The sequence below is a fragment of the Prinia subflava genome, chromosome 14 (assembly GCF_021018805.1).
Source record: "Prinia subflava isolate CZ2003 ecotype Zambia chromosome 14, Cam_Psub_1.2, whole genome shotgun sequence".
NCBI classification, from domain to species: Eukaryota; Metazoa; Chordata; class Aves; order Passeriformes; family Cisticolidae; genus Prinia; species Prinia subflava.
The window spans coordinates 12593538-12662261 of NC_086260.1; the positions used below are offsets into that span (position 1 = coordinate 12593538).

General features: G+C 52.6%; 3 protein-coding genes across 8 annotated transcripts; 1 reads left to right on the forward strand and 2 right to left on the reverse strand.

Moving 5' to 3' along the window:
- Positions 1–2501: 2501 nt before the first annotated feature.
- On the reverse strand, positions 2502–5974 carry BARX1 (BARX homeobox 1). The gene is made up of 4 exons (XM_063411516.1): positions 5581–5974; positions 3513–3798; positions 3300–3384; positions 2502–2922 (listed from the first exon to the last, which is right to left on the reverse strand). Exons 1-4 carry the CDS (start codon positions 5783–5785, stop codon positions 2758–2760), a joined length of 741 nt encoding a protein of 246 aa, XP_063267586.1. The 5' UTR covers positions 5786–5974; the 3' UTR covers positions 2502–2757.
- A 16493-nt stretch (positions 5975–22467) lies between these two features.
- PTPDC1 (protein tyrosine phosphatase domain containing 1) lies at positions 22468–43825 on the forward strand. 3 transcript variants are annotated; one of them, XM_063411693.1, is made up of 11 exons: positions 22468–22523; positions 24465–24535; positions 32964–33056; positions 35672–35843; positions 37020–37100; positions 37323–37441; positions 38193–38330; positions 39012–40216; positions 40912–41097; positions 41776–41886; positions 42680–43610. In XM_063411693.1, exons 3-11 carry the CDS (start codon positions 32972–32974, stop codon positions 42797–42799), a joined length of 2217 nt encoding a protein of 738 aa, XP_063267763.1. In that variant the 5' UTR covers positions 22468–22523; positions 24465–24535; positions 32964–32971; the 3' UTR covers positions 42800–43610. The 3 variants fall into 3 exon arrangements, with proteins under 3 accessions (XP_063267763.1, XP_063267764.1, XP_063267765.1); XM_063411694.1 differs by lacking the exon at positions 24465–24535 and having other exon boundaries at positions 22481–22523; positions 42680–43614; XM_063411695.1 differs by lacking the exons at positions 22468–22523; positions 24465–24535 and adding an exon at positions 33685–35181 and having other exon boundaries at positions 42680–43825.
- Positions 43826–55292: 11467 nt separating this feature from the next.
- On the reverse strand, positions 55293–63665 carry LOC134558116 (nascent polypeptide-associated complex subunit alpha, muscle-specific form-like). Of its 4 annotated transcripts, none has more exons than XM_063411673.1 (7): positions 62275–63665; positions 58374–58445; positions 58214–58285; positions 58027–58125; positions 56775–56867; positions 56069–56234; positions 55293–55541 (listed from the first exon to the last, which is right to left on the reverse strand). In XM_063411673.1, exons 1-7 carry the CDS (start codon positions 62690–62692, stop codon positions 55415–55417), a joined length of 1047 nt encoding a protein of 348 aa, XP_063267743.1. In that variant the 5' UTR covers positions 62693–63665; the 3' UTR covers positions 55293–55414. The 4 variants fall into 4 exon arrangements, with proteins under 4 accessions (XP_063267743.1, XP_063267747.1, XP_063267744.1 ...); XM_063411677.1 differs by lacking the exon at positions 62275–63665 and adding an exon at positions 58825–58995; XM_063411674.1 differs by lacking the exon at positions 58027–58125.
- Positions 63666–68724: the final 5059 nt, after the last annotated feature.

Here is a 68724-nt window from a genome sequence, read left to right on the forward strand (position 1 = left end):
GCTTAGGGCATTTACCCTCGCTTTTCAAACAGATTCAGGGAATCTCAGAACGGTTTAGGATGGAAAGGACATTAGAGATCCTCTCCCAGCCGTGGGCAGGGATCCCCACCCATGTGAGTGCACCTCACTGGGACCCTCCTGCTGCCACCCCGCTGCTGTCACCAGCAGGCAGCTGACATGGAGAGGCTGTGGGAGATTGAATTTTGACAGAAAGCAATACACAAAATCGCTAAAAATAATCTAAATATATCTCTGTGAGTGTATATATACACATATGCACATATTACAAGAAAACACAAACCCAAATAATGAAATCCCATTAGTCCGGTGGACTGTCCGATAACTCTAAAGGCTTCTCCGGTGCCTGAGAGGAGCCCGGGTTTGGTTAGCTCACACCCTGTCGGGGCTGCTCCCGAGGCAGGGGTGGGTCACTGTCACTGTCACTGCCGCGGTGCCGGGCGGCGGAGGGGCCGAGTGAGCCCGCAGCGCTCCCGCACCGCCCGGGCCCGGTGAGCCCGGCCGGAGGATGCCCCGGGGCCCTCGGGCACCGGCCAGGGCCGGGGGAGGTTCTGACGAGCCCCGGAGATTCCCTGGGGCGGCACACGAACAGAGCGAAGCTGTGCGCCCAGCCGGAGCTGCGGCACCCCCGGCTCGGTAGGAATCAGAGCACCCCGAACCCTCTCTCGGTGTCCACAGGGGAAAAAATACAGACCAAAAAACCTTACTCTATTTAATGCTTCGTGTGCTAAGAAAAGATCATCACCCTACGATCTGAGAAAATATATTCACTTCCCCGTCACGGGCTCAGCTGTGGAAAGCAAATATTAACATTCCCTGGCGAGGGCGGCAGCGCCGAGAGCAGCGCGGCTGTCCCAGCCTGTGTGTGACACCGGCGGGGACACAGCCCGGCTGTCCCATCCTGTGTGCCACCGGCGGGGACACAGCCCGGCTGTCCCGGCTGTCCCAGCCTGTGTGTGACACCGGCGGGGACACAGCCCGGCTGTCCCATCCTGTGTGCCACCGGCGGGGACACAGCCCGGCTGTCCCGGCTGTCCCAGCCTGTGTGTGACACCGGCGGGGACACAGCCCGGCTGTCCCATCCTGTGTGCCACCGGCGGGGACACAGCCCGGCTGTCCCATCCTGTGTGCCACCGGCGGGGACACAGCCCGGCTGTCCCACCCTGTGTGACACCGGAGGGGACAGCCCGGCGTCCCGCGGGTTCAGGATAACGCGCCAGCCAATCTCCCTTTCATTAAACCCGGGTGCCGTTCTCACGCACACTGAAAGCACCAGAAACAACAGCCAGAGGTGACAAGGAGGTGACAAAGCCACACGCCCTGCGTGTCCTCGTCGCGCCCAAGGGCCCCGCAAGCGCCCGGCCCTGCCAGCGCCGCCGCCTTCCCTCTCCCCATCTTCATCCTCGGGTTAAATAAAAACTTTCCAACCAGTCGTTCGGTTAAATATCGAAGTAATTTCAGTGTAAGAACACGAGGTGGTTTCCTGTGTACCCCTCACTGGCCGTGTCCTCCAGCGCTCACCCCGGGGCTGATTTCACCCGGGACGGGCGCGGGGCACCTCCCGAGCCGGGCCGTGCCAGGCAGCGGGGCCGGGGCCGTGCGGGGATAAACCAGGAAAACCGGGAACAGCCGGCGTGGGCTCAGCGCGGACCCACCCGGGGCCGCCCGGGGGAAAGCTCCGTGTCCTGTGCTCGCTCCCGGCGGGCTCCGTGTCCTGAGCGCGGCCCGGAGCTCCGGAGCCGCTGCCCCGGGCCGGGCTCGGCAGTGCCCGCCGGGCAGGGAGCCGCGGGCGCTAATTACCGCCCGTAATTGCGAGGCGCGCCCGCAGCAGCGGCTCTGCCCGGGGCTGTCCCGGCCCTCGCTCTCCGGCTCTCCTCCTCCCTGCGCTGCTGCTTTTTTTGGTTTTTTCTCTTAGCAAATAGCAGTAATTGCATGTCTCGGTGGATGCTCTGTAATTTAACATCCCAACGGAAAACGCGGAGAAGAGACTCGGGGAAAACAAGCGAAAAATAAATAAAATAAAATAAAATAAAATAAAATAAAATAAAATAAAATAAAATAAAATAAAATAAAATAAAATAAAATAAAATAAAATAAAATAAAATAAAATACCCCACCCGAACGACAGAACGCCAGGATTTCGCAGCAGCTACATAAAGAGCATTTTTTTATAAGTACCTTTCAGGATGAGCAGTGCGGGAGTTAATTAAACTTTTGTCAGCAACTAACGTATCTTTAAAATCCGAAAGCATCCGAATTTGACCAAGGGAACACCGAGGGTCTGGCCTCTCCCCGCCACGGGCAGCCGAACCGTCGCGGAAAACGATGGGAGAATCTTCCCGGTACCACTGCGCTTTGCTCTTTCTCTGTAGACCTGCCTGGAACTTGGTTTTGAATCTCTAACCTGCCTCCGTCGGGAAAAAGAAAACAACTTTTTTTTTTTAAATCAATCCCAAAGCATTACGTTACTCAGAGCAATAGTTCATAAAATATTTTATTGAAATAAAGTAAATATCTTCGCAATAATAAAACCGATCATAAAATGCAGTTTTCGAGTAACTAGGGGCACCACAGGGTTTTAGACAGCGAGTGGATGTGGCGAGGGGGTCCAGTGTCCTCGGGGCGCCCCGGGCCGGGGGCGCCGCCTGCGCTCGGGGCCCCCAAAGCGGCCGGAGCCGCTGTCCGAGCCGCCTCCATCGCTCGGGCCGGCCCGGCGGGGCCGTGCGGGCCGGGCCCCCCTCACTCCTCCTGGCTGACCTCGGCCGGCGAGCCCAGGCTCTCGGGCGGCTTCTCGGCGTCCCGGGCGCGCTCCTGCTCCGAGAGCTGCTCGCTGCTGGGGATCGAGTTCTTCTTCGGGCGGCCCTTGGGCTTGGTGGGGGACTCCAGGCCGCCCCCCTGCAACACCTGCGAGGCGGGGAGGGGGCAGGGGAAGGGGGCACCCCGGTGAAACCGAGCTGCCCTCAGCCCGGGGCGCAGCGGCCCCGCTCTGTCCCGTTCCCGGAGCGAAGCTGCCGAGCGGTACAACCGGAGAGCTCGGACAGGACCGGGACGGGAGCACCGGCAGGGCCCAGGAGACGCTGGACCAGGGGCACGGTATTAAAGACTAGGGACACATTGTTATTACCGTCATAGTCATCATTACTATTATAATTATCCTTAACGTTACCCTGAAATATCCCGGGGCCGGTGTGCGGAAGGAGGAAGCCCGCGGGCAGGGCTCGACACCCCATCGACCGCGGACACGGCGCCCGAAGGGAGGACTATTAAAAAGGGACACTTACTATTTTCTTCCATTTCATGCGCCTGTTCTGGTACCAGGTTTTCACCTGGAGCTGGCTGAGCCCCAGCGATTCGGCCAGGTCTATTCTGCGGGCGAGAGAGAGAGGGGGTCAGGCGGGCGCTTTCCTCTCGGGTGGCCGCTTCCCGGCTTTCCCAGGCAAAACCAGCCCGTCCCGCGGCGCCGCGCCCCGGCTGCGAGGCCGGCCGTGGCCTACCTGTCGGGCGTGGAGAGGTATTTCTGCTTCTCGAAGCGCTTCTCCAGCCCCATGAGCTGCAGCTCGGTGAAGACGGTGCGGCTGCGGCGGCCCTTCTTGGCCTTGCCCGGCTCGGCGGGGCCCGGCTCCAGCTTCCCGCGGAGGTGCAGCTCCAGCGGGAGGTGCGGCGAGGAGGAGCCGCCCTGCAGCCCCGAGCCGGCGGCCAGCAGCGCCGAGCCCAGCCCCGAGCAGCCCAGGGGAGCCAGCGGGAACTTAAACACAGCGGCCGGCTCCGCCTTCAGCACCGCTGCGGGAGAGAGCGGCGGTGAGCGCGGCAGCGCGCAGGGACCCCCGGGGCTGCAGGGTGCCTCGGCTGCCGGGAGCAGCCCCTGCAGGGAGCCCCGGCCCTTCTCCTGCATCCTCGGCACCGCCGCGGCCCCTGAGCCCCCGGTTCCGACACGTTTTACCCTTCGAACAGCACACGCTAATCACGGCGTTACTCGGGGGTTACCAGTGAAAATGATTCAAACCAACCCAAAAGCGTTCCCTCGCTGTCACCCGACAGCTGCCGGGCCCGGCTGAACTCGGCGAGCAGCGGGGGCGAGCACGGCCCCGGGATTCCCTTCCTAGGAGTTTTCAGGCTGTCTTCGACCTGATAATAATTTCTATCCCTCTCCGTGAACCGCAGACTGTGAAGGGGCTCCCGAAGAGAGGACAGCGAGCCGTCCCCGAGGATGCTGCTCCCGCGGGCTGGGGCTGCGTTCACTTCTCCCCGTTCCTGCCCGGCCCTTCTCGGCTCGATTCCCTCGCCCGGCCCGGCTGGGTCGTTCCCGGCGCCCCCGCTCCGCTCCCTGGGGCTGGACTGGGGGCTGCGGTCCTGCTGGGCCCGGCCTCCCCGCCAGCGCCTCGGCGGAGGGGGAAGGACCTCGGGGGAGTCTCCGCGGAATCCCCTGGGCCTGCCCGAAATCGCCTCTCTCCCTACAGGGCCCGATCCTGCTCCCGCCCGTCCCTGCGGAACTGAGCCGCGAGGCCTGCAAAGAGCCTTTTATCTGATCCGCTATTCCGAGCAGTTCCGAATAGTTCATCTTGAAAATAATACTAATTTCTGGATATTCTAACGCGTGTTGCTCCCGTGCGCAGGGGCTTGACGCTTTCCTCTTTTTCTCTTAAATGCAGAAAATGAAATTGGGAAACTCCTTTTCTGTTCCGGTGAATGGATGAAGAGCTACGGCTCTGCAGATGAAGATGGCTTGGGAAGTGAAAGTTTTCGCCATCACATATTTAAATATTGGCCGTTAAAATATATTAAGTAATAGCCTTCAAAATATATTTAACACTAGCGTTAAAAAAACCCCAAAACACAAAAAAGAAAAATAACTGCAAAAAAACCCTCCCTTAAATAGGAACAATAAAACAAAAAAACGATTTAAAAACCCTAAAAACTTTCTGAATACGGTAATGAACTGCATTTGTCCTGGATGCTATATCCGACAGGACAGAGAATGCTGGCACCGTTAAAAAAACCCCAACAAAACAAAACCAAAAACCAAACATGTAGTACAATATGGACAATAATGTTATGTCCTCTATCTTCGCTATTATTATTATATAAACAAAGCATATATTTATATTCTATATATAATATCTCTGTATATTATATGTTTTTATGTTTGCTCCTAAGGCGGGTTTCCAGCTAAATCTGTGGCCGCAGGGTCTCTTGCCGCCCCTCGCAGCCCTCACAGACCGCGCCGCTTGGCTCCAGCAATTCTCACCTCATCCAAACACACGGAGAAAACCCCAAAACAAAACTAAACAGCGACCTTCTTCCCCGAAGTCCGGAGCCGCTCTGTGCAGGGCAGCGGAGCCGCGGCGCCGCTTCCCTGGGCTCCAGGCCCCGAGCTCTGGGCTGCCCGCGGCCCGGCGGGGATGCGCACGGCCGCCACAGCCCGCGGCGGGTTTTGCAGGCTGCATTCCCAAGTTTTTCTCCAAGGAGCCCGGCTGCCAAAGGCGCTGGAGACCGTCGGCGGGCGAGGCCTCCCTGCCTGCCGCCCCCACCGCCCCCCAGCCGCGGGGAGCCCCCGGGACGTACCGAGGTGGTTGTGGTAGGGCCGGGCGGAGAGCAGCGCCTGCACCCCGAACTTGAGCAGCTCCCCGGCCGGCGCGGCCCCCTTGGCGTCCGGGGGGTCGGTGAGGATCTCCTCGATCATGAAGCTGCGGTAGCGGTGGGAGCGGTGGTCGGGGAAGGCTTCGGCCGGGAAGTAACGCGCGGCGCCCAATTCCAGCGGGTGCTGCATCCTCGCCGCCCCCGGGGCGCGGGGGGACCCCCGGCCGCCGGGGCCGCCCTAGCGCAGCCCCCCGGCCGGCAGCCGGGCAGCGGGGGCTCTGCCCATCGCCCCGCCGCCCCTCCCCTGGCCCTGCGCGGCGGCCCGGAGCCGTCCCCGCCGCCTGCACACGGGGCGCGGCACCGGGCAGCGTCTGTCTCTCCGCCCCGGGCCCGCCGCCGCCCCTATTATACGGCCGGCCCCGGCGGGGCCGTCAGCGCGGCGGGGGAGGGCGCGGGAGGGGCTGGGAGGAAGGAAGGGGCCGGGGCGGGCGAGTACCTGGAGCGGGGTTACAGCCCAGCATTTGATCCCCCGCCATATAAAGCAAATTACCCATTCTGCTCGCTGCGGGAGGGCAGACACCCAAACAACCGCGGGCCCCTTCGAGGCGCGGCCCCGGCCCCGGCCTCATCCTTGTGACCATTCCTATCCCTGACCCGGCTCCAGCCCCATCCCCGTCCCTGTCGCCAAACTCATCGCCATCCCCGTTCCCGTCCCCGCATCAGTTTTCCGTCCCTTTCCCGTTCCCGTCCCAGCCCTGGTCGCCCTCCCCGTCCCCTTTTCCGGCGCCGGGGCTGGCGGAGGCAGGCACGGAGCCACCCGGGCCCCCGGGGCCCGCAGCCTCCCGGCCCTGCCCGCAGCACGGGCGGCTCGGGGGGCTCGGGGCAGCCCCGGTGCGGTGGCCGGGCCCGGGGCAGCCCGGGGGCAGCGCTGCGGGCCGGGGCTGCCCTGGAGGGACCCAGGCCCGATGCCCTCAGCTCGGGGCTCCCTCCCGGCCTCGACCGAAGCGGTGTAAACATCCAAAGGAGCTGGCCAGGAAACAAAACCCAGCAGAAGCGGAGCCTTTCCCTGGACTTTTAGATCATTTACACGAACATTTTGCTCGGTAGGACGTGATTCATTCTGTTGCCTTTAGCCTGTGTCACGCACGACAGCAGAGACCCACGGGCCGCCCCTGCTCGTTCCTGACGCGCTTCGAGCCAGATTCGTGTGCGGGAGCCCGAACGCCCCGAGCTCCCCGAAATTGTCGCGCTCTGGATTACGGGGGAAGGGTCTCGGCGGAGCCCCGGCAGCCCGGCCGGGGGTCCCAGAGCGTGGGGCGGGTTTGGCTGCGCTGGGCCGGAGCCACCACGCGTGACCGCGCCTGGGCGGTGTTCGCGGGGGGCACCACGGGCTCAGCCCGGCCGGCCCACGCAGGGGCAGCGAGCGGGGCTCACCCCCGGCAAAGGAAGCTCAGCCTCCTTCTTTACGGTTTGGGACCAAAAAAGGGGTTCTGCCGCTTTCCCCGGCTGCTGCGGGGGATGCGCAGGGGAGAGCGGAGCAGCCGCGGGATCCGGCCCGGCTCCGTTTCGGAAGCTCCAGGCAAGACGGGACGGCCACGGGAGCCACCAGCGGGTGCCGTCCGTGAGCGCAGCCCGCGGGTGACAGTCCCAGCGCCCGGCTGCCGTCGGGGCAGTGTCCGGCCAGCTCCCCCCGGCCCCGGGCTCCCCCGAGCCGTGCGGGCTCCAGCGCTTCCCGTGGGTCCGGCCACAGGCGCGGGGGGCCCGCAGCCCCGGCCCCCGCAGAGCCAGAGAGCAGCCCCGGGGCTCCGCATCCGCCGGTGCCTGAAGGGACCCCCGGCCCATCGGGACCCCGGCCCTGCAACTGGAATTAAATAAATATCGAGGCAGGGCAGGCGGAGGCGTTCAGGGAACTGCGGAGAGCACGAGGCCGCCCTGCTGCTCCTGTCAGCGCTATTTGAGTCCTGCTGCCGTTTCTCTGTACTACTCACTCCTGCATGCGACAACAACGAATTAATTTATGCTCTGTACTTCGCTGCCTGCCCACGTAACCTGTTCCATATGGTTACCGAGCCTTGTACGGAGCAGTTCCGCGCGGATTTGTTCTGGTTTCTCCACGTTTCTTCAATTTAGAATTACGCCACTCGCTCTGTGGAACGCTAAGGGGCTGAGCCCCCGTCAGCTGCCCGGGTGCTCCCTGCTGTTAGCGGGCTGTCATTCCTCCAGACATCACCCTGGAGTGTCACCGCCAACGAGCTGGGGACACGCGACACAGCGGGGGCTGTGCCCGGGGGAGCAGCGGCACCGCAGCCCACCGAGCTGCCTCCGTCCCTTCATCCCTCCCCGGTTCCCCCAATTCCTGCCGGGAATCTCGGGGCAGCCGTGTCTCTGTGCACACCTGGGCTCCGGGGAGCCCCGGCCGAAACCAACGGGGCCCCCAAAACCAATCAAAAATCCCAAATGAAAACCTCCCCGTCTCCTGGCGTGGCTTTCCGTCCGCCCATCCTTTGTCCTGCTGAGATCACAAGGTGTTCCCACGCCAAGGTGCCGATCTCTCCGGCAGAGGCCAAAGAGGCCATTGGAGCTAAAACCGTGAAATGAGGAGAATAATTATGAGTAAAGTGAGAAGAATTTTGGACACATTCAAGCGAGCAGGCAAATCCACATCGGATTGTTTAAACAACCTCGCCCCCGAGACCAGCGCGCTCATAAACAAATAGTGCACGTAAAAGAAATTACCCACGCCTCCCTCGAGTTTTTGTTTCTTTAAAATAAACCAAAGCTCAAGAATAACTGTAAATAATAACACTTCCATCTCCACCCGGAGCAGGTTAGGATTAGAGCGGTACAGACCCGGTATCATGCCCATCCCACGGCATCAACTTTGATAATTTAATTTTTCTATTCCTTGGGATCCATCTGCCCCGAGGCTGCTCAGGAGCGCAGCCGCAGCCGGGCAGGCACGGACGGCCGGCAGATCCCAATCCTCCCCAAGAGCAGGCCTACAGCCCCCGAGGTCACCCAAAAAATAAAATAAAAATTAGCGTTTCTGAAAAAGCTACGATTGTAAGATTTCGATGCTGCACTAAAGAAAGAGATGGTGAACTTCACCATCCGGCCGCACTCACAGTCAGGAATTTAAAATCGTTGCAAAACCAATCCTGTAGTGAAAAGGACATCAGTTGTTGTTGTAATAATTATAATAACTATTATTATTATTACTACTTTGACAGCTCCTGAACATTGTCTTATTTCCTGCACTCTTATAGACCACGTTAACACATGCTTTTATTTCGCATCGATTTAGGCGGTAGAATCATGCAAACGCTTTTATAAAAAGCAGCGTCTTAGAGTGGGAGTTCAGCAAAATACGTGGGGTTTTAGGGACCAACCGCAAAAACAAGCTGCAGGCCCCAAATTTTATGCACGTTTTTCTTCTCAGCAACCAGAATGGAATCAGATTTATTTGCAAAATCGCTCCTCATATACCGAGGGGCTTTTGAAAATTCTTGTTTTGCTGTTACTGTTTTGGGGTTTGTTTATTTGTTTTGTTTAGGGTTGGGGTTTTGTTTTTTTTTTTTCTTTCTTTTTCTTGCACCGGGTACAGACTTTATATCACTGCTAGAAACAGACTATTTCTAGAGTTAGCTTTTAAAAAAATAATTTTATACAATGTTCTTAAGTGGTTTCAGAAACTATCGATACATTTATCCCATTTCGAGGCTCTTCTGATCTTCGTTTTGCATAAAAGCAGAACGCGTTTTTAAAGGCTCTTCTCGCTCACTTTCACGCTTCAGATATTTCGATGTCTCTGTTGCGGCTGAGTAACTCAGACAAGGACGACAGTTCCACCCGTGAAAATTTTGCTACGAAAAAGGAAACAAGTTCACGCAGAGATTGAAAATCTCCCCTGGGGTGGGAATGCTTTTGCTCCACTGATTCATCCCCGATTTGTCGGGAAGAAAAAGAGTTTTGCTCAATTCCCGCAGTTCTCCCGACTCCTACAGCCGTAACGGGGAAAACAGTGAGACTGCAGCTCCTCTCCTCCTGGATCCCTGGGGAATATCCCAGCCGGGAGAGCACCGTGAGTCCCAGGTCCGGGTGAGCCCCAGGTGCGGGGCCCGCGGCCGGCGGGGCTCTCCCAGGAAATCCCGGCGCTCCCGGAGCGGGGGTCCCGGTGCCCGCTCCCATCCCGGGCTGCTGGCGGGGCCGGGGCAGCCGCGGGGCCGCTCCGCAGCGCTGCGTGCGTTAATTAAAAATCGGTGTGGGCTTTGAAAAATTTTAAAATTTATTTTAATTTTTTTTTAAATTTGCATCAAAGCGCTCAATGAATTTTAAACACCACCAATTCGTTGTTTTCTCAATGGCACCTTTTAAAAAGCCCTGATAAAATGTCGCGGTCTCTCCCATCGCGCCTGGCGGAGCCCAGCGCCGGGGCCCGCGGTGCCCGGAGCCCGGCGGGCAGGGCTGCCCAGGCGGGGGCTCTGCCGGCCCCGGTGCATGGGGGAACATCCCCCGGGCAGCCCCTGCCCTTCCCTCGGGGCCCAGGAGGGGAGCCAGGCACAGCCACCTCCCCCCGCTCCCTCCTCACGGCACTTAATATTCAGGAAATCCACAAAGTGCTACGAAGAGAGTGGAAAACGTGACATCACGGGCTAATTGGGAAGGAGCGTTCGGGCTGAGGGAATAGCTCAGCCCTGAGTAATAACTTATGTTTAATGGCTGGGTAAAGCTTCATCAGCGGCCGTTAAACACGTATCCCTCTAAAAATGATTTTCTGCCAACACCTGGGCTCGTCAGAAAGTCAGACTATGGAATTATCTTTGAGAGTCACCTTTAGAGGATGCGAGTTGATTTGAGTGAGGGATACAGCCCCTTTATTTCCCTTTATTTCCCTTTATTTCCCTTTATTTCCCTTTATTCCCCTACCCCTCGAGGTCCATCATCCTCCTCCCAGCTCTCACAAACAGGGTGTTCTCCATCTCCGTCCAAACATAAGGAAACCATCCCTGAAACTGCTATTGTCTGAATACATCCAGTTTATATCCATTAGAGTAGCCAGCAGAAGGAGAAGCTCCCCAAATGTGCCACCTCTGTCCCCACCGCTGCCATCGGGTACCACTCACTGAGTGTCACACACGGACCCAACGGTGACACTGCTTCCCCAAATCCTTTTATTGTGCAGGGCCCCAAACCAGCACAAAGGCACATGCTGTGAAAGCTCCCTTCTCTCTCTTGCTTTTTTAACATAAAGGATTATAATTTTTTATTTTTCCTTTTACTTTTAGTCAGTTCACAGGCAAGGGGTGCAATGCTTGGAAATACAAACCAGTAACCAGCCACACACGTGATTAGATTTCAGGCCAGGCAGCATTTTTGGGGCAGCCTCTTCTCTGTGCACTGGTTCCTGGCCATGAAGAGATCTGTAGGTTCAGAGCTCCTTCCCCAGCCCTGCCAGGAGGGCAGTGGCTGTCCCTAAACCCGGGGTCGCAGTAAGAGCTGCAGTGACAGCTCCCCTGGGGGACAGCTGTACCTCCTCCTCTGCCCAGGCCTCTGTGCCCGAGTGGTGCCAGGGCTGGGGCTGTGGTCAGTGCTCAGCACCAAACCCCCACACCAAACCCGGCCTGGCTGCCAGGGAGCGATGGCCAGGAGCTGTGCAGGTGACACTGCAGGTGACACGTTCTGCAAATGGTGGCACACACACAACAGAGCAAGTTAAACATGGGTGCACTGGCTGGGTAAATAACCATATTCCACCTGAAACAGCACCTCTGGCTGCACTGTTCATTTCCAGGGGATACAAGAGTTTCAGGCAGGAAACAACAAAGTGTCCTCATCACTCTTGTGTGTCCTGAACCACAACCAAGCCCTGGCCGTGTGTGGAGGTCGGGGTGCTCTGCTGACACCCCTTTAGCTGGAGCTGTAACCACCCGCCTGTGCTGAGGCTGCTCCCTGCACACGGCTGGCTGCAACGGGGCTGTTTATGGTTCATAAAATTAACTTAATGACTACATCTGTGCAGGGCTGGGGCCTTCGGTTTTTAAAAGGGAAGAAACAGAATGAAATCCTTACACTCTCCAGTTTTATGGTTTGCCTCCAGTCACTTCTGGTTCCCAGTTCTTGAGTGCTACATCAGATCTGGATGATTTGGGTTTATAGATCAGCAGGGAGATGTTTAAATCATTAAACACAATAATGGCTAATTGAAACACTTTATTTAAAAATAACAAGATGTTCTATACATATTAAAATCATATTAAAGCTGGCTTCCCTGTCCCTCACAAGCACCACTACAGGGATGCTAACCCCCTAAGTTAGAGAGCTAGTAACATAAAATAACTCTCACTAAAAGCCACACAATACAAAACAATGGAGTGATGAAGAGTTCTTCCAAACCATTCCTTTCAGTGATTCTGCCATATCCAGTAGGTCTTTTATTTTCCTTTCACACAAGACAGGGACTCTCACAAGGATTTAAGGCCCCTGACCCTGCAGCAGGTATTGTAAATTCTAAGGGAGAAACCCTTGCTGACACTGAAGCCACCAAAAGGAGATCTGCCATCCACTTGGGGCAAGACGAGACCTGAGTTTCACATTGCTTACACTGCAATTCCTACATCTGATATGGCAATTTTCTATTTACTGTGCTCAGAACTACATTTCAAACCCATATATGGCCACGGCTGCTTAAGAAGTTTAAACAATTTCCCTTTCCGTACATATATTATGACACTTGCAAGTTTTTGGACACTAACACGACATTCCGAGCCCCACTGATAGCGATCTGCCGAGCTCCAGATGGAGCGATTGAACACGGCCCTGCTCCTCCTGCTGGGCTTGGAGCCTCTTCCCCGGCCTCTCTCCTGGGCTGGGGTGATCCTGCACCCCATGTGCATCCCTCATCCCACACCCCCACCCTGCATCCCTCATCCTGCACCCCATGTGCATCCCTCATCCCACACCCCCACCCTGCATCCCTCATCCTGCACCCCCACCCTGCATCCCTCATCCTGCACCCTATCCCACACCCCCAATCCCACAGCCTGTATCCCACACCCCTATCCCACCGTCTGTATCCCACACCCTCATCCCACAACCCCATCCTGCGCCCCATTCTGTGCCCTGTATCCTGTACCCCGATCCTACCCCCCCTCCCACACCTGCATCCTCCACTGTATCCCCCATTCCTGTGTCCCCATCCCTGTGTCTCCATTCTCCATTCCCCGTTCCCGTGTCCCCATTCCCGTGTCCCCATCCCTGTGTCTCCATTCCTCATTCCCATTCCCGTGTCCCCATTCCCGTGTCCCCATTCCTGTCTCCTTTCCCCATTCCTCATTCCCACTCCCGTGTCCCGCGGCGGCAGCGCCCCCTGGCGGCGGCGGGACAGAGCGCAGGTGGCCCCGGCTGTCCCCAGGTGTCCCCCGAGTGTCGCAAGACCGGGGTCTGAGGGGTCCCTGCTGCCGGTGCTGTGGGCTCAGGCTGTGTGAGGGGTCCCTGTTCCCCGGGCTCAGGGTGTGTGAGGGGTCCCTGTTCCCTGTTCCCCGGGCTCAGGGTGTGTGAGGGGTCCCTGTTCCCTGTTCCCCGGGCTCAGGGTGTGTGAGGGGTCCCTGTTCCCTGTTCCCCGGGCTCAGGGTGTGTGAGGGGTCCCTGTTCCCTGTTCCCCGGGCTCAGGCTGTGTGAGGGGTCCCTGTTCCCCGGGCTCAGGCTGTGTGAGGGGTCCCTGTTCCCTGTTCCCCGGGCTCAGGCTGTGTGAGGGGTCCCTGTTCCCCGGGCTCAGGCTGTGTGAGGGGTCCCTGTTCCCTGTTCCCCGGGCTCAGGCTGTGTGAGGGGTCCCTGTTCCCCGGGCTCAGGCTGTGTGAGGAGTCCCTGTTCCCCGGGCTCAGGCTGTGTGAGGGGTCCCTGTTCCCCGGGCTCAGGGTGTGTGAGGGGTCCCTGTTCCCTGTTCCCCGGGCTCAGGCTGTGTGAGGGGTCCCTGTTCCCTGGGCTCAGGCTGTGTGAGGGGTCCCTGTTCCCTGGGCTCAGGCTGTGTGAGGGGTCCCTGTTCCCTGTTCCCTGGGCTCAGGCTGTGTGAGGGGTCCCTGTTCCCTGTTCCCCGGGCTCAGGCTGTGTGAGGGGTCCCTGTTCCCTGTTCCCTGGGCTCAGGGTGTGTGAGGGGTCCCTGTTCCCTGGGCTCAGGCTGTGTGAGGGGTCCCAGCTCCCAGAGCAGCCTTGCCCCAGCCAGGGGCTGCTGTGACCGCAGGCAGAGGGAGGTGGGTGGGCATCCCTTCAGTGTTTCCGTGGTAGCTCCAAGCTGAGAGCAGCTCCCCAGCCTGCCATGAAGACACGCACGGGAGGGATCAGCAGTATGGGAAGGACATGAGTGCAAGAGGGAGAGGGAATACCGAGGGGAGCACTGCCAGCAGGCCGTGCCTCTCTCCCATGCCCTGGGCATGCTGCAGGGCTGAGCTGAACTCCTCGGGACAGGGGGGACCTGCAGCTCCTGGAGCCTGTTCCGTGGGGGCTGGGGAGGGCACTGGGGGTCTGTGTGTAACCAGCAGCACCCAGACATCTGCACAGCCACAGCTCCTCTCTGTGTGACCAGGGACAGAGCTGGGGCAGCAGCTGGAGCTGTGCCAGGTAGGGCTGGGTGTCAGGAAAAGGTGCTGGGGCACTGAACAGGCTCCCCAGGGAATGGGCACGGCCCACTGACCCCAAAAGATCTCCCACCTCACCCATGACAGAGCATTGCCTTCCAGAACATGCCTAGAGCTGAAGGAAAGAACAGAGACATACACAAACCTCTTTTAATGAAGTTAAGACAATGTCTTTTAAAGTCTGCCCCCCCTGGAGTGGAGGAGCAGCAGCTCAGCTGTGACAGGGAGGTCCCTTTCAGCCCCAGACAGCCACAGACCACTGCAGGAAAGCCAAGGACACTGTGGGAGCTGCTTCCATCTGAGCACAGACCCAACACCAGGGTGATCAGGAACTTTTGGGATCTTCTACACCATGTCCAATTTTCCTGTTTTCCTTCAGCACTCCTGCTGCCGCTGCTCTGTTGAGGGACCTGCCCACTGACTCAGGAGTGCAAACTCAGGATTAGCTTTCCTCAGTGGAGGACTCTCGACTGCCTGGCTCTGAGTCTTCACTGAGAGCAATCCTCTCACAACTCATGGAAGAGCCTTGGAGTTTGACATTTTTATAAACATGAACCTTTTTATCCTCAGTGTTTGTTGTTTGAGGAAATCCCTTCTAGTTCTTACGCATGTATAACATCTAAAACAATTGAATTGATACCATATGAGGGTAGAGGGGTGAAAAATCACGTCTATAGCCAAAATAATTCGGCAAAACTGTACAGCTGAGGTTTAAGGCTGCCTGTGGTGACTTTGTATTTTGTTTAAACATTGGTGTTAATACTTCATATAGAAATGTGCAGCACAGATTACAACAGTATGTGCTGTATGCTGTATAATTTATGGACTATTAAACTTAATTCTTATGTTTTGAGGTTGTGAGTTATAACTAAACAGAATCTAAACAGCCAGCAAACGAAGTTTTTTTTAAAATTGTTTTTTCTGGATTAAACTGTTTTGTGGGACCGGGGCAGACAGACCCAAGCCAAATACTCGCACACTCACCCTCAGCACGCAGAGAGGTCAGGCTTTATAAATTTAAGTATCTTTTATGTTCTGCACATGTATAAGCTCTACTGGGGGACTTCCAAAACACAGCTCATCTGGCTAGATTTGTCATGTGTGTGAGAGGAGGACCCTGGCAACAGAGGAAGGCAGCAGGGAAACTCTTCTGCTCCCTCTGAACTCCAGAGATGCTGGGAGAAGGGAGAAAGAACGGCTGTATGACATCATGTCAGCCCATAAAATCTTCAGGAAGCACAGCAGTGCTGGCTATGAGTCTGAGCTACCCTCAAAAGACAGAGCTGTAGCATCTTGACTCTGCTTTTACCTTGCTCAGTGAGACACCGCTGCCTTTGTGGCAGGGTGGAGCCCCGGGCTGGTGCTCCCCTGGCTCTGCAGCCTGCGCTGCTCCAGCCCCTGCTGCCCCCGAGCTGCAGAGCCCCTGGCTGTGCCCTGAGCCACTGCAGAGGGGGCCAGCGGGAGCAGTTCAAAGGTGATGCCCTGCAAGGAATTTGGGGAGGGAAGAATCACAGAACCATTAAGGTTACAAAGAGATCATCGAGACCAGTGGTTCCCCCAGCGCTGCCACTAAACCACATCTAAAAGTGCCACATCCACACATTTTGTTCAACACTTCTGTCGTGGTGGGCAGTGCCCGTGGCGCTGCAACCTTCCTGGAGAAGTGCCCTTAGAAGGACGGCCCAGAGGCACAGGCACAGGTGCTGCCTGCTGAGGGACTTCAGGCTCTTCTGTGAAATCAACTCTTTTAGGGGGCTCAGTGATATCAAGCTCTTTTAGGGGGATCAGTGATTTCAGGCTCTTTCAGGGGGATCAGTGATTTCAGGCTCTTCAATGATTTCAAGCTCTTTTAGGGGGATCAGTGATTTCAGGCTCTTCAATGATTTCAAGCTCTTTTAGGGGGATCAGTGATTTCAGGCTCTTTTAGGGGGATCAGTGATTTCAGGCTCTCCAGTGCAGGCGGCTCCTTGGGGCAGTGCTGCAGAAGCAGACAGAGCCTTCCCTCGCAGTTCTTCAAGCAGCTTCACTCCATTCCTTCCTTCTTGGAGTCCCACCAGCCCGAGGTAACAGGGCCTTATGTAGGGAAGCCAGGGGGCGGGGTGAACCACTTGAGCCAATCAGGTGGAGGATTGAGAAATGAACCAATCAGAGGAAGGATCGAAAATGGACCAATGGGGTTGCGCGAAAGGAGCCAATGAGGTTCGAGCGCCCCCCGTCCCTCACGTGGCAGAGCAGGTGCGGGGCTGCGCCCTCAGCGCTGCTGTTGGCGGGCTCGGCTCGGGCTGCTCTGCAGGGGAGGGGGTTTTATGTTATTGGCCAGCTTTTCTTCGGACACTGTGTTTATATTTACACTGTCCAGCTTTTGTCTGGGCATTGTGTTTATATTTACACTGTCCAGCTTTTCTCTGGGCATTGTGTTTATATCACTGTCTAGCGTCTCTCCAGGGGATTATATTTACACTGTCTGGCTCAACAGCCTCCACACACTTTCACCACCATTGCCCTGGGCAGCCAGTTCCAAAGCCTGACGCTCCTTTCAGTGAAGAAAGTTTTTGTAAAACCCAACCTAAACCTCCCCTAGTGCAGCCTGAGGGTGCTTTGCCTTGTCCTTGGTACCCGGGAGAAGAGGCTGACGCCCACCTGAGCACCAGGTGAACCTGAACCTCCTTTAGGCAGTTACAGGAAGGGATGAGGCCCCCTGAGCCTCCTTCTCTTGCAGTAAATAACCCCAGTTCCCTGGGGTGCAAGGATGAGTGGTCCCGGGCCCGCAGGTCTCACTGGACCTTTTAAGCCAACAGCTTTATGAGGGAGGAGGAGTAACCCACATAAAGAGTGAACCTGGAAGAACTGAGGAGCAAAGGGGTGAGACCTTGCCCTCGCTGGGGGAGCTGGCCAGGGGGTGAGCACCTCCTCCAGCTGCAGCCAGCCACCATCCTTCCCTAGAGCTCACTCCTCCGTCCCAGGGCCCAGAGAAACCTCCAAGCTGGGGCGAAATCCATGTATTCCTTACAGACACACAGTGTCTGGGGCTCTATCCAGCAGCTGAACCACCGAAGGACTTTTGCAAATTACGCTTTTCAATAACCTCTCTTTCACTCTGACACGTTTGGTTGTTTGCGAGGTTTACTTGGGAGATGAAACACAAGTTAATTACGAGAGTGATGTGTGAGGAGAAGGGGTGGCTTTGCCCTCCCCGGCAGCTGGGCTGTGGTGGTCTGGCAGCAGCCAGCCACATCCTGAGGGCAGGAGACAGGATACGGCAGGAAGGCACATCTGAGCCATCAGCCTGACACTTCTTTATTGCAGTGTATTTATTTTTTATCATGTGCTTTGACAGGAGTCTCATAAAGTGTTATGCTCCTTCTGTAAGGTCAAAGTCTTGTGACCTTCCGTGATTTTAGAGAGAAGGAACATAATTTTTGAGGGCATGTTTATTATTTCTGTAAACAGTCTGTTTTTCATGCCAAGTGAACAGTTTTTCTGTATGTACTTAGATGACAGCTCAATTTTACTGGCTCACTTTCCTGACCAAGTCTTGCTTGCCAAATGTTTTTGATCATGTTCTGGCAAACAAACCAATATTAATAGTTGAGCTGAGCAAATAATTGCCAGAAAACTGCTGATTTCTTTTAAATCTCTTTATTGCTTCCATAATATCCCTGAATCAAACGCAGTTTCCTCAAGTGCAATTACAATTTTAAAGCGCTGTATTTTTTTTATTAAAAACAAAATTACCCTGTGGAGTCAGAAGAGTCACTTCCAGAACAATTGGCTGTGACTAAGCGGGTCCTTGACATTGCTCGTGTCCCCAAGGAGGCAGGCGTCCACATTGTTCCAGCATGACTGCACAGGCTCCTCAGCTCACACTGCACAGACAGCTCCCACATCTGCTTTTACTGGCACAGATCTCCATGGATGGTAGACAAGCCCCTAGCCAAAACAAATCTGTTTTCAAATCTGAACACTCCACTTCTGCAGTATATACCTTCTACCATCACAGGCTTTGTAAGTGCAAAGTATGTAAGTGTCCATTTTAGAAGGCCAAAGAGTTACACCCCGGTGAATGATGAAAGCAGGTTCCTGAATAAACGCAGGAGGTTACACCTTCCTCCCCTGCCCTGCTGGTGTGTTAACATCCTTCTGCAAGGAGAACACACGCCATGCATGGGGGGAGAAGAGGGTCTCAAAATTCCTAATTCCCTCATTTGAGAAAGAATTCTCCCTAGTCAAAGCTGCAGACTTCCAAATCTCTTCATCAAAATTCTTCATCAAATTTCTTCATCATTATTTTGAAGTACAGCCACTTGAAACTGAAAACAGTCAGACCTGTTCCCATTACTTTACCTGTGCTGTTGTAAAGTGTGGGGTGATTATTAGCTCATGATTATAAAAATTGCTTTAATGACAAGCATGGGGAAGATAAACTACAGAAACATCTACCCTTTCGTGAGAACAAACTCGCTTTGAACAACTTCTCACTTGACTTAGTGAACCATCAGAGCTGTAAAGGCCAAAGCACAGCTTGAAGTTAACAACTGTGAATCATGTAAAGACCAAAAAGGTGAGTAAAAGAAAACTCAATAGAAAGACCCATAAAAAAGGTCAAGGAAAAAAAGTAGTGAGAACAAGAAAATTCTACTGACTCAGCAGAAGCCTGGTAACTCAGCAGAGAAACACTTGCATATTTTTAGGAGAAATAGGAACCAAATGCACACAAAGCCAAATGAAGGGATATGAAATGGCCACTACAGAAAGCAGGATTGCACCTGCTGAACCCGCCCTGCTCTGACACCACAGCCATGGGCAGGGAGGGTTTCCATGCTCACACTGCTGTGTGCCAAAGGACAGGAGCTGTCACCAACGTCCTGCCCAGGCTAAATCCCTCAGAAAACCTGTGGCAGTAGGGATAGTTCATGGTTCCCAGGAAAGGTGAGAGTTCCAGAAGATTACTCAGTATCTAGAAGATCCACCAGCTCCAGTGACTCTGCACACAAACCTGCTTTCACTTGGGATCGTCTCCACACTCACAACAGCACTGCCACATGCCACTGAGGATGTGTCCAGCCCCAGGAGCAGCCTCTCCAGCTATTTTCTCCTGCTGCTGGCATGGTTTCCTTACATCTGCTCATTATCCCTCCGAGTCTTTTGTTGCCTTCCCACCATGCTGATGTTCATGGCAAACAAGAGAGATATTGTACAATGCATGATGGGCCTGCATAAACAGTGCAAATGAAAGGCTCCCAGAGAAAACCTGAATCATCTCTGTAAAGGCTGTGTTTATGCTGGAAAAGAACACTGCTATCCCCTGGGAGTGAGTGGGGTGGCAGGAAACAAAAAGTGGAATAAAGTGTTCAAATCACAGAATCATGGGATCACAGAACCATTTGGTTTGGAAGGGAATTTAAAGCTCATGCAGTTATGGGCAGGGACACCTCCCACTGTCCCGGTGTGATCCAATCCCCAGTGTCCAGCCTGGCCTTGGGCACTGCCAGGAATCCAGGGGCAGCCACAGCTGCTCTGGGCACCCTGTACCAGGGCCTGCCCACCCTGCCAGGGAAGGATTTCTTCTTTATATCTGGCCTAAACCTGCCTCTGACAGTTTAAAGTCATATCCCATGTCCTGTCCCTCTCTGCCCAGATAAAAACCATCCTCACTCCCTTAAAGCACCAGAAGGCTGCAAAATTTGGTACTCATGCAAGGCAAAAAAGGACCCCGAGCAATTTGGATGAAAAAAGAAAGGCAAAAGGTTAAAGGTTTCATGCCCCATTTTATGGATTATCCCTATACAGTTATTCTTCAGTTACCTGCTTGGCTGGAACCGGGAAATGCTCAGAAAACCTGGCTCCAAAGCACTTTGTGCTGGAATGACATCCCAGTGCAGAACACCACCACCCCTGGAATTTCCAGGGTACCCGGAGGAAGCTGAGGAGCATCGCAGATGGAACCCACCCTGCCCCTGTGCCCCGGCAGGCCCAGGGGCGCAGAAAGAGGCAGAACCTTACAGGAGGTGTTTGGGAGCTGGGAGAGGAGCAGTGCAGGGAGTTCCTTTGCCACACGGTGGCACGGGCTGATGTGAGATCGGCTCCAGCCAGGAAAGGTCTGCGCAGGCTGGGGCGGCAGGCTCGACTTCCCTGGAGCTGTTCCTTCAGTGCCAGGCTCAGCTCGGCCCTGCAGCTTTACAGAGTCTCATAGTGCTCCCACATCATCACCCGGCCCCAAGGCACACTCCTGGGAAAGCAGGGACTCTCCCTTTGCCCTTTTCACCCCTGGAGTTTTTCTCACCAAGGAAAGCTCCTTTCCCTGGCTGTTCCTGGGAGCCTGCACCTCCCAGCCTCACTGAGTTTTCTGCTGGTTCTGGTTCATTCTCTGAAATAGAACCCTATATAATTCAAAATACAACATTTCTGAGCGTTCCAGGAGCACGGATTTCTCTGTGCCATGGTCCTGAGGGGTTGTCCCTGCTCAGCTTGTGACAGAAGCAGCCTTGCCCCTCTGCAGCACTGCACAGGCACAAATGTTAGTGCAGCTGCACCACCAGCCCAACCAAGGACACGCTGTGGTGAAAACCTCAACTTTTTCCTTATTTCTGACAAAAAAGAGCAAAGCCAGCATTTATTTTCATGCCTTTGTGGTTGCATCTTTACAACAAAACAAAGAAAGCTTTGTGCTTTCTTCTATGAATTTTACAAATTCTTTGTGAAGCATGCAAAAGATTGTTTATTCATGTAATTATGTAATGATAAACACAAATTTTGGGAACGGATCACATGGCGTGATCACAGCCGTGCTCAGCCTTCCAACCCCAAGCCAGCCAAACCCTAAACACATGAGAATGATAACTGAGAGTAAAGGCACAAATCTCACTCTGTGTGACCGAACACTTATCGTGTGCCCTGCAGCTCATTTAAAAAATGAAACTTGTGAATTTTAATTACATTTTCTCATAGGCAGACACAGGGAAACCCTATTCAAATATTTTAGAGGAAGACAGAAGGAAGAGTAACGCAACCTTTTTTATTTCTTTTAGTTTATAAATCAATATTATTGTAGGAATATGTTATGCTGCCAAAAATCAAGACATATTTAAGACACTTCGGTACAAATGGGACTGAAGAAAAGAAAAAAAATTAAGAAAAAAGAGATTTTAATAAAAAAGCTCTGTGTCTCCTATGCTGACACCTCCTTCAGTTTAGCAGAGTGACAGAATTTTCAGCATTTTCACAAAGTTCCCAAACCTGTCTTTACCTTTAAAAAATGTAAATAAAAGAATGTAAATCTTCCTAGTGTTTAAGTAATTGATATACTAGGGACACTAATTCTAGGTGCTAATGCACTAATGTGGCTAATGAGACAAAGAACACTGCCAAAAATCTGTGAGTACCTTGAAAACCACAGCTTAGACTTCCCCAGCACCCACTCCCAGCACAGCCTGCTGACCCTGGGACAGATGTTCAGCCCAGCTCACTGATGTGTGCAGAGCCTTATGGCTCTCGCTCCTCCTTTAATCAGCGACTGTATATTCAACTCCAGTAATAAAATAAACCATTACAAATCTATTCTGCTCCGTGTCCAAGACCCGAATGCCTCTCATGCCTATCAAAAAACTTCAGCTAAGCCTCTCAAAGCCCTGACCGCTGTCAGTGTGGCATGTCCTGATAAAATCACAACATGCAAACACAGACACACACACACACACACAACATGCAAACACAGACACACACACAGACACACAACATGCAAACAGACACACACACAGACACACAACATGCAAACACAGACACACACACTGCCCCACACCCTCAGCTGCCGCTCTCTTTCCGCGCTGCCGCCCTCCCCGAATCCGCTCCATCCTCCCCTGCATCCTCTCCTTGCTTCCCGTCTCTGCCTCCCCCGATCCCGCATGCGCGCCCCCCCGAGCCCGTCTTTCCCCGTCCTGATCCCACCCCCTTCCCGGTCCCGTTATTCCCTATCCCGCTATTCCTTATCCCTATCCCGCTATTCCCGATCCCGCTATTCCCTATCCCGATCCCGCTATTCCCTATCCCGCTATTCCCGATCCCGCTATTCCCTATCCCGCTATTCCCTATCCCGATCCCGCTATTCCCTATCCCGCTATTCCCTATCCCTATCCCGCTATTCCCTATCCCGCTATTCCCTATCCCTATCCCGCTATTCCCTCCGCTATTCCCGACCCCGCCGTTCCCGGTCCCTCCGCCCCTGTCCCCGGTCCCTCCCCGCGCATGCGCAGCGGCGCGGGGCGGTGCCGGCGGAGCGGCGGGAGCGGCCCGGCAGGAGAGGTGGGTCCGGGCCCCGAGCCCTGCACAGCGCCCGGAGCCTTCCATGGAGCCGGGAGCCCTCCATGGAGCCCGGAGCCCTCCAGAGTGCCCGGAGCCCTCCAGAGTGCCCGGAGCCCTCCATAGAGCCCGGAGCCCTGCACAGCGCCCCGAGCCCCTCTGAGCGCCCCTCACAGCGCCCAGCCCCTCCGGGCATGCCGTGCTGTCCCCAGCCCGCCGTGCTGTCCCCAGCCCCGCCGTGCTGTCCCCAGCCCCGCCGTGCTGTCCCCAGCCCCGCCGTGCTGTCCCCAGCCCCGCCGTGCTGTCCCCAGCCCCGCCGTGCTGTCCCCAGCCCCGCGCTCGCTGCTGGGCCCGGCCCCTCCGCTGAGGGTTCCGACCCGCCGGCCCCGCACGGCTCTCCGGGCTCCTCCTGCCGGGCCCGGCCCGGTACCGGCGGTGGCCGAGAACGGCCTGTGGTCCCCAGGGATGTGCGGTGACACAGCCCCTCTGCTAGCCGCTGCTGGATAGCCACAGAACCGAGTCACAGCAGGCCAGGCTGCTCTGGGGTTAAAGGGACCTGAAAGTGATCCAGTGCCACCCCTGCCGTGGCAGGGGCACCGCCCATGGACCCAGGCTGCTCCAAGCCCTGTCCAGCCTGGCCTGGGGCACTGCCAGGCATGGGGCTGCCACCCCCTGAATCACAACCTCGAAATGTTTTCAGTGTAATAAATGATCTGTGTAGTTTTGCAAAGGCCCACAGCTGTCAGGGAGAGAGAGGACAATGAATGACAGTGGGGTAGCAGAATGAAAATTGCTTTTTCCCTTCTCAGCAGTGTCTGCATGTTTTGTAGTGGCTGTACCCCACCTCTCATCATCACTCATCACCCCCAAAAACGCAGCTCAGTCAGTCCTGCTTGAGAGACCTCAATGCATAGGACAGTCCACACACTCAGCAGGAACTTTCAGATGTAGCTGTTACTGCTTTTGGCTACAGACTGTCACTGCACTCTTCAGTGGAATAACAAAAAGATTAATGGTTGCCTGCTATATTAATAATCTAGACTTAAGTGTTTTCTCTTTGCACAAATCCCTTACTTTTGCTTGTCTCAGAGATGTGTTTTTGGGAGTCCTTTGCACCACTGAGCAACACCGGGCTCCACATCTGTGGAGGAATTAATCCCACAGTAATGTGTACAAAATAAATGTGTTTGCACTTTTGTATTGCCTGAGAGCATTTTCAGGTTGTGATTCAGGTGGTGGCTGCCCCTGCATCCCTGGCAGTGTCCCAGGCCAGGCTGGATGGGGCTGGAGCAGCCTGGGACAGTGGGAGGTGTCCCTGCCATGGCAGGGGTGGCACTGGGTGGGATTTAAGGTGCCTCCAACCCAAACCATTCTGGGATTCTGTGATTTTTCCGTCTCGTGCCCATCAGTAGCTTTATGTGAGACACAGAGAGTCCTGCATGTCTAAGGCAAGATGAAGTGAGAGAGGGAGACAGTCTGCAGGGCCAGCTGCTTGAGAGTATCCCACAGATATAATTAGCAATGTAATCCTCTCCTGTGATGTACTTGCTTGGATGAACACATAAACCGACCTGAAAAGCGTTTCTTCCACCTTTGAGTAAATATTTCACTTCACTATAAATCCAGTTATACCATTATGACTATTTTATTTTGTGTAATAGCAATAAAATCATAAGTGAGAAGAGTTGTCTAGGAACTGGGAAATCTGACATGGAGAAGATAGTTGTCTCATAAATAAGCTTTCCTTTTTATAGCTAGATCTAGTTTATGTAGTTCTACACTATTTTTCTAGGTGTGTAGTCACCTTTTGCATTGTAAGTCAGTTGAATAACACCTGATCCAATTTTTCAATTTTGGAAATGTCTTTTGAGTTGGAATTTTCATACTACTCTGCTGCCTTTATCTAACATTTCACTACATTTTGTCCTTTACTGGCAATTTTAGGTAACAGTGGAACCAACAGGAAAGGAGAGACTGTCAGAAGTAGAGATGATGAAGGAGGACAGGGATCACAGGTGGGCTGCTGCTGTGGGATCTCATTAAGCAGCTAAATGCGTGCAATTCTCTGACAACTGTAACACTGCTGGTAAAGTTGAGGTCTGCCAAGGCTCTGCTTTTGTGATTGATCTGTGGTGGTACAGCATTATGCTTAATGGACAGAAAAAATAATACCTGTTTATATATAAATATGTATATGTAAAATATCTACTAGCATAACTTTAATAACATGTATACTGTTGTAAAGTTACACAAAGCTGAAGCGTCCCCTGCAGGGTTTCAATACAGGCTGAAAATAAAGCAACATTAATTGATTTTTATGATCGAAACTATGAGAAGATCAAAAAGCAAAAGGAGAAGCTGGAAATGCCCAAAGCCAGCTAGGAATCCACATACACAGTTTGTATTAAATGAAAATGAATCTTTGGTTTTAGTCAGCTTTAAGTTTTAGGATAAAGTGATGTTTTGATTCAATGTACCACTGAAAACAGTGCAGTGTATGCAGTGGGCAGACATTCTAATGAGGCAATTTAGACACTTTCCTGCCTCTCTAATGTGATCAGCCTGTCCCTAAGGTCACGGGACAGCTGGATTTGCTGTGTCTGCTGTGAAGTGGCCATGAGGCAGCTCCTGCAGTGCAAGAGAAATAAGCTGCCAGAAGCCCAGTGAGCCTGTTCTACTTACCTAAAAAGCTTGTTAGTATCTTCAAATGGCAATCATAGTTCAGCAGAATTTTCCAGAGGACTTGGGGTTCTTAATTTCGTTGAAACAGGAAAATGCCAAACGTAGAGACTTGAAGATTGTTAGTAGTCATTAGCATCCCACCTACTCTGCGTATTCTTTCCTTGGAAATGGCAAATTATCTCACCCTGTTGGTGAATTCTCCCACAGAGTCACCCTCAGTTAGCACAAAGCCTTGTCCTGACTCAAACACAGTGACACGGCCTGTTTGAACAAACACTTTGGCACTGGTGCCTGGAATTAGCCAAACTCTGCAGAGCACTAGAAAAATTCATTCCTCAGCTGAACCAAGTGTCATTAACACTGAGGAGTACAAATGTAGCAACAGATAAAGGGGCAGCCAGCAAAGCTCTGACACCTACGAGTGGGTGCAGCAAAGCAGAGGCTGTTGCACCAGGAATCCAAACCCTCCAAGGATTACCCCCCTCTGGAATCAAATAGTGTTATATTACCCAGATGGAAATAAAACTGAGGTTTGTCAGTGACAGCTTCTCAAATGTGAACATTCAGAACTTCCCCCAGAGAGTATGCTTATATTAAGACTTTAATTAATATTTATTAGTTATCTGAAGCTGCTCTTTGTTCTTTAGTCAACTAAAATGATGCCAGCTTCCTCCAGTTCCTCCTACAAAATGTTTTGCCAGATGCTCCATTTGTTAACACATTTTTGTGTGCTGACACTTGGAAAATACATGTGTCCCTTTACTCATAATGCACAGATTCAGATTTCTAGAGCCACTTCTGTAGCGAGTGAACACTGAGGAACCAAGGAATGCTGTGGGGCTGTTCCTGTTGTGTGAAATGGCCCAGACAGGAAACCAAGGACAACCCTCAAAGCCAAAATGCAAAGAGCAGATTTATTTCACTGTGAAATATATATTTCATTCTAGCTGAGCTCCCGTTCTTTCGGGCCCACATTTCCAGTACAGTCCCTGCTGGAGGTCTGTCATTCCAGGAGTCAGCCCTGTTGTGCTGGGCTCTGCTCTCACAGCACCCTGTGAGTGTGGCAGGGTGCTGCCCCCTGGCCCCGCTCCTGGCACCACTCCTGGCACCCTCCTGGCACCCAGGGCACCCAGGGCACCCACGTGGATCCATCTGCAGCTTCTGAACCCCCAGCTGCAGCTGCAGGCTGGGGAAGCCGTGGCTGCTTGGCCCATTTGGGTTAAAACTTCCACCAACACTAAAGGAGGGTGCAAAAGAGAGTTTTAGGCTCCACAGTTGTGCAGGTTTTTAAGCAGCTGAGGTACCGTAGTGGCTCTTCCCAAATTGTGTACAAATCTTTTGAAGTCCCATTTGTATTTCTTTTTTTTTTCCCCCACAAACTTAGAATCACAGAATGGTTTGGGTTGGATTTCAGTTTTAAAGATACTTTGCTTCTAAATAATTGGGAGGTATTTTTAATTAATCCCTAGCTTCATTAATGGTAGGGATTCTTTAACTAGACATGCAGGGAAGTGGTGGGAATAGATGAAAGCCTTTTTTTGGTCAGTTAATAATTAGTGCTTGAAATTGATTTGGAGATAAGATCTACTTTTAAGATAGAATAAGATAATGTATCCTATTTTATTTACATTTTTAATCTAGTATTTAATTAAATCTACAAAATCTTTGTGTTTTAGTTTATTACATTTTTAGTTGATTACAGTTGATTATATTTATGTGAACTTATTTTTGTTACGGTTTGGGGGTATTACTTTTAATGCAGTAATTTATACTTGCTAAAAATACTTCAGTGACATTCTGTGCTTTTACTGGCTACGAAAAAATGTTTTGTGCAGATAACAATGATAAGTCCAGATAGCAATGGAACATTTCTGTCTAATTCTCTTTTCACGGCATTTCAAAATAATTATATCAGTTTAACTGTAATTAATCTCACTTCACAAAAGTCTCTCTGTGGCTCTGTGTGATGCATGTTGACACACACAAATAAATGCCTTTTAACTTGTTGCTGATAGGAAATGAGGTGGACAGGAAGAGCAGAGCTGGAGATTCAGCTCTGGGAACATCGGGCTGGTGTGGCCTGTTTGCCTCAATCCCTCTAAAGACCGGGCAGACCTTTGAAAAGCAGGTTAGGGATGATTATGTGCAGAGTCCCCGAGGCACTCCCCACATCGTGTAGGTTAAGAAAAGATCCTTGCTGGCTCCTCCCAGATTAGCATCCCCGATCCGATTAGCCACAGGAAACACCAGGGGAATTCATTCAGCTCCTCTGTGAAACGTGACTGCCCTGCAGCGTGTTCCTGGGGGCTGACACTGCAGCAATGAAGGGATCAGCACTCACTCATTCTTTTTGCAGGGTAACAGGTAAGGTGTTACACTGAAATTACTAAAGCTATTAAAACTTGTGTAAATTTACTATGGTTTTGACTGTATTAGATTTAAAAAGAACTCCTCTGACTCGCAGAGATAATTTTTGAACTTGCACTGCAGAGTGCTGTCAGAATGCTGACAAATACTGCCAGGATTTCATTCTTCTGTGTGAGGAGAGTGAGAGTCTCTTGGTAAACATGATGTTCATGATCAAGGGTCTCAGAGCCACCAGTTTTGTTTGTAGAACAGTTAATAGATTCACTTTACGCCATCTCCTTGATGAGTCTCTCATAATTACTGCCTGCCAGCCTGTTCAGGGTAGTTTCAAATACCTTCTGTTAACTCTTGGGTTAGCACTGCCACAGAAAGGTGATTTAAGTGACATGGCTCAAGTCAATTGAGAGACTTGTCCATCAGTTTAGCTTGCAGTTTCATGCTGTTTATGTCAAAAAGTCTATGAATATTAAACACTGAATCACCAAACCAGCACCTACATAATCTTTTAATGAATTATATTATCTTGTCTCTTTTGTACACAAAAGCAGTTAGAGTCCTTTGTAAATATCAAACTTGATGATTAAATGACATTCACCTTTTACTAAGACAGGTGGGGAATATTTTTTTTCCCAGAGAGGGTAAAAGACATGTAGAAATAACAGATCCTTTCTGGTTGTGGTTCCAGTGGAGTTTCACAGCAGCTGTAGTATATTCTGCTGTGTAAATAGAGTATAACTGAGCTATATGAAAATTCATTTACATTTTTTACCTAGTCTTCTCTCTGTCTTTTATCTGTGTGTTCATTTGCTTTTCCAATATTTTGGAGTTTGCTTACAGGTAGTAAACATTTCAAATTTCAAATAATTGAACTTTTTTAAGCACCTTGGGAATTGAGATGTGTGCCTACTGAAAGATGTGTGCTCAGTGCTAAAACTGCCTTCCAGACCACGGTTAAATTGTAGCTTAAGCATTCATGGGCATTCTGTTCTCAGTGAGCTTTTTCACTGGTACAGACATCAGAACAACAACCTTTGCATCTTGTTTCATTAATCACAATAGTCAAGTTTAGCAAACCCCCCCCCCCCAGTTACCATAATTTTTTACAAACCTTTAGAAATACTTTGTTGTTCCTAGAAATGCTAAAATTAGATAGTCTGTGGTAAATTAAAACACAATTTCATTTACCAGTGCATCCTGTACCAGTGACTAACCATGTCTAAGCCAATTTAGAAGATTTTTTGCTAAAAACTCTCATGATCTGTCAATCTTAAAGCATCAGCTTCAAAGCCTGAGTTGAGAGACGAAGTTACAAGTTAGTTGCTCTTAACCACTTCATTAAATATACCCAGTCCTTGCTACACTATCCTATTTTTACTTAGTCTTAATCATCAAAGTTATCTTTAGTTATCTGCCAGAAACATCTCCATTAGTTCACAGGATTTTGCATTTTGGCAGTGAAACTTTATCCCGTGTGATCTTATATTTAGACATTCTGTTGACTTCTGTGGGACTGCTCACAAAAGCAAAGCTTCTCAAGTACTTGCAGAATTAGGCCATAGGAAATTTTAGAGGTGTTAGCCAAGTGCTTAGGTACTAAGCTACCCTCGCCCCTACCTGCAGTGAGCTGACTGTGTTCCTTTAAAAATGTGCCTGCTAGCTAGTTACTTACATGTTACTGCAACAGGGAGAGAACAAATTCACTTTAGAAGACAAGAAAACAGTAAAACAAGCCTCAGAATTTCATGTGACAGGCCTGAGCATCAGCATTACCTCTATTGTGTAAATATATTTAAGGTTTAAAATAATTTTTCCCATATATTGATATTTTAAAATTGAAAACTTACCAAATTTTTTTCATGTTAATACATACAGGTAATCTTTTAAAGTGTGTGGTCTGCTGTGGCATCCTTGTTTACCAAAGCCACAGGAATTAGAGCTTTGGGCCCTCACTGTTCATGGCTAGGTGCACAGGGGCACAGTGGGGAGCCTCACACTGGGATTACTGTCTGTGCTGGCAGCTGCACTGCCCTACCTGGAATCCTTCCAGCTGGGAGTGCAAGCTCTTCTCCCTGCTTGAAAACGTGTGCTGGAGTAAAAGGCAGCAACTGCATTTATTAAATAACCATCCTCATTGCCAAGATAAAGTGGGACCAGCATCTTCTTGTCTCCTCCTACTTTCTGGCTAATAGTTTCCTGGCTGCTGCAATAATGGACATAGCTCCTCTCCTTTCAGTCTGGAGCAAAAATTCAGCCCAGCCACTGGAAGCCACTGGTTTCCAGATCCTGAAATACCAGAAAAGAATGGTTTTATGGCAAGGCAGAGTTGTTCATTTGCAAACCCCACTGCTGGGTCCCTCCTGCAGCCGGCTCCGGAGAGCCAATGAGGGCTGCTGCCCGTGGAAGGAGCGTTTGGAAGGAGGGGTCCCCGATGTCCCAGCTGTCCCAGCTGTCCCAGCTGTCCTGCTGCCAGCGTGGCACCTGCATGGCACCCTCCTGCTCCACCGTGACCCTGCAAAGGGCAGTGCCCTACTCCAGGGGAAATGGCCCTGGGCAGGGGGCTCCGCTTGGAGGAGGAGGTGGATCCCGGAGCCGCCTCACCCGCGGCGGCTCGAGGTGCCCGCACTGCATCCCCTGCAGGAGAGGCACCCCTGCATGTGTGCAGCAGCGACTGGGACCCGGCAGCTGCGCGTCACCAAATGCAACACGTGCAGCGAGTGCAGCAGGAGACAAAAACCCCTTCTGGTAGAAACTGTTCAACTCAAAAGTGGGGGAAAGAAAAGGCAACTCAAAAACAGACATCAAACCCACGCCTGGAGGGGACCTCCTGAAATACCCCGAGCACTTGGCATGAGGATTCCAAGAGCTTCCTTGGGTAGTGTGGTCCTGGCCTTCCCTTCTGCCAGGACAGATCAGGCACAGTTCCCGTGTTTGGTGTCAGCAGCCACTCGCTGGATGGCACCGCTGCCTGTGCTGGAACAGAGGTGGGACCGGGAGGAAGGGAGACACCGGGACAGACACCGGGACAGACACCGGGACAGCACTGAAGGGAGACACCGGGACAGCACTGAAGGGAGACACCGGGACAGACACCGGGACAGACACCGGGACAGAGGTGGACAGCACTGAAGGGAGACACCGGGACAGATACTGGGACAGACACCAGGACAGACACCGGGACAGACACCGGGGCAGATACCGGGGCAGATACCGGGGCAGATACCGGGACAGATACCGGGACAGACACCGGGACAGACACCGGGGCAGATACCGGGACAGATACCGGGACAGACACCGGGACAGAGCTGGGACAGCACCGCAGGAGACACCGCTCCCCTCGCTCGGGGGCCGCTCCTGGCGCTGGCTCAGGGAGCCGGGATTACGGGCGCTCTCTGCTGTCATGGCAATAGGAATGCTCGGCAGAGATCAAGCAGCAGAGCTGATAAGGCGATATCGTGCCTGCCCCAGGTACGTGACTCGGATCCTCAGGCACGGTGCCCTGGAATAGCTCCAGGCTGTGCCTAACGCAGCTCCCGAGCGTTCAGGGATGCGCAAAACGCTGAAGAACATCTTTAAAAACCGCGAACATCCGGTACAGAGGCGAAGCAGGAGAGAGATGCTGCTCTTACCTAAGCACTATTTTCACTTGTAGCTCCCTTTCTATGGGTGCAGGAACGTCATGCCCCTCTGTAGGAACATCAGCACTGACATTTCCCAAATCACCCCTTACATTTGCCTGAGGGAGTGCAATGTAACTCAGCAAAGTCATTTATCACAATATTATGAACTTTTCTGAAGTAAATATAAGGGAATTGCTCCCATTGATCACACTGAGCAATTTAAAACAGCTGTCAGTCACAGCAAACTGAGAGGCACAGACAAAACATTCATATCAGCTGGGCAGCACAGGAATTACAGATCTGGTATAGAAATGAAATAAAATCAGTTAGACAACAAAGAAACACAGAGCTCACCTCTGCTACTTAGAAGAATCTTGCTAGTATTTTGTCATACTCTGGTATATTCTCTTCTGCATTAACCTTCATCTCATCCCTTTCCAGCTAAGAGTTCTTATGAGCCTGATTCCTGGGTAAAAAAAACAAAAAAAGGAAAATAATTTTAGATTATAAAAATATCCCTGATGTTTCATGTCTTGTTTTTTATCACTTGAGTACAAGAAAACAGGAGAAGTAAATAGTCATAGTGGTGGTGATTCTGCTGCCAATATGATATCTTTTTCAAATGTTATCTGGACAAGCTGTTAAGAATTTTTAAGAGAACTTTCTGAGAAATAGAAACCAATAATTTTTGTTAATTCCACATTATTAACTCTTAAGAAATTCTGGGGATAAAATGAAGTTCTTTCTTTAGGTTCAAAGTTTCCTCTGATAATGGAAGTAATCACTTACTGATTTCAAAATCCACTGAAAAAAAATAGAGGTTCTGGAGCTTCTCTGATTAGAATAGAATTATATGAAAGTACTTTATTAAAGGATTGACTTTTCAGGATACAGAGTCAGATGGTCAAGTGGCTGAGTAGAAACTGCTCCAGATGCTATTTTAATCTTTATTAAGAGTGTTCTTAATTCATATTCTTCTTAACGTACTTACCTTAGAGATGCCTTTCTGAGCATCTCTGGGGTTTCAGAAGGCTTTTTGTTTCTCACTGACAAAGGTAAATCTCATCCCTTTGAGAGGACTGGTGCAGCTCTAGGAAAAGGTTCTTACTGTGGATCTGTTCCCACCATTAAGCATCTTGACAAGAATAGAGCTGCACTGGGTGACTCTGTGGAATAAAGTCCATTAGCAGTGTTGGAAGCATAATTTATTCAAGTATGTGGTAGATAGTGTAATATCTGAATGAATAAATTTTGTTTAAATATTTACTACAAAAATAATTTTGTATAATTAGAGATAAAAGCTGGACAATGAACAGCAAGCAGTTAGCACCACACAGGTTGTATCACCTTCTATTTTTATACATATTTTATAGACTATATATAGACTCTTCTATTTTTATATATATTTTTTTAGCAAATCTGTCTTTCAAAACCCTGTTTATGCTGCTGAATCCTAATACTGGTTTTGCAGACTTGGGGACCCAAGGTTCATCTGTTTAGCAAAGTTTCTGTAGTTAATGATGCAGCAGAGATGTGCTTAGTGTGGTATTAAAAATCCCTTTTTTTTGTTATGCTTGCAGTTGTTTTCCCATAGAGATAAGAGAAACAGAAAGGTGATCTTTATACAGAGTAAGAATTTCTGCTCCAGAGTCAAGTGCCAGCCCATGCCTGACTGCCCAAATCTTCACCAGCTCCACAACCAGGAGCACGTGGCTTTCTGCTGCATTTTTTGAGCTTCTGCTGTAGGTTTCCAGTGAATATTTTATTGTTTCAACAGGTACTGCAATGGCTGCAGGAGTTCTGCTGCAAAATGAGCAACCATACTCCTCGCTGATAGAGAGCAGTGTGTATCTGGCAAATATGAGTTCAGGTAAGAATTTGTCTCTCATGTGCCATTCATGATAAATGCTTAGAACAATTCTGGGAAAAAAAAACCCCACAAAATGTTAAGAAACCCAGAAATATTATCCATTCTTATAAACTTAAAATGTCATTAACGAAACCAAACCGCATTATTTCATCAACATATCATGATGATAATAAGTCAATCTTTTCTGTAATTTTCATTTTGTCAGATCTCTTAATGGAAGAAATGATGCCATTTTTGTAATGAGAAACTGCCTAGCTGTCTGGAAATACAAACCTGCCTTCAACAAAACTCCCCTTTCTAATTATTTAAACTTTTACAGGATGCAATTCTTTCTTACCCTTTTGGGTGAGTGTTTGTTTGCAAACCTGCTAGATTCAGTAGGAAAATAATGATGTGCAGCATTTTATTTTCCTCACTTCTGTCTCCACTTTCATTTGATATATACTGAAAAGTTTCTGGAAGAGAAAAATACTTAAATACAAGAAAGGAATGCAGTTAATTTAGAAAATATTTTTCACATTCCTTGGATACAGGTAACACTTGGAATAGCCTTTTTCATCTCCCTTCTCTTCCACCCAACCCCCAAAATAAAAGCATCTTTACATGTTTCCTCACCTGTTGATACCAGCTCCACTGACAAATGAAGAGCCAAGGGTTTGGACATTTTCCTTTCCTCCCACGGTATCACTGCTGATGCTTCAGGCCTGGAACCCACAGCAGACATTGCCACGTCTCTGTAAGAGCTGGGGAGCAGCAAAGTTCAGCCCTCAGTTCCTGGTCAGCTCCTGGAAGAAGCAGATTTTTGCCTGGTGAATTTGTCCCAGAAGGGAACTTCCTCGCATGCAAACTCCTCTGTACAAGTTACTGGTTTTGTGGTACAAAAAGAAACACAAATGTAGTTTAGGAAAATGCAATGGGATTAATTTGTTTATTGACAAATTTAAAGTGGATTTTCTTGATTTCCCCAGCCTCCCCCTTTGAGTGCACTCTGATGCACAGACACTGGGATGACAGAGGCTTTTTACATCACTGTAATCCATTTTCCACGCAGTTGCTTTTCCGAGTGCTGCAATCTTCCCGGCCACCTCATTCTCCTGCTCAGCACACTGGGAGCAAAGTGGGAGGCAATTTGCCACCTCATAGCTACCTTCAGAAGCCTGAAGCACTCAGCTGACACACCTTCTCCTCCTCACGATCTGCTTTCTCTCAGGCTGCAGGGTTAACAGCTCTGCTTCATAAAAAAGCTGTGCCCTGAAAAATAAACCCAGCCTTTTGTTTTGGATAACAAATTGCGTTTTGTTGGAAGATGTGAATGGTCCAGGCAAACACTCTACAATTCATCATGTACTGAAGCATTTCAGCAGGAACACACTAACCCCAATCATTACGCGGCTAATGATGCATTTTGGAGCAGCGAAGTGGAGGAGGAGAGGTGGCCGTGGAATGAAGAACCAAGAGGTGGGGGAGTATAATGTGCCTCCTTACAGACCTCTCAGGAGGCTGAGCCTCCAGCTACATTTAGATTGTTCTGTTGAATGGAGTATTTTGTGTCTTAGCGAGTTCTGAATGCCTGTTATTGAGCAGGAACTAAATACTCCCATTGTTTACGACAAACATTTTAGTTGTTCCCAGCGCGTTTTGAAAATTACCTACTTGACATGCAACTATTTTCACGGAGCGGTGGAACAGCGTGTCCCGAGCAGACGCAATCCCTGTGGAAAGGAGCAGCCGGGGCTGGCTGGCAGCAGCGCCTGCATCCCGCGTTGCCGTGGCGACGGCGCGGCGCGGGTACCAGCTGGAGCGCGCCCGGGGATGCTCCGCGCCGCGCCCGCAACTTCAGCGCTCCGCAACTTCCCCCGCGCTCAGAGCGGCCCGGGCAGCGGCGCCGGGCGGAGCTGGGGCCGCGCAGCCATGCAGCCTTCCCCCCGCCGCCGCTCGGCCGCCAGCATCTTCAGCCATTTCTTCCAGGGGCGGAGGCATTCCTCCTCCGATCCCCTTCTCCGCCTCAGCCAGCGGCGCCGCAGCTCCGTGGTGGAGCTGCTCTCCTCGTCCACGCACCGGGTCATGGTGGCTCTGTCGTCGCTCAGCCCCGAGGAGCTGGATGCAACTTTTCCTGACAAAAAAAGTAAAGTACTTTGCATTGAGACTGTTGGCAGCTCTGGGTATTTTCTCGGTATTACTGCACTTTTGTTCTGTTAACTGTATTTTTTATGCGTGGATAAAATAGCGGGGTTTAATTTTCTTCCCGTGTTTTGTATTTTATATTTCGTGCACTGATTCCTTATTCAGATGTTAATACATGCTTTTTACTCTAACAGCTTCATTATAAACAACAGGCAAAATAGAAGCACAGTTCATGCACACACCAAGGATATGGTTAACTATTTTGGATTTCAGGTTGAAGAGGAGTGTGACTTTTTTTCAGCTGCAAAGGATGGCACTCACCTCTAACTTCATCAGAAAAACCACTGGCAGTAACGCTAGCATTTTTTCCCCTCAGCATCCTGACTCGAGCAAGGAGCCTGAGGTGCTGCGGGTGCCGTGGTGTCGCGGGCTGGCCGCGGGGTCGGGGTGCGTGTCCCGGGCTGGGCTAACGTGGCTGTGCTGTGTCGCAGGGAGCTGGCGGCGCCCCACGGCCAAGTACACCAAGGTGGGCGAGCGGCTGCGCCACGTCATCCCCGGGCACATGCAGTGCTCCATGGCCTGCGGCGGCCGCGCCTGCAAGTACGAGAACCCCGCGCGCTGGGCGCCGCAGCAGCAGGCCATCGGCGGGCTCTACTCGTCCTGGTGAGCACCTACACCCCATAGCTCTGGGTGCACACACAGGCACGGCCGGATCTGCACTCAGAACCTGTCTGCAGTCAGAACCGGTCTGCAATCAGAACCTGTCTGCACTCAGAACCTGTGTGCAGTCAGAACTGGTCTGCAATTAGAACCTGTCTGCAGTCAGAACCTGTCTGCAATTAGAACCTGTCCGCAGTCAGAACCTGTCTGCAGTTAGAACCGGTCTGCGATCAGAACCTGTCTGCAGTCAGAACCTGTCCGCAATTAGAACCTGTCCGCAGTCAGAACCTGTCTGCAGTTAGAACCGGTCTGCGATCAGAACCTGTGTGCAGTCAGAACCTGTGTGCAGTCAGAACCTGTCTGCAATCAGAACCTGTGTGCAGTCAGAACCTGTCTGCAGTCAGAACCTGTGTGCAGTCAGAACCTGTCTGCACTCAGAACCTGTCTGCAGTCAGAACCTGTCTGCACTCAGAACCTGTCTGCAATTAGAACCTGTCTGCAGTCAGAACCTGTCTGCACTCAGAACCTGTCTGCACTCAGAACCTGTGTGCAGTCAGAACCTGTCTGCAATCAGAACCCGTCTGTAATTAGCGGCTGTCGTACGCAGCCCAGGAAAGATGAGGAAAGGTTCCTGTTGTCTTACAGTGGGCTTGGTTCAGGTCCAAAAGAATAAATACCTGTCTGCCACGAATTATAAAAAAAATGCTGTTCTGGGCTACTAAGGATTAGGGTGCAAATCAATGAAACATGTTCATAATAGAATTGAAAAGTAAAAGCATTTCCTGCAGATGAAATAATGTGGGCATGTGTTCAGAAGGATGCTCATGTGCAGCAAGAGTCACATGAAATGTATCTTGACGTTGTTACTGTTTTTTTTCTAACAGCAAATGCCTAAACAGCATTTACAAACCTTAAAGGGACCAACAGGGATCTGGGTCCTGAATTTTTACTTATGTCCTGGCATTTAAGCAGTTCCAGTAATTCTCTTTTGATAGTGTTCCACTGTATCAGTTTAATAAGATTTATCACTATGGCATAGTAGAATTTTTAGAAGTAATTTCTAATTAGTCACCAAGGTATTTCTCTCTTTCTTAGATATAATGGTATTCTTATTTTGAAAGACTCATACCCAGGAAACTATTCATGATAGCATTATTATTTACTTTTCTAATTTCTCAGGATAACAGATAACATCCTGGCTATGGCTCGACCCTCAACAGAACTAATTGAAAAGTACAACATCATTGAGCAGTTTGAAAGGTAACAAATTTAGTCATTATCTATTGTGAGTATTACTGGTTTAATTCCTGATCCATTTTCTCTTTCAACGTAGATTTGGATTGTTGATAAAGATCCTTTCATTTTAACACTCCACAGGTAAAGATATATTCCCCACTAAGAATAAGTATGTGTTTCAGAAAATAAGGGATAATGAGATTTTGGCTGCCTGTAACACTTTGACTCATCTATTCCTTCCTTAAGATGTGGCATAAAAACCATAATTAACCTCCAGCGTCCTGGGGAGCACGCGAGCTGTGGGAACCCCCTGGAGCAGGAGAGTGGCTTCACCTACCTTCCTGAAGCCTTTATGGAGGCTGGCAGTAAGTTCCCTCCTGCTGCTGTTCCTCATTAATTATTGACTTTGGCATTTAAGGATATTTTTACTTCAATTCCTGTGAGTTAAACACAGCTGTGTAGGAAACATTGCACAAAACGTGAAACCTGGCAAATACAATGAAGAGCAAATAACACATTATTGAAGATTGTGTGTTAGCAGAGAGAGGTGGAGGGTTTGTGTTCGGGTGTTTCTAAAGGAGGGACAACAGTTCCCTTTTTCTTCTGCATTCACAAATATCTGCGCCATTAAGGTGTGTCAAATTCTGGTACACTCACGTTTTCTTACTGGGCTGTAAAAGGTTATTTCATGTGAGGACACTGCTCCTGGCAGTATTTTTGTATTTTCATGCTATGGTGAGAAGAGAGAAATGCCTCTCTGTAAGAAGCAGCTGCTGACTGAAAAAGTGCTTTTATTTCTGAAAAGAAAAAAATTGCCCTCTTTCTGTAATTAGCTGAGTAATTTTGCATGAATCACTGCTTTGTTGCACCTTTTCCATTCTAGCTGAACTTGAGTTTGACAAATCATTGCTAGCTTCGTGTATCTATCAAGTTTTAATCGCAGGCATACACTGAAATGGAAAAATAATCTCTTGCAAACACGATGTAGTCAGATTTTAAGCTCCATTATGCAATTTTTTTACTATAATTTCTTACTAATAATCTCTTCTCTGCAAATAGTACTACACCTTTCACATTCGGTGTGGCAGAAAATCACTGTCTCTCTTTTTATTTCAGTTTATTTTTATAATTTTGGATGGAAGGATTATGGAGTGGCATCTCTCACGACCATCCTTGACATGGTGAAGGTGATGTCTTTTGCCCTGCAGGAGGGGAGGGTGGCTGTTCACTGCCACGCAGGACTGGGGAGGACAGGTACGTGCCCCGGGCAGGAGTGGCACCAGGGTTCCTCTAGGAACTCCAACCATCTCTGGTTATAAACCAGCAATAGCTGGGTTATTAATAGAATTAATAATTCTCTATAACTGCAAGATGGACCTCTATAAAATGGTTAAAAGTGCTAAACTATTTTGTCCAAATGACCCCAATGGCTAGAGAAGATCGGTTTTAGTATTTTGAAACCAAAAACCTGTAAGGTTAGAGGAGTTTTTACCTGTGTAATTGTTCCATCACATTCAAATGTGACAGCTGCTTTTGGAGGGGAGAAACTCCCTTGGTACACTTTTGCTGTCCAGTGTTTATAACACGTTCACAAACCTGCCACTCACGGGTGGACCAGGTAGCTCTGGTGGAGCACCTAAAATTTCATTTGCTTCTTTCAAGTCCGTTTTGGTTGTGTTCTTCCCACTGAAGCCCCCATTGCTCGCATGTCTGTGAGTGGTGGAACTCCTGGAGAGGCTGTGGGGAGCCCCACTGCAGTGCAGTGAGCAGGCCTTCACTGTGCCGTGCTTCTTCACAGGCAGCTACATTCCAGTACCAGCACTGCCTAACAGAGGACACCGTGTCCTCACCTGTATTCATTTCTGTCCCGTATTTCACTGAGGATTTGTTTTAGCCTGACAGCTCCCTCGCTGATCCCGTCTCTGTGTTTTCCAGGTGTTCTAATAGCTTGCTACTTAGTTTTTGCCACCAGGATGAGCGCGGACCAGGCGATCCTGTTTGTGAGAGCCAAGAGGCCCAACTCCATCCAGACGCGGGGGCAGCTGCTGTGCGTGCGCGAGTTCTCGCAGTTCCTGGTGCCGCTGCGCAACGTCTTCGCGTGCTGCGAGCCGCGGGCGCACGCCGTCACGCTGGCGCAGTACCTCACCCGCCAGAGGCACCTGCTGCACGGCTACGAGAGCAGGCACCTCAAACACGTGCCCAAGCTCGTGCACCTGGTGTGCAAGCTGCTGCTGGACCTGGCCGAGAACAGGCAGGTGGTGGAGGCGGAGCTGCTGGACGTGCCGGACCTGTCGGCCGAGATTGAGAGGACCGTGTCCCAGCTGGGCCCCGCCGCGCTGGAGCGGGAGCTGGCCAGGCACGACAGCGACGCCTCCGACTCGTCCCACGCCCCCTCCTCTGCTCTCGACACCCGGGACTCGCACTGCTCCCTGGGACACGAGTGTGATCCTTTCTGGAAAAGAAGGAATGTCGAATGCCTTCAGCCTCTTACTCATCTGAGAAGGCGTCTGAGCTACAGTGAGTCAGACCTGAGGAGAACTGAGTTTCTTTTGGAACACGATGACACTGCCTGGACAGTGCCTGCTCAGATCCTAGAGAACAACAAAGCCAAGGAGAACAGTGGGGAGGAATGTTCTGCCACGGGTGAGGCAAAGCCACAGCTGGAGTTAAACAAAGAAGAGCTAGTGCATAACACGTGCGTGTTCTGGAGCCAAGGCAGGTTTAGTCTGGATGGACGCAGGGATGGCTCCCATCACAGAAGGAACTCCACCAAAGAAGTGCAGCGCAGCAGGACCTTTTCCTCAGGCCTCGCATCCATCCACAATCCCAAGGAGCCTGGGGTGCCGAGGCACAGCTTTGCCAACGACGCTGCTCACAGGAAGGACCACAAGACCAACATATATGGCAGGAGGGTCTATCTCTCTGAGGACTCTGACTCTTCTTCTTCCTCTTCCAAAGTGAGCTTTTCCATTGGGTATGAAAGCCAGGGTAGCAGAGAGGTGTCAGAGACAATTCCACACATTGTTCTGCAGTCAGAATTAAGTTTGGAAGCCCGAAGAGTTCTGGCAGCCAAAGCACTTGCAGATATAAATGAATTTCTGGGAGAGGATGAAGTGAAGCAGAAAGTAGAAATGTGGCAGGTAATTTTTAACTCAATTCCATGCTATGGGCTCTGCATATTTCACCTCAGTGAATTCCTGGAATGGCAAAAATGCCACGTGGAGCTTAGAAATGGCACATTGGGATAGCAGTTTATATGAGCTCCGAGGTCAGTTCTCTCACAGGCTGGCAAAATGCACCTGCACATTCTGGTTTCTGAGGAGGGTGGAGGTTCTGGTTATGTTCAGTTTCCTCACTGGGGGCCGTGGATGCCATTATCTCTGGGCTGTAACGGGGCTGCTGGTGGCACAGAGGTAGTACAGGTTTTAAGGGTTTGAGTTGGTTTTCATCAGTGCTTTCTCAGAACTAATCAGAGGATTGGTGAGCAAAAGAAAAAGAATTTAGTAGAACCTTAATTGCTTATCGTCCAACCCAAATCCTCTTAGCAACATCTGCTTTGGAGTTGGATTGCAAAGCTGGTTTACGTATTCCGTGGAGTATTGGGAGGTTCTCAGCTGCACTGCTGCTGTCATCCTTCTGTTTTAAAGAATCACTTGTATTACTGTTGATTAATGTTGATACTCTGGAAAAATATACAAATTTTTTGATAACTCTTAAGTCTTTTTTTGTTGGAACACGAGCAGCCAAATACTGCTACAATCAAAGAGAATGTTGGCAGAGGTAAATAGATGATGCATTTTCAGTTTTGTGGTGTTCTGTTTTTTTTTGTTTTAAGAAAGAACTGAATTCTCGAGATGGAGCTTGGGATAAAATCTGCACAGAAAGAGATCCTTTTATCCTCTGCAGCTTGATGTGGTCTTGGATAGAGCAGCTGAAAGAACCTATTATATCCAAAGATGATATTGACATGCTGGCAAAAAATTGCACAGAATCCCAGGATGCACTCTACTTGCTGAGAAAGGTACATATTTTATCTGACAATTAATTCTTTAACTTTAGACAAGGGAATTACACTTTTAAAAAGCCACTTTAGTCTTTTTCAAAATCAGAATGAGAATTAATTCTGCATTGAATTATGTGAGTTATCTGGACATCTCTGGATATCCTCTAGTCCAAGTGTCTTGCTCAAAACAGAGTAATCTAGAGCAGGCTGCTTGTGTGGCAGATGCTCCAGCTGCTTAATGGAGCTGGGAAAGGGATGGGAAGGAGCAGCCACAAAGATCTGTCCCTCCCTCTCCTCCTCCTTGCTCAGGTGTCTCTCTGCCAGCTTCCAGTGGTGATGGAGACTTGGAAGGACAGAGAGAGGTGCAAGATGGGGAAAAGAGCCCTGAACATGCAGAGCATTTTGGGCTGAAAAGATCAATTCTCACCTTTCCAATTCACTGTGGAGGGGATGTGGAAATTCCCAGAAATTCCGAGGAATTCCCAGAGTGGTTTGTGGCACTCAGGAGAAGAGTTTTCCCATGTGACTGAAATAATTATGCAGAGGCTCTTTAGGCTGGTGGGAATTCCCCACCAACCCCTGCACATGAAGGTTTCAGCACAGGAAGCCACAACCTGGTGTTAACAAAATCTGAATGCTAAACTGCTTTTCATGGAAATATTTCTTCTCATGAGCTGCTGTTCCTTGTCCCTGCAGGAGCAGTGTCAGACCATCCTGTGTATTTTACACTGTGTGGTGAACCTGCAGGTGCTGCCAGCTGATGTGGAGGAGGCCGTACTTGCTCGTGCTATTAAAGCTTTCACCAAGGCAAGTAATCCCAAATAACTGTCCATGATATTGTATTTACTTGGTTTAAATCATGAAGGGGGAAGCAATCAATAGAGGGAGGCCTCTATGAGAAAGGCTACAGGAATTCTCTCACACTTCAGTGTGAAGCTTATTTATATCAGAGTTTACATTTTACAATAATCACGTACATAAAGGGTTGGAAATATTCTCAACAAAATTAAATTCTGCCACTACAGTCTTAATCCTGGAGTCTCATTTTCCTCTTCTGGACCACTGCCAGTTCATGGACATCTTCAAATTAGGGGAAAGATCATTGTAAAGGGTGACATTGACTAATCACTGGGAGCAGCTTACCAAAAGCTGTGGTAGATTCTGCACCATGTGAAGTTTTCCCATCAGATTAAACCATTTTCTGAAATTACACTGCAAGTCAGCTCTGTTCCAGGCCTGTACCACAGGATGTGAATAATAATTTCTGCTTTGGGCTCATTCAGTGCAGTGACAGGTGAAGCTACTGCTCAGCTCAGATTTCCTCTCAGATTCAGCCAATGAAATGTGAGCTTGAACAGAATGTGCTGCTTCCTCATCCCTTGTAAATCTGCCTCTTAAAACAATCTTCACATTTCTCCTTCTTCTGCTTTATTTTAATGTCTAGTCAACATGAAACTGAAAACACCTGGCATTAAGCACTCCATCAGAAATGCATCTTTTCTTTGATAAATCTCAAAGCTTTTTTTTAATGTTGTGCATACTTTGCATTTTGCTGTATGGCATCTCTAACAACTGAACTGAAACTTTTCTCTTTTATTAGACAAACTTCGATTCTGAGAATGGGCCATATGTTTACAATACCTTGAAAACTGTATTTAAACAAGCACTGGAAGAAAAAAGGAAAAGGATTAAGGAAGGAACAGAGAATAATCCTTCTTGATTTCTGCACAGCTCTGCTAAAGCATTATATGGGCCTACCAAATTATTTTGCATTTTCTAGCTACTGTATTTTGTGCTACCTGGCATGATCTACCTAACTTTAGGTAACAGAAGTTATTAACAAATAATTTTATTTTTTTAGAGGGAGTTTTAGTGGCAGTTGTTCAGTCTGTGTAGTTTTAAAGAACAGCTCCATGTGACCATTCTCTGTAGCATTTGGTTTCAGGTGCTGTTCTTTTATATTGTGAAGAGTTCTGTTCTCAGAGGTGTTTATTGATTTAGAAACCTCTGTTATTGGCAAGAAACATTATTTTCAGGTTACATGATTGCCATACGTTCAGTGCCATGGTTCCCAAAGGTTTAATGGATTGAGTTAATATTTATGTATTCCATATGTTTACATTAATGATATTTGATTTCACTTTGCAGAAAATAAATGTTGGCTGAACCTGTGAAACTGCTTTTCTTTTCAGAAATTTTGAAGTAAGACCAACAGTAATAATGGACAAACTGACAGATCTTGAGATCTGTTATTAACAGCAGACAATATTTTCCTTCTGATCTCTTAAATAGTTGTAACCAAAGTGTTTCTAGAAGGTGTTGCAGTAGAGAAATGCACTGTGTTCATCAGTATGCAGTATTCATCAAGCCCTGTTTTAGACTTTTTTGACTGAGAAAGCTTCAATCCGTTTTTAAGAGAAAGTTGATTGAGGCATTTAAAATTCTTTGACTAAAATTTTACTTTTTTAGCTAAACTTTTATTGCTCTTAAGTGAAAAAATCCACTTAATCATGAAATCATCATAAGGATAAGATTCTGTCCACACTAACATCCAGCAAATACTTACATAGAGAAGTGTGATATAATAATGCTAAAAAAAATCAAAACCTTACTAGCTGCAATACACTTTGCAGAGGCATTTTTATTTAATAAACCAGAAACAGCTGGGTTGTCACCCTAACTCAGTTTTGGATTACAGCCTTAGGATCTGGACTGGAATGCCAGTTTGCAGAATGAGAAGTTCATCCAGTTTGATAGATTTAAGTAGTTACACAAGAATCTATCCTTTTCTGAAATATTTTTATTCATTTCTGTAAATGACTAACATTTAAAGTTAAAAATAGACCAGTTTGAAATACAGGTAATTTTTACATGCCTCAACTGTTGGATGATTTTACATCAAATTCAAATTAAAACAGCTACTTTGGGAGAATCGTCCTAAAATAGGCACATTTGAAAGAAAAATATCACATGTGAATCACAAACACAAATGAGGCTGTGCAAAGAGGCACCACGGCAGGCAGTTCTGTGGTAGCAGTAGCATTCAGGCTAAAACAAATATCACCTTCTAATCCACCGAATGCCCCCTTCTTCAGTGCCTGCTCTGGTGCTGTGCCTCTCACCGCAGTGATTCACGTAGGGCAGCCCAGAGTCAGCCTTTTGCAGCATTAAATGGCTGTGGCTGGGGATAAATCACTGCAGAACCAAACAAAATGTGTGCACCACCCCAGGCTGGGCGTGAACGGGCACAGGAGTTTTGGAAAGATGAGGACAAGGTAGCAGAGCAAATAGAACAATGTAAAAATCAGCTGACAATAAAAGGAGTCATTTGTGCACTTTGGGGGGTTTTGTTTATCTTGAGGGCAAAGCAAAATCAAAAACTCCCAAATGCCCAAAAGATTGGAAATGTGGAATGTACTCATAGCAGAATGTCAGACCCCTGGATCCTTAAAACAATTTCATCGTGGTGGAACAGTGGCAGCGTGAGCTGGTGCCTCTGGGGGATCCCGAACGAAGAACCGCTGGGCTTTTACACCCTCCCAGGCGAAGTGTGAGAGTCCAGTGTGAGAGCCGGGGCTCTCCCTGCTCTGAGCAGTGCCCGGTCACCGGCTGGCACCGCACGGCCCCAGGCCCTCTGCTCAGCATCCCTCTGCTACAGTCCAGTTCAGGCCATCAAACTTGGCTTTTCTCCCTGATCCACCACCAGGACCACCAGGGCACACGCTCCTGAGGATGTAGGGACGCCTGTTCTTGCTGGAACATGCTGCTGGCTGCCAGCCCTGCGGGCAGAGCCGGAGCTCAGGGCTGAGCGCTCGTTTCCCCGGGGCCGTGCGGAGCTCCTGCGGGCTGGTGCTCGCTGGGCACGGCCCGGCACCACTGGGCGTCCTCCAGGAATCGCCACACATCAAACCACACGACTTAGCCTCGGGCTTTAAGCTGCTTCTCAGTTAATCTTTTCCAAGGCCTAAACAAGTCTCCTAGGAATGGTTTCTCCCACTGGCAAGTTCGGTTCCGGCCTCGGAGCCCGCTGAGCCAGTGGCAGGAGCCGGGTGCTCACTCGGAGCCCGGTTCTGCGGGGAGAGCGCAGCACGGAGCGAGCCCGTCCCGCCCGGGATGGCCCCAGGCCCGGGACAGCTCCCCGCGGCTCCTCCGCCGTCCGTTCCGCCCTCCCCGGGGCTGCCTGCGGCCTGTCCGTGCCCCCGGCTCCGCTGCCGCCAGGCCCGGGGGCTCGGGGCCGCCTGCCCGACGGCACGGCCGGGAGGGACCCGGAGCGCCCCGGGGAGAGATCCCGGGAGGGATCCGGAGCGACCCGGGGAGAGATCCCGGGAGGGATCCGGGGAGAGATCCCGGCAGCGCCCCGGGAGCCCCATCGGGCCCCACGGTCCTGCCCTTCCCTCCTGGCCCTCTCCCAGCGGAGCAGACCCTGTGCAGCGCCCGGATTGGTGATGGGCCAGCAATTAGGTCCTATCAAGTGTGTGTTAATTAGGGAGGAGCGTTGTTTTGCCTGCTGCCATTGCTGGTCAGGCTGTGCCCCTGGGGATGCTCTTGATGGCTTCCCTCTTTTCGGGCCGTGCCACTGGAGGAGGGCCAGGCCCAGGTGGTGGCCCTGAGGGAAATGTGCCCTCAGCCCAGGGACGCTCAGCGTGGGCTCCCCCAGCCCCTCGGGGCCCCGCCGCTGCTCACAGCAGCCCCTGCCTGGCTCCTCCTGCCCACACCGTGGGCATCCACGGCTGCTCCCGCACACGGAGCTCAGCCAGTGCTGCTGCCCTGGGGCCTCTGCTGGGGTAGCACGCGGACACTGGGGTGACAACTCCGTCTTTAATGGAACAGAAGAAGGGGCCATTGCCTACCCCGGGGGGCCACGGGTGGGCAGTGGGGGTTCACCTGTAGAGGGCAGGGCCAGGGGGCTCAGGAGCAGAGGAAGGGCCCTGGTCGTTTCAGCTAGGACTGGAGGATGCTGGGCTGGTCCTGGAGTCTCCAGAAGAACTCGGGAATAGACTGGGATGGGACAGAGGGAGATCAAAAAAGGGAGTGGAGGCCGCTTGGGGATACCCATGGGGAGAAGAGGTGGCAGTGGGATCTACAGGAATGCAGGGGGTTTCTTGATAGATGGCTGTTCTGGGGTCCTCTTCTCAAAGATCTTGAGAGGCCTGCCCAGGCCATTATTCCTGCTGGAAAAGCTGGGCAAGTTGTCTGAGTGTGAGGTGCAGCCACTGTCTTTCAGCTGCTGTCGTGAGGTGCTCCTGTGTAGAGAGGAGGTGTGTGAGGCCCCAGCTGGCGGTGGCACACAGGGACCCTCCTGCACAGCAGGGCCCAGAGCTGGCACGGCTGCCCAGCAGGGCTGGAGCTGCTGGCACACCTTGGCCCAGCTGCACAGCTGCCCCTCAAGGCCCCGGCCAGCAGGGCCTGGCTCTGGGCAGGGTCCCTGGCCACGAGCGGCCCCGCAGCGCCTCTGCCTTGCAAGGGCCCTCTGCTCCCTGCTCCTTCTCCTCCCCACCTTGCTGTGCCCCTGCCCGCTGCTCCTGGGGCTGCTCTTGGCCAGGCAGCCTCCGTGGGAGCCAGCCCTGGCTGCAGCCCCAGCGGCTCCCCAGGACAAGGCGCAGCAATTCAGAGCCCAAGGAAAGCACTGGGCAGCAGCAGAACCCTCAGCAGAGCTCTTTGGACAGCCACTGACTGTCCCCAGCTGCACAGCAGCCTCACTGCCAATGCTCCCTGCCTACAGTAGACTTTCTAAAGAAGCTGTTGGAGGGAAAGATGAATAAACCCTCACCGTTTCCTCTTACAGCAACACCAGATTCCAATGCAGCAAAAAATTAAGAGAAACTCCAAAAAAAGCAGGTCCATCATTATCTGTAGCCAGCAGAGTCGTCCCTGACAGAGACTCCTTCCAATGCCCTTCTGGGCGTCGGGCACTCGTGCAGTGGTGCCGGCTGCACCTGTGGGAGCAGTGGGAGCGTGAGCCCGTGCTGTGCTGCACTGCTGAGCTGCAGCACGGTGGGGACGGCCAGGACGGGCTCTGTTTCCCCAGAGCTGGGCCTGCAGGCACCTTGGGGCCCCTTGGCACAGGCTGTGCCACCCAACAGAGCCCAGAGGGGCGGGAGCAGAGCCCGGGGCCAGCGCAGCTCTTTGGGCAGTGGCTGCTTCGAGGGACAGGGGCCAAACCCATCCCTGAGCAGCCACTGCCACCCCCGGCCCTCCCTGGCCCGGGACAGCTCCCCCAGCCCCCGGGGACGGAGCCAGGCCCTGCCAGGAGCCAGTGCAGCCCTGCCCAGCTGGAGCCAGGGCTGGCTCTGGCCATGGGCTGGCGGCAGGGCTCCCGCTCGGGGCTGCTCCTGTGCCTTGGGGCTCGGGGCGCTCAGGGCCAGCTCCGGGAGCAGCTGCAGCGGGAGGGACCTTGGGCCACCAGGCCCTTTGCCAGGGGCTCTGAACGAGCTGCAGAGGCCTCGAAGCCGAGGCGCCTCCAGCTTTGGCTGCTGCCGGGCCGTGTGAGGGCAGTGCTGGGGAAGAGCTGCTGCCACACAGCCACAGCGTGGCCTGAGGGCAGCACAGCAATTACCTCCTGCAACTGTGCCCGTGTCTGTGTCTGGCTCTGGCGTTGCCTTAAATCCTGCAGTAGGGGCTGCCACGGAGCCACTGCTTCCACTGGGAAGGGCCTCCTTCTCCACAGACTGTTGCTTCATCACTTGAGGAAAGAAGAGGGACAGCTGGATCAGATGGAAACATTTGCCATTGGGGAGGTGGCTTTTCCAGGAGGCAATGCTTGTGAAGGATATTGATAAACATTAGGAAAAGGCTGAGGCTCTCGGGGCTGGGCCAGAGCACTCCCTTCTCCAAACAGCCCCACTTGAGCTGCTGGAACACAGGGAAATTGCCGGGATCTGAGGGTGTGCATGGCCCCTGGTGCAGGTTGGGCTCCCTGCCAGCTGATGCCAAATGCCTTCCTGCAGAGCCTGGGGAGAAGCTGCAGCCAGGCCAGGCTGGCAAACAGCCCTGCAGGGCGGGAAAGCAGCAGCAGGGCAGCCAGGCTGCCATGGATCCCTTCCTGCTGTGCCGGGCACGGCGTGTCCAGATGTGCAGGGAAAGGCCCCGGCTGCTGAGTGTCAGGACAAGGCTGAGGGACACAGACCCACCTTGTCCTGCCTGCAGCACGTCCTTCTGTGTTTTTCTCAGGAATTCGTTTGACTCAAGAGACTTCTTGTCTCCAGTATCTTGGGTCTTTCCTTTTGGAGGACCTTAACAGAAAGTATTTCAGTTTATCAGGAATGGATCCCACAAAAGCAGGGCTCATCCTGTGAGGTCAGCAGGGACACAACTACTCACCCCTGCGATGGGAGCTGGGCTTGTGTGCAGGAACCATCTTGGAAGCTGGAGAATTCCTCCCTGCAGCCACACCTGTAACTCAACAGCCACAGAAGCTTCTGTCACTGCAGGCCCGCTGGTTGATTTTTGGACTCTGAGCTGGCAGCCCTGCCAGGGGGAAAGGCCTTCACCTACCCTCACCATCTCCCAGAGGCTCAGTCCTGGACGTGGGTTGGGAAGCCAGATCCCCTTCAGCAACAGGCTTGGCTGCAAAGAAAGGCAGGACAGAAGAGCTCCCGTGGCACTGTAGGAGATCCTCAGGCTCCCTGGGACTGCCAAAGGAGCTGGGCAAGGCACAGCCCCGGGGCACAGCCCTGGGCCCGACCCCTTCCCTCCCTGCTCTTCTCCGTGGCTGCACAGAGCACTCGCAAGGACACCCTGGCATTGCCCACGGGAAGAGGATTGACAGCTCAATGCTCCTTCCTGCCACTGCCAGCGATCCTGTGGGATCACCCAGGGCTGCACAAGGGAGCAGGGAAAGGTTTCCAGAATCCATCAACCTTCAGAGGAACTTAAGGAAAATGGCACATGAGTGAGCTCTTGCCACAGTGGCACTGATTATTCTGTGAGGAAAGGTACATTGAGAACTTGCCTCCAGCGTTCTCCAAGAGTTTCAAGCCATCCTGCAGCAGAGCTTCCAGATAATCCATATCCTGATACCAGTCTAGAAGGGAGCAGAGATCAGAATGATTTCCATGGAGTGCTGGGATCCCCTTCTGCCTTAGGGAACTGGGCACTGCAAGGGGGTTGGGTAAGGCCGTGGCAGCCAGATGTGAATGGACATGGCCAAAGGTGCAGAGGGGCCTGGGGAGCTCTGGGCTGCCTCTGGTCACTCTCCACACTCTTTGCAGGCCCTGTGCAGCATCCCTGCAGGGCAGGCACTGCCAAGCAGCAGAGATAGCAGCTCAAGCCTCACCAAGGCCCAGAGGCACAGCAATTACCTCCTGTGGCTGTGCCTGGAATGGCCTCCCTTCCTGCAGCAGAGGCTGGAACAGAGCCTCTGCTTCCTCCGGGAAATGCCGCTTTCAGCACATCCTCTGCATCGAATTCTGGAAAAAGGAAGAGGCACAGCTGGATCAGGTGGGTCTGTTCCCCATCAGGGAGGGGCCATCTTCAGGAGGCAATGCTTGTGGAAGGTATTGAGAAGCATTAGGAAAGGCCGAGTTCTCGGGGCTGGGCCAGAGCACTCTCTGCTCCAAACACCCGCTCTTCCTGATCTGCCCATGGAACACAGGGAAATTGCCGGGATCTCAGGGTGTGCATGGCCCCTGGTGCAGGTTGGGCTCCCTGCCAGCTGATGCCAAATGCCTTCCTGCAGAGCCTGGGGAGAAGCTGCAGCCAGGCCAGGCTGGCAAACAGCCCTGCAGGGCGGGAAAGCAGCAGCGGGGCAGCCAGGCTGCCATGGATCCCTTCCTGCTGTGCCGGGCACGGCGTGTCCAGATGTGCAGGGAAAGGCCCCGGCTGCTGAGTGTCAGGACAAGGCTGAGGGACACAGACCCACCTTGTCCTCCCAGCAGCATTTCCTTCAGCATTTCCCTCATGACTTCCAATGGCTCCAGGGATTTCTTGTCTCCTGTGTGTTTGGTCATTCCTGTTGTAGAAGCTTAACAGAAAGTATTTCCATTTCCCAGGCATGGATCCCACAAAAGTAGGGCTCATCCTTTGGGGTCAGCAGGGACACACTACTCACCCCTGCGATGGGAGCTGGGCTTGTGTGCAGTAACCAGCAAGGAAACTGGAGAATTCTTCCCTGCAGCCACACCTGTAACTTAGGATCCAGAGGAGATTCTGTCAGCTGGTTCCTGACAGGTTGTCAATGATTATTCCTTGGTGGGACAGTGAGAACATACCTAAAGGAGGCCCAGAGGGCTTCAAAACTTCATATTGCCAGGGTAATGGAGAAGCTGTTGCAGCAAGCCCATCTAGAATCAAACCAAGATGAGAACCACGTCCATTGTGTGCCAGGGCTGGCTCTGGCCCTGGGCTGGCGGCAGGGCTCCTGCTCGGGGCTGCTCCTGTGCCTTGGGGCTCGGGGCGCTCAGGGCCAGCTCCGGGAGCAGCTGCAGCGGGAGGGACCTTGGGCCACCAGGCCCTTTGCCAGGGGCTCTGAACGAGCTGCAGAGGCCTCGAAGCCGAGGCGCCTCCAGCTTTGGCTGCTGCCGGGCCGTGTGAGGGCAGTGCTGGGGAAGAGCTGCTGCCACACAGCCCCAGCGAGGCCTGAGGGCAGCACAGCAATTACCTCCTGCAACTGTGCCTGGATCGGGCATTCTCCTCTTTTCTGAAGCAGGGGCTGTTGACGATCGACTGCTTTTGCTGGGAAATGCCACCTTCCACAAAACCTCTCTGTCCATCTCTTGAGAAAGGAAGGGAGACAGCTGATCAGATGGAACTGTTCCCCATTTGGGTGCTGGCATGTTCAGCAGGCAGTATTTGCCAACAACATAGACCAGGAAAATGCCCAGGTATTAGGGCTGGACTAGGGTGCTCTGTCTTCCAAAGAGCCACCCCTCCTGATCTGCCCATGGAGCGGGAAATAGCTGGAATCTCAGGGTGTGCATGGCCCGTGGTGCAGGTTGGGCTCCCTGCCAGCTGATGCCAAATGCCTTCCTGCAGAGCCTGGGGAGAAGCTGCAGCCAGGCCAGGCTGGCAAACAGCCCTGCAGGGCGGGAAAGCAGCAGCGGGGCAGCCAGGCTGCCATGGATCCCTTCCTGCTGTGCCGGGCACGGCGTGTCCAGATGTGCAGGGAAAGGCCCCGGCTGCTGAGTGTCAGGACAAGGCTGAGGGACAGGCACCCACCACGCCCTTTGTGCAGTTCCTTCACAATTTGTTTCAGGATGTCATTTGACTCAAGTGATTCCTTCTGTCTTCTGGGTTCCTTGCTCCTAGTTGGAGGACCTGAACAGAAAGAATTTCCATTTCCCAGGAATGGATCCCACAAAAGCAGGGCTCAGCCCGTGGGGTCAGCAGGGACACAACTACTCACCCCTGCGATGGGAGCTGGGCTTGTGTGCAGTATCCACCAAAGGAGCTGGGAAAGTCCTCCCTGCAGCCACACCTGTAACTCAACAGCCACAGAAGCTTCTGTCACCTGGTTCCTGCCAGGTTGTCAATGGTTATTGCATGGTGGGACAGGGAGAACATACCTGCAGGAGACTGAGAGTGCTTCAAAACTTCATTCAGCCAATCTAATGGAGAAGCCTTTCCAGGAACCTCATCTAGGAAGGAGCAGAGATCAGAACCATTTCCATGGAGTGCTGGGATCCCCTTCTGCCTTAGGGAACTGGGCACTGCAAGGGGGTCGGGTAAGGCCGTGGCAGCCAGATGTGAATGGACATGGCCAAAGGTGCAGAGGGGCCTGGGGAGCTCTGGGCTGCCTCTGGTCACTCTCCACACTCTTTGCAGGCCCTGTGCAACATCCCTGCAGGGCAGGCACTGCCAAGCAGCAGAGATGGCAGCTCAAGCCTCAGCAGGGCCCAGAGGCACAGCAATTACCTCCTGTGACTGTGCCTGGCATGGCCTCCCTTCCTGCAGCAGAGGCTGGAACAGAGCCTCTGCTTCCTCCGGGAAGTTCTGTCTTCAGCACATCCTCTCCTTGCATCTCTGGAGAAAGGAAGAGGCACAGCTAGATCAGGTGGGGCTGTTCCCCATCAGGGAAGGGGCATCTTCAGGAGGCAATGCTTGTCAAAGACAAGGATAAGGATCAGGAATCCATAAAAAGTGTTGGTTAGGCAGGGCTCTCCATCTCCAAAGATCTGCCTTTTCTGATTTGCCCATGGAGCGGGAAATTGCCGGGATCTGAGGGTGTGCATGGCCCCTGGTGCAGGTTGGGTTCCCTGCCAGCTGATGCCAAATGCCTTCCTGCAGAGCCTGGGGAGAAGCTGCAGCCAGGCCAGGCTGGCAAACAGCCCTGCAGGGCGGGAAAGCAGCAGCAGGGCAGCCAGGCTGCCATGGATCCCTTCCTGCTGTGCCGGGCACGGCGTGTCCAGATGTGCAGGGAAAGGCCCCGGCTGCTGAGTGTCAGGACAAGGCTGAGGGACACAGACCCACCTTGTCCTGCCTGCAGCACGTCCTTCACCATTTGCCTCATGGCTTCTGATGGCTCATGGGGTTTCTTGGCTCCTGCAGCTTTGTACTTCCCAGTTGGAGGACCTTAGAGCAAAGAATTTCCATTTCCCAGGAATGGATCCCACAAAAGTTGGGCTCAGGCCGTGGGGTCAGCAGGGACACACTACTCACCCCTGCGATGGGAGCTGGGCTTGTGTGCAGGAATCAGAAAAGGAGCTGGGAAAGTCCTCCCTGCAGCCACACCTGTAACTCAACAGCCACAGAAGCTTCTGTCACCTCTGCTGATCTGCACGGGCAGCACTGAGGCACAGGAGCACTGAGGGGATGGTGCAGGGCGAGGGCACACACGGGCACGGCTCTGTCCTGGCACCTGCAGCGATGCCCCCCTGGCCGAGCTGTGGGCTCTGAGCTGGCAGCTCTGCCAGGGGGAAAGGCCTTCACCTACCCTCACCATCTCCCAGAGGCTCAGTCCTGGACGTGGATTGTGAAGCCAGATCCCCTTCAGCAACAGGCTTGGCTGCAAAGAAAGGCAGGACAGAAGAGCTCCCGTGGCACTGTAGGAGACCCTCAGGCTCCCTGGGGCTGCCAAAGGAGCTGGGCAAGGCACAGCCCCGGGGCACAGCCCTGGGCCCGGCCCCTTCCCTCCCTGCTCTTCTCTGTGGCTGCACAGAGCACTCACAAGGACACCCTGGCATTGCCCACGGGAAGAGGATTGACAGCTCAATGCTCCTTCCTGCCACTGCCAGCGATCCTGTGGGATCACCCAGGGCTGCACAAGGGAGCAGGGAAAGGTTTCCAGAACCATCAACCTTCAGAGGAACTTAAGGAAAATGGCACATGAGTGAGCTCTTGCCACTGTAACACTGTGAAAGGAAAGGGTTATTGAGAACTTGCCTTCAACATCCTCAAAGAACTTCAAACTATCCTTCAGGACTTCCAGAAAAGCCCTGTCCTGATCCCAATCTAGAATGGAGCACAGATAAGAACACTTTTCAGCATGTTCTGCCTTAGGGAACTGGGCACTGCAAGGGGTTCAGGTAAGGCCGTGGCAGCCAGATGTGAATGGACATGGCCAAAGGTGCAGAGGGGCCTGGGGAGCTCTGGGCTGCCTCTGGTCACTCTCCACACTCGTTGCAGGCCCTGTGCAGCATCCCTGGAGGGGCAGCTGGAGCAGCCCAGGGCCCCAGGGGGCTCCCTCCCTCCCACAGAGGAAACCCTGCCCACAGCCCTGGGGAAAAGCATCCCCAAGGCTTCCCGGGGAGAAGGGAGCGCTGTCCCGGGAAAGGGGAGCCAGGCCGCCGGCTCACCTGCTCCCCACGCTGGCCACGGAGCAGCCTGGGCAGCCCTGGCAGGCAGGGCCACTGCCAGCAGGAGCAGGAGGAAGAGGCGCAGAGCACGGGCCATGGTGCCTTGCCCTCTGCCAGTCCCGCAGCTCTTGCTGCCACCGCTGTCCCGACACCGCTGTCCCCAGGTCAGCACCGCTGCTGCCGCCGCCGCTGCTGCCGCTGCAGCTGTGCTCAGGCACCGAGTGCTCGGTCGCTGTGGTGCTGTGCAACCACGGGGCTCTGGGCCCTCTGTGACCTCAGAGCCTGCTGTGACCTCAGCCTGCTGTCACCTCACAGCCTGCTGTCACCTCACAGCCTGCTGTGACCTCAGAGCCTGCTGTGACCTCAGCCTGCTGTCACCTCAGCCTGCTGTCACCTCACAGCCTGCTGTCACCTCAAGGCTGAGACTGGATATTGTTGGAATGGATCTCAAGAGGTGGTCTTCCAATGAGGGGAGTATGTCCCTCCAGGCAGCTTTGGGGAATCTGGGTTTTTTTCACAAGAACTGAGTTATATGACATTGGACAAGTGAGACATCTGAGGGTTCTCCCTGCAGTAGCAATGACAAGTTCAAAATTCTATTGGAGGTAGCACTGGCCCTGCTGCGCTGTCACCAAGTCTGTGCTGTGCGCTGTGCTGGCCTTTGGCCCATATTGAAAAAGTTAAGGTGTTGATGCCATAAATTATTAAAATAATGCAACACAGGCATCAGGGTAGCTGCGTGCTTTAGGGGAGACCCAAACCCGCTGCACCTCTTAGGGGCGTCCTCAGTCACCCTAAAATCCTCTGGGCTCCATGGGAAACACCAGACCCCTTCTCAACTTACTGGTGTCCCTCACCCCCTGCACACCTCTGGAGATGCCCAAATTCCCTGCAAAACTGATGGGTGTCCCCAGGCCCCTGCACAACCGAGAGGTGACCCAAACCCTGTGCATGGCTCTAGGGGGCCCAGACATGACACTCAGGGAGGAGCAATGGGGCTGAGCCTGCTCCCTGTGTGTGTTCACCACGTGTCCCTGGGTGAACAGATACGGCCTGGGGACCAAATCCTCACTCTGCTCGTAAAGGATCCCAGGGTGCCACAGGCCCAGTCTCTGTTGGGATCTGAGCTCATCTCTCAGGCTATGGTGGACTTCCTTCTGTGCTGGTGCACAGTGCAGCCTCATTCCATTTTTCTCAAGGCAAGCACTAAGTTGATGGCTTCCCTCTTTTCGGGCCGTGCCACTGGAGGAGGGCCAGGCCCAGGTGGTGGCCCTGAGGGAAATGTGCCCTCAGCCCAGGGACGCTCAGCGTGGGCTCCCCCAGCCCCTCGGGGCCCCGCCGCTGCTCACAGCAGCCCCTGCCTGGCTCCTCCTGCCCACACCGTGGGCATCCACGGCTGCTCCCGCACACGGAGCTCAGCCAGTGCTGCTGCCCTGGGGCCTGTGCTGGGGGTAGCACGCGGACACTGGGGTGACAGCTCCATCTCTTTATTGCAACAGCAGGGCTGATCTTGGAAGCTCTCAGTTGAGGTTGTGTTGAGCAATTCCAAATCCTTTCCTGGGAGTTTCTCCTTCAGCTGTGGATGGAGGGCTGAACCTGTGGCCTCAAAGTGTCACAGAGCTTGGAGGTGCAAATATAAACTGGTCAGACTCAGAGCTGCTGCTGTTACTCTTCTGGTTATACAGATCTCGGGACCAGCCACCAGCTTTCAGCTTTTCTTCAAGGAGGTGCCTGTGGAGAGAGGAGGTGTCTGAGGCCCCAGCTGGCGGTGGCACACAGGGACCCTCCTGCACAGCAGGGCCCAGAGCTGGCACGGCTGCCCAGCAGGGCTGGAGCTGCTGGCACACCTTGGCCCAGCTGCACAGCTGCCCCTCAAGGCCCCGGCCAGCAGGGCCTGGCTCTGGGCAGGGTCCCTGGCCACGAGCGGCCCCGCAGCGCCTCTGCCTTGCAAGGGCTCTCTGCTCCCTGCTCCTTCTCCTCCCCACCTTGCTGTGCCCCTGCCCGCTGCTCCTGGGGCTGCTCTTGGCCAGGCAGCCTCCGTGGGAGCCAGCCCTGGCTGCAGCCCCAGCGGCTCCCCAGGACAAGGCGCAGCAATTCAGAGCCCAAGGAAAGCACTGGGCAGCAGCAGAACCCTCAGCAGAGCTCTTTGGACAGCCACTGACTGTCCCCAGCTGCACAGCAGCCTCACTGCCAATGCTCCCTGCCTACAGTAGACTTTCTAAAGAAGCTGTTGGAGGGAAAGATGAATAAACCCTCACCGTTTCCTCTTCCAGCAATACCAGATTCCAATGCAGCACAACATGAAGACTAGCTCCCCACCAGCCACGATAGCCATTAACTCAAGCAAACAGCGTATTCCCTGACAGAAACCACTTCCAACGCCCTTCTGGGGGTCAGGCACTCGTGCAGTGGTGCCGGCTGCACCTGTGGGAGCAGTGGGAGCGTGAGCCCGTGCTGTGCTGCACTGCTGAGCTGCAGCACGGTGGGGACGGCCAGGACGGGCTCTGTTTCCCCAGAGCTGGGCCTGCAGGCACCTTGGGGCCCCTTGGCACAGGCTGTGCCACCCAACAGAGCCCAGAGGGGCGGGAGCAGAGCCCGGGGCCAGCGCAGCTCTTTGGGCAGTGGCTGCTTCGAGGGACAGGGGCCAAACCCATCCCTGAGCAGCCACTGCCACCCCCGGCCCTCCCTGGCCCGGGACAGCTCCCCCAGCCCCCGGGGACAGAGCCAGGCCCTGCCAGGAGCCAGTGCAGCCCTGCCCAGCTGGAGCCAGAGCTGGCTCTGGCCCTGGGCTGGCGGCAGGGCTCCCGCTCGGGGCTGCTCCTGTGCCTTGGGGCTCGGGGCGCTCAGGGCCAGCTCCGGGAGCAGCTGCAGCGGGAGGGACCTTGGGCCACCAGGCCCTTTGCCAGGGGTTGATCTTTGGGCTCTGAGCTGGCAGCTCTCCCAGAAGGAAAAGCCTTGCCCTACCCTCATCATCTTCCAGAGGATCACTCCTGGTTCCCATAGGCTCAGTCCTGGACGTGGGTTGGGAAGCCAGATCCCCTTCAGCAACAGGCTTGGCTGCAAAGAAAGGCAGGACAGAAGAGCTCCCGTGGCACTGTAGGAGATCCTCAGGCTCCCTGGGACTGCCAAAGGAGCTGGGCAAGGCACAGCCCCGGGGCACAGCCCTGGGCCCGGCCCCTTCCCTCCCTGCTCTTCTCCGTGGCTGCACAGAGCACTCGCAAGGACACCCTGGCATTGCCCACGGGAAGAGGATTGACAGCTCAATGCTCCTTCCTGCCACTGCCAGTGATCCTGTGGGATCACCCAGGGCTGCACAAGGGAGCAGGGAAAGGTTTCCAGAACCCTTCAGCCCTGTAATGACCTTAATGATAATGGCTCATGAGTGAGCTCTTTTCACACTGACACTGATTATTCTGTGAGGAAAGGTACATAGAGAACTTGCCTCCAGCATCCTCCAAGAATTTAAAATGGTTATGAGCCAGAGCTTCCAAATAATCCATGTCAGCATCCCAGTCTAGAAGGGAGCAGAGATCAGAACCATTTCCATGGAGTGCTGGGATCCCCTTCTGCCTTAGGGAACTGGGCACTGCAAGGGGGTCGGGTAAGGCCGTGGCAGCCAGATGTGAATGGACATGGCCAAAGGTGCAGAGGGGCCTGGGGAGCTCTGGGCTGCCTCTGGTCACTCTCCACACTCTTTGCAGGCCCTGTGCAACATCCCTGCAGGGCAGGCACTGCCAAGCAGCAGAGATGGCAGCTCAAGCCTCAGCAGGGCCCAGAGGCACAGCAATTACCTCCTGTGACTGTGCCTGGCATGGCCTCCCTTCCTGCAGCAGAGGCTGGAACAGAGCCTCTGCTTCCTCCGGGAAACCTCGCCTTCAGCACATCCTCTCCTTGCATCTCTGGAGAAAGGAAGAGGCACAGCTGGATCAGGTGGGGCTGTTCCCCATCAGAGAGGGGGCATCTTCAGGAGGCAATGCTTGTCAAAGACAAGGATAAGGATCATGAAAATGGCCAGATTACTGGGCCTGGGCCAGGGCCCTCCATCTCCAAAGAGCCACCCTTCCTGATCTGCCCATGGAGCAGGAAATTGCCAGGATCTGAGGGTGTGCATGGCCCGTGGTCCAGGTTGGGCTCCCTGCCAGCTGATGCCAAATGCCTTCCTGCAGAGCCTGGGGAGAAGCTGCAGCCAGGAGAAGGCTGAGGGACAGGCACCCACCACGGCGTCTCTCCAGATCACTCAGCATCTGATCCAGAAGTTCAGAAGGCTTCAGAGGTCTATGTTCTCCTTTAGCTTGACTTTTTCCTTTTGGAGGACCTTAACAGAAAGTAGTTCAGTTTCCCAGGAATGGATCCCACAAACCCAGGGCTCATCCTGTGAGGTCAGCAGGGACACAACTACTCACCCCTGCGATGGGAGCTGGGCTTGTGTGCAGGAACCAGCAAGGAAGGTGGAGAATTCCACCCTGCAGCCACACCTGTAACTCAACAGCCACAGAAGCTTCTGTCACCTGGTTCCTGCCAGGTTGTCAATCACTGTTCTATGCAAGAACATAGATATCTTACCTGTGGGAGGTTCCACTGGATCCAAACTATCTTCCAGCAAAGGTGTGGAAAAACCATTCCCAGCATCCCAATCTAGAAACAACCACAGATGAGAATGATTTCCATGCTGTGCTGGGATCCCCTTCTGCCTTAGGGAACTGGGCACTGCAAGGGGGTCGGGTAAGGCCATGGGAGCCAGATGTGAATGGACATGGCCAAAGGTGCAGAGAGGCCTGGGGAGCTCTGGGCTGCCTCTGGTCACTCTCCACACTCTTTGCAGGCCCTGTGCAGCATCCCTGCAGGGGCAGCTGGAGCAGCCCAGGGCCCCAGGGGGCTCCCTCCCTCCCACAGAGGAAACCCTGCCCACAGCCCTGGGGAAAAGCATCCCCAAGGCTTCCCGGGGAGAAGGGAGCGCTGTCCCGGGGAGAAGGGAGCGCTGTCCCGGGAAAGGGGAGCCAGGCCGCCGGCTCACCTGCTCCCCACGCTGGCCACGGAGCAGCCTGGGCAGCCCTGGCAGGCAGGGACACTGCCAGCAGGAGCAGGAGGAAGAGGCGCAGAGCACGGGCCATGGTGCCTTGCCCTCTGCCAGTCCCGCAGCTCTTGCTGCCACCGCTGTCCCGACACCGCTGTCCCAAGGTCAGCACCGCTGCTGCCGCCGCCGCTGCTGCCGCTGCAGCTGTGCTCAGGCACCGAGTGCTCGGTCGCTGTGGTGCTGTGCAACCACGGGGCTCTGGGCCCTCTGTGACCTCACAGCCTGCTGTGACCTCAGCCTGCTGTCACCTCACAGCCTGCTGTGACCTCAGAGCCTGCTGTGACCTCAGCCTGCTGTCACCTCACAGCCTGCTGTGACCTCAGAGCCTGCTGTGACCTCAGCCTGCTGTGACATCAGAGCCTGCTGTGACATCAGCCTGCATTGAGCTCAGAGCCTGCTGTGACATCAGCCTGCTGTCACCTCAGAGCCTGCTGTGAGCTCAGAGCCTGCTGGGAGCTCAAGGCTGGGGCAGGATATTGTGGGAATGGAGCTGAAGAGGTGCCCTCCCAGTCAGGAGAGCATGTCCTCCCAGGCAGCTGCCTCCAATCTGGTTTTCTTCTCAAGAACTGAGTTATATGCTATTGGACAAATGAGACCTCTTATGGTTCTACCTGCAATAGCAATGTCAAGCCCAAAATTCAACTCACATTGGCAATTTCCACTGTTGCAGGCAGCAGCAGCCCTGCCGTGCTGGCACCAAGTGTGTGCTGTGTGCTCCGTGGGTTTGGGTCACGACTGACATGACAGCCCTGCCTCGTCATCCCCAAAAGCAATGTTTGATCAGTGTGTGTGGGCACAGCTGTTCACCATTACACCTGTCCAGTTACCTGGTTTTCTTTCACTCGTTAATCCATTCACCTTAATTTCCCAGCTGCTGTACTACACATGATGTATTTAAAATAGATGAGGAATGACTTACGTGGTTTCCACACCCCTAACAGCAGCACCAAAATTGTACTGTCTGGAACTACTCAAGCCTTACTCACATCCAAGTGTTTTTCTACATTACACCCAATTATCAGAGAAATAAAGTGTTCCTGCATCAGTCAAACTATTTTACTTAATATTTCTTCTGGAAATCATTTATTTGAGGGATGAAGGAACCTGTTGGCCTGCTATGAAATAGTCTAATTGAAGGTACAGTGAGGAGATTTAAATTTGAGCTTGAAAAATCTGTACTCACAAAAAAAGACAGTCATCCCAAATCTTTAAAGAACATGGAGAAAACACAAACTTGCTAAGAATTCTTCTCTATCTCTTTTAATTTTAGTAATCTGCACACTTTCTATCCTTTAAGTGCTAACTCCTTACTAAATCGAAAATGTATTTATTGGAAATCGTGGCTGTTGATCAATACCTCACAAAGTCATTACATATCAAAGTTATTATAATAACAAAACATAGCATTAAGATACAGAAATTTACTCCAAAAATTATGACCAAAAGGAGACACATCCGCCCGTTTCTGAGCAGGACTCCTGGCAAACAGCCTGTTTTAATTGCTCCAAGTCAGTTCTGCCTGTCAGTCCAGCTCCGGCCGGGCCGGCTCGGTGCTCCAGCCCCATCCCAGCACTCCAGCCGGGCCCGCTCGGTGCTCCAGCCCCATCCCAGCGCTCCGGCCGGGCCGGCTCAGTGCTCCGGTCACACCCTGAGCGCTCCGGCCGGGCCCGCTCGGCGCTCCGGCCCCATCCCGAGCGCTCCGGCCGGGCCGGCTCGGTGCTCCTGCCCCATCCCGAGCGCTCCGGCCGGGCCCGCTCGGCGCTCCGGCCCCATCCCGAGCGCTCCGGCGGAGATTCAGGTATCAGGAGCTTTGCACTGTCCAGGGGCTCAGGCATCGCAGGGCTGCCCAGGGCAGGGGGACAGTCACCATCCTTGGAGGTGCTAAAGGCGTCTGGGGGTGGCGCTGGGGGCTTTAGGGGTCACAGCGTCACTGCTGGGTGACATTAGACGGCTCTTTCACCCTGGATGATTTCACGATTCTGTGCGATGGGCCACGGGGAGGTCCTGGCCCCTTAGCCCGGTGATGGTGCTAATGCTGCACACACCCGGCAGGGCCGGGCCGGACCGGGCCGCGGGGCTCACACCCGGCAGGGCTGGGCTGTGCAGGGCCGGGCCGCGGGGCTCACACCCGGCAGGGCCGGGCCGGACCGGGCCACGGGACACACCCGGCAGGGCTGGACAGGGCAGGGCAGGGCCGGGCCGTGGGGCTCACACCCGGCAGGGCAGGGCTGGGCAGGGCCGGGCCGGGCCGCGGGGCTCACACCCGGCAGGGCAGGGCCGGGCCGCGGGGCTCACACCCGGCAGGGCAGGGCCGGGCCGCGGGGCTCACACCCGGCAGGGCAGGGCCGGGCCGCGGGGCTCACACCCGGCAGGGCAGGGCCGGGCCGGGCCGCGGGGCTCACACCCGGCAGGGCTGGGCAAGGCAGGGCCGGGCCGCGGGGCTCACACCCGGCAGGGCTGGGCAGGGCAGGGCCGGGCCGTGGGGCTCACACCCGGCAGGGCAGGGCTGGGCAGGGCCGGGCCGTGGGGCTCACACCCGGCAGGGCAGGGCTGGACAGGGGCGGAGGCGGGGAAGGGCGGGCGCGGCCCGGGGCGGGCGGCGCGCGGCGGCCGCCGGGGGCGCCATTACGGGACCACCGCTGAACGCGCTCGAAATAAATGGCGGAGAGGGCGTAGCCCTGTTCATAGCTGGCCAATGAGGAGCGATATTCTCGATTGGGGGCGGGCCCTAGCGGCTGTACAGCCAATAGGCGGGGGAGGCAGCGGGTGATGGACGGGCGGGCGGCGGCTGCGGCGGGCGGGGCGCGGCGCCCTTCCCGTGGTGCCGCGGGAGCGGCGGCCGCAGCGGCCGCGACTCCATCCGGGTCCCGCAAGTACCGGGGCGGCGGGGCCGGGCGGCGGCCGCGGGCCGGGGGGGCGCGGGGGCGGCCGCGGGGCCGGGGCGCGCCGGGGGAGGGGTGGGGGCGGCGGGACTGAGCCGAATGGCCCGTACGGGCGAGCGCGGGAGCCTCGGCCCGGCCTCTCCGCCGCCTCTGCCGCGGGCCCGGTTCATTGTCCTTATTCCCCTCATCGATGCCTTTTCCCCCGTTCTCCCCCGCTCTCCTCCAGGCTCTCTGCAAGGTCCGGAAGTGCCGCCCCCGGGAGCCGCCAGCGCCAGGTACGTCACTGCCGGGGCCGGGGGACCTTGGCCGGGGGAGCCCCCCCGGTACCGGGCCTGGGGACTGAGCCCTGCCCGGCACCGAGAGCGCGGCAGCGGGGGCCGGGCTCGGACCGAGGGGCGAAAGGTGAAGAAAATCCCTTGGGAAGTAGGTGGAAGTGCCTCGGCGGCCCAGCCCGTGTCAGGGCGCCCGGGGGCTGCTCGGGGCTGTCGGTGGTAGCGAGCAGCATTACCTGGCGTGGGGCTGCGCCCTCCCGGGCGGCTGCTCCGGGGAGCGGGCCGGGAGCGGTGCCCGGGCGGTCCCGGTGCCCCGGCGGCCCCGCTCGCAGCCTGTGACACGGGCACAGCGCGGCCGGGGCGGGTCGCGGCGTGCTCGGGGCTGGCTGAGCGGCGGCAGCCCGGGGTGCCGGGGGTGCCCAGGCGGAACGGGGGTGCCCAGGCGGGACACGTCCCGCGGCGGCTCTCCGGAGCCCTGGCCCGCCTCCGGGCGCTGCAGGAGCGGCTCTCGCCCTCGGCACGGGCAGCGCAGCCCCCGGGCCGCTCGGGGCCCAGCGCAGGCGGGATCCCTCGCAGGCTGGGGGTGGCACAGAGCAGGGCCCGGCCCTGGCACGCCGCAGCTGCCGCTGGTGACTTCATTGGAGCACGGCTCATTCAGTTCTAGGTGAAGATGTTACCCCATGGAATTGTATTTGTGTGACTTTACGTTAGGACTTTCCGTGAGGGTGGCGGAACGCTGGAAGAGGCTGCCCGGGGAGGGTGTGGAGACATCTCCAGCCTGCTCTGGAGATGTTCCAAACCCACCTGGACGTGTTCCCGTGTCACCTGCTCTGGGTGACCCTGCCTTGGCAGGGGCTTGGACTGGATGATTTCCAGAGGTCCCTTCCAACCTTAACAGTTCAGTGATTTATTTCAGGAGTAAAAACTCAACCTGATGGTCAAGGTCGGGATAATCCTTGTTTAGTGATGTGCCTGTCCCACCTTGTTGGTGCTCCTCTCTATCTCTTTGCACTGCACGGGCAGCTTTGTGACTGAAGTGCTTAACTGGCAGGGAGAAATTGCTCCCATTCAAAATATACACAGGAACGATGCTCAGCAGCAGCAGTGGGGCAAATTGAATCTATCACAGAATTCTTGAGAAAACAAATCTGTCCCCTCAAAGGCAATAACCTAAATAATACATAAGAAACAGGGAATCTTCAAACCCCTGGAGCTGCCAGGGGCCTCACCAAACAGTGATTTGCTGCTGTGGCTTTTGTTGTCAAATTTGACCAGTTCTGTTCACAGCAACACTCAGGTGTTAAATAGTCTGAGCTCCCAAGAAGTTTTTTGCAATGGTGGTTCAAGCTTGCTGCGTTCAACATGCAATAATGGGCTAATGAGGGTTTTTTCCCCTATGGTAGTTATTATCTTCATGAAGAGTGAATTAATAAGTAGCTGTATTGTGATATTTTTAATAGAAAATTCCTGGCTGTGATTTTTTTTTCACTGAGTTTTTCCCAAGTTGTACTCTGTGTATCTTATGTTCAACCTCAATTCACATAGGTCATACTAGGAAATGATTTTGCATACTAATACTGGAGATTTAGTACTTCCTTAGTCGAAAGGAAGTTTAGATAAGACATGAGTTCCCTTGCTTCCACTTTCACTTCATTCCTACTGCAATGAGCTGTGTCCTTACTTGACTTTCCTTCTGTGTTTTCCTCTGTTTTTAGTAGTGGAAAGCATTGGTTCATTTGCAAATAGTGAAAGGCTCCCAGGATTTAGAGAAGGCAATAGATGTTTGATTACATTGCCAGTTAATAACATAACACAGCAATCTTGAAGTATTTTGTGCACTAACTTTCTTGCTGAGTTTCTGTAATTGTTATAATGTGTAAACTTTTTGCAGAAAAAGCCCATTTGCTCCTAGCATGTCATGAGAGATACAAATCTAGTGAATAAATGCACAGTTGTGTATTTCATATATATATATATATACACATATATATGTACACACACATTTATGTTTGAAGCAGGACCAGATAACCAAACTGATGCTTTCCTTTGAGAAGGGTACTGAGGCCTTTGTAATGTTTGAAGCTGAAGTGCACATTTATTTATTTATTCATGTATTTAAAAGTATCTGCCTTTTTTCTGTGTACTGAGGGAGGAGTACTGGAAGAGAAGAAAAACATCTGACCATTTTGGTGCAGTCGTTCTCAGGCCTGCCCGAGGTTTCCAGTGCAGTGCTGTGGCACATGCACCACTGGCCTGCAGAGAGTTTAGTACTATTGCTGTAAAATTGAGTGTGTGTAGGGAGAGATGCCAGGATTTGTGTTCCTTTGGTTCTCTGTTCATAGCAGAAATCATTAATTGTGCTCACAGACTTTCCCACGGGAGATGGGCTTCACTCTGTGCTGGAGCAGGCAGTGGTGACTTCCATTTCTCTCAGGCCATGGTTTCTGGATATTTATATTCCATCTAGAACTACATGGTTAGAAAAACAAATTGAAACCAAAAACGCTAATTAAAAATGTAGCACAACAGTAATGTCTTGTGATAATTACTTAAAGCCAGAATGGTTTGTGTTAATTAAATGCAAGCGGGGTAGAGATTTTGGAAAAAACCCTGCATTTCCAATTGAGGCAGCAGATAAAGGCATTATTGGTAGCAGTCAGTGCTGTTAATGTTCTGTTAAAAATTCCAAAAAATACCATTGTGGCTACATACCCCTGTCTGGGTGTGTGGACTGTGGTGCTGCCCAAGAGCACTTGAGTGCATTTGTTTGTGCTGGAACTGCTTGTTCTCCTTTTCTCCTGGGTACAATCTCCCAGTTCACAGCAGCTTTCTGGTGTGATTTACTCCTGCAGCTCAGGGGGCTGGCAAGTCCAGAAAGAGGTGTTCAACCTTTCAGTTTTGGGTCTGAGCAGGGGAAAAAGAGGTGCCTGGGCTTGAGCTGGGAGGTGTTAACTTCAGATTAGCATATTATTAAAATAAAGAAAGGAAGGTACAATCCAAAACTGAATAAAGAGGAAGCATTTTTAGTTTATGCTGAAGCTTTTGAGTCAGTCACCGTCTGATTTTCCTGAGCTTGATTTGGGAAGAGGGGCTGAGATGTGCCTGTAGCATGTGACGACAGGCAGTGCAGGGGTGGGTCAGTGGAGTGAAGGGAAGCAGTACCAGGAATAATTAAGTTTATATTAATTGTGCTGCTCCCTTTCTTCCTGCTGTGCACTGCAGTCACACAAAACCCCCATGGAGTGAGCACCTTTGAGGCAGGAGCCTGCATCAGTCCCTCGGGGTAGTGCATCACTCACTCCGTGGAAGCCCCTGGGATTCGGGAAGTGTGGCTTCAGTGCAGGCAGTGCTGCTGCAATCCTGGGGTAAAACTCTGAGGAATTGGTGTTGGAGCAGGTCTGGAAATCCCGGAGCTCCATCGTGTGGTGGGAGCTGTGCAGGCCAGAGCTGCAGCCTCGGGCTTGGGAGCTGGGGCTGCTGAGATTGTCCAGCTCCACAACTGCAGTCAGTTTGTCCCCTTCCCCTGCTCTGGGGATCTTAAACACGTCCTGGCAGGGAAAGCAGCCCGTGGGAACCTGGCTGTTGTATAACAGAGAAAGCAGGGATTGTTTGAAGCTTGTCTCTCACGGTGTGTTGTGCTGGAAGAGTGAGCGTGCAGGTGCATGACCCTGAGCTCCTGTGCTGCCCTGGCTGTGCCCTCAGCAGCCCTGGATTCCCTGGGGATGAGAGCAGCAGCTCAGGAGAGGCTGTGCCAGCAGGGGATTTGTCACCCTCCCTGCTGCTGGGGGTGCAGAACCCCGATGCACAGCAGGGCCCCAGGGGACCTGGCAGATCTCAACCTGTCCAAGAACGTGGCAGCGTAGGGGATGCTGCTTGGAAAGACTGGAAAAAATAATCCACGAGTTAAAAATGCCCCAAAACACAGGATTAATGTGGAGCAGAATACTAAAAATAAAAGTTGTTTGGTACATGTCAGGTTGGTTAGGTTTGCAGCTAAGCTTTGTATAAAGGTGAGGAAATGACACAGATCAGTTTCTAGGTTTATTGTAATCCTCGTGTCTTTCAGGCTTAATTTTAAAAAGAAATGCAGAAGCATTGCCTTACATGTTGTTATATGTAAACAGGTGTGTAGCACCTATCCAGGTTTTCAGAGTGCTTTGAACATTTCCAGTACATCACAGAACCATCAGCTTCAGCCACTGACCGTGGGACTTCATTTCCTTCCTGGGGTCACTGCCCAGCTGCAGATGCAGAGTTGGTGCTGTGCAGCTCAGCTCCCTGGCCAGGCTGCCTCTGCCCCTGAGGAATGGGAATTCCCAGGGATTCTGCTCAGCTGCTGAGGGCTGGGATGCAGGAGCAGGGAGCTGAAAGCAGTGGCAGCTGCCCTGCTGAACATCAGCTCTGCTGGAGCTGATCTAAAAGGATATGATGGGAGCTGGTGCTCTGTAAAGATCTGACTCTGGCCCAGAGCTGCTGCTCTGATCTGTTCCTGCTTTGGGCACTGGGACCCAGCCCTTGTGTCCCTGCTGAAGTTTATTTTCTGGTAGATGTGTAAGTTAGCAAAGCAAATAATGGGATTTACACCAGTTACAAGTGAGAGTTTAAGGTTGATTCACCCGGATTTGTCATCACTGAGTGTGTAAAGGATTCTGTAGTAAGGCACCGAGGGGGCTGGAAAGTAATTTGATTTTGTGTGTCCAAGGAATCACGTCATCCCTTTGTGTGAGTGCACGGGATCACGCGCTGTGCGCTTGGCAAGGACAGCGCGGGCATGAGGGTGCTCTTGTTCTGTGCAGCCTTTGTTTGGAGAGCGGGCTGGGAACAGCAGGGATCCAGCACTGCTGAAATGTATGGAGTGTTTTAAAAACCGCTTTTCTCTAAACATTTTCAGCCATGGCATACACTACCTGGACAAACAGTCATTTTCCTGCCCAGCCCTGTTCTCGAGCTGTCCTTGCTGTGAAGGGGATTCTGAGTCACACATCTGTCTGGCAAGTGTTTTCATTTCAGTATTGGAAGATGATGTTGAGCTGTTAATGTGGAAACTGGCTTTAAAGTTACATCAGCAGCAGTTAGAGAAACTCAGGCTTCTTTCTGGTGGGAGAACGTATCTTTTCAGTGCCTTTTGGAAAGGCAGTTTAACAACTAAAGTCTTAGTTGTTGTTGTCAGTGTAGAGGCCATAGTCTTTTTGAGTTTCGTTTCTAATAAAAGAATTCCTGTGCACAAGGCTTAAAGTAATTTAAGACTAGCAGAAAAATCTCCAAGCAGTACTTCAGACAGTGCATGATGATTTTTTTTTTATTTAGCTATTTTTACAATAGGTGAAAAGATCACTCTATGTAATAATATTTATTTAATCAAAATTACAAATGTTAGGGTCTCATCCTGATCCATATAAATCAGTCACATTGCTGTGGTTCTAGATTGCATTATTTTCAAGTTCTAAAGAGGGAGAAATGTGTGTCTGCCTACAGTGTTACTGATAGCCTTTTCTTCTGATTTCAGGTGAGAAGTGACACTGTGGAACACGACTGGTCATTCAACAGCAGTTTAATGACTGTAGTTGCTGTGACTGCTACAACTTGCCTCTTTAAGACCCAAGCAATTGGTAAAATCCTGAAATTAAGAAACGTTATTTTAACAGAATTCCTTCTGTGACTAGGGGGAGCAGGGGGAAGGCTTTTTCTATGGTGACTGGTATGAATGCTGTGTGCAGCTGGCCTGGCGTGTCCTGGCTGAAGCAGCAGTCCTGCCCCAGCTCTGAAGATGCCTGCACTGTGGGATGAGGTAGTAGGTTGTATAGTTTTAGGGTCATACCCACCACTGGGAGATAACTATACAATCTACTGTCTTTCCTAAAGCAGCAGATAATCAACAATGGAAGCTTCTCAGTTTCAAGCTCGATGTCAGAGTCTGCTGAACTTCTGTACTTGTAGTGCTTATGACAGGACAAAATACTTGTGTAATGGCTGTTGGAATTGTGTTTAGATTTTTCTAGTTCTTGGAAAGGTTAGGTTTCATCCTGCATTAATTTTTCTGCTCTAATGAATAAAATCTTAAGAATAGATAATTCCTGTAGTGTATGGTGGGGTAATCAAATACAGATTCCTGGTGTTCCAGTTGTGGGGTGTTGTATCAAACATCCTTCAGAAGGAAGCTGAGGTTGGCTGCTGAGCTCTTGCTGAGGCCTGTGCTTCTCTGTCAGAGTGAGGTAGTAGATTGTATAGTTGTAGGGTAGTTATTTTACCCTGTTCAGGAGATAACTATACAATCTATTGCCTTCCCTGAGGAGTAAAACAAACTGCGCTCCCTGCAGCCAGGCCTGGCCTAAAAATCCTCCTGGAGTGGGACCAGGTGGGTTCAGGATGTACAGGACTGACAGTCAGTGTGAATGCTGCAGCCCCCACGGATATCTTTGATTTAAGGTGACTGTCCTCAGTCCAAGGTGAGTGCACAGTGCTGGCTGGGGATGGAAGATGCCCGTGCTTCAGGTAGAGGGAGGAACACTGCACAGAGGGAAGTTATTCCAAGCAGTTAGGAATGTAAAATACAGGGAGCTCAAGCTTGTACACTGGGACTTAAGCTCTTCTGACACCCCAATTTCTGTAATGTGTTAAAACTCCATGACTCCCAAGTGCTTGGTAGAAGTTGGAGGGAAAACTTAATATTATCCTTTATTAATAAG

Bases quoted from the DNA above. Each gene is read 5' to 3' on its own strand.
- BARX1 (XM_063411516.1), bottom strand. From the start codon at position 5,785: ATGCAGCACCCGCTGGAATTGGGCGCCGCGCGTTACTTCCCGGCCGAA. The intron at 3,799-5,580 runs GTACGTCCCGGG...TCTCTCCCGCAG, and splicing joins GCCCTACCACAACCACCTCG to CGGTGCTGAAGGCGGAGCCG. The intron at 3,385-3,512 runs GTAGGCCACGGC...TCTCGCCCGCAG, and splicing joins TACCTCTCCACGCCCGACAG to AATAGACCTGGCCGAATCGC.
- PTPDC1 (XM_063411695.1), top strand. From the start codon at position 34,623: ATGCCTGTTATTGAGCAGGAACTAAATACTCCCATTGTTTACGACAAA. The intron at 38,331-39,011 runs GTACGTGCCCCG...TGTGTTTTCCAG, and splicing joins CGCAGGACTGGGGAGGACAG to GTGTTCTAATAGCTTGCTAC. The intron at 40,217-40,911 runs GTAATTTTTAAC...TTTTGTTTTAAG, and splicing joins AGAAAGTAGAAATGTGGCAG to AAAGAACTGAATTCTCGAGA.
- LOC134558116 (XM_063411673.1), bottom strand. From the start codon at position 62,692: ATGAGCCGTGCTCCAATGAAGTCACCAGCGGCAGCTGCGGCGTGCCAG. The intron at 58,446-62,274 runs GTAATGCTGCTC...GGTTGTTTCTAG, and splicing joins AGGGCGCAGCCCCACGCCAG to ATTGGGATGCTGGGAATGGT. The intron at 56,868-58,026 runs GTGGGTGCCTGT...CTTTCTTTGCAG, and splicing joins TGATCTGGAGAGACGCCGTG to CCAAGCCTGTTGCTGAAGGG.